The following is a 70,855-nucleotide window of genomic DNA, read 5'->3' as shown; positions in this document are numbered from 1 at the left end:
AATTCCAACAAAGCTACAAAATCTATTGGGGGAATAAGAGAGGAAGAAAAAATAAGAGGAGGAACACCAAATTTCTCCAAGATCTAGATCTAGTGGATTCCCCTCACAAAGAGAGGGATTTGATTGGTAGAAATGTAGATCTAGATCTCCTCTTCCTTTTCCCTCACATACTTGACACTTAATATTCTTCATCAATTTCTTCTTATTGCAACCTTGAAGCCAACATATAGTTCAAGCATTGCCTATGGACAACTCCTACAAATATAACTCAATGCAAACATTAGTCCATAGGGATTGTCATTAATTACCAAAACCACACATGGGGGCTCCATGCACTTTCAGGAGCGTCTTTTTTTGTATATTTAGTTTTATTTTATTTTGTTTGCTATAGCATATGGTTGGATCCTAGCATTCATGTGTGGGAGAGAGACACACTCCATTTTCATTGCATAGAACACTCTAGTTTCACTTTTATGTTATGTGAGTGTTCTCTTTTGCTAGTACTGCGTTTAACACTTGGTTTTATTTTTTTATTTTTTTAGAGCTTGTTAGTTTTCTTTATTAAGGTATTATTAGCTCTCTGTTCCTTATTGATTATTTTATATGAGAGTTGTTTCAAATAAGTTGTTTGGTGTTGGAGACGAGTAAAATGTTCCATGCTTATAGTGATGCAAAAGGAAGCTTGTCTAGACAGTGGCATATACTTTGGCATGTTATGTTGGATGTTATTCTTATCATATTATTAGTAGTTATTATTGTAGCATGACTTGTCTCAAATAGCTAAGAGTGCATAATGTGCCATTGAAAAGAATCATGTGTTGTTTCCATCATAAAAGCATAATATTGTGGTATTCTCTTTTGATGCTTTATTGGGTTGACTTGGCACATGCTTATACCATGTTATGACTATAACCATTCAACTAAAGCCTCTATGATCATTTAGTTTTGACTTGTAATATCACTTTATGCTTTTATTGATAATGTTTTGTCGCTATGCGTGATTATGTCTATTATTGCTCTCTTAGTTGGTCGCTCCCAGTCTTTTGCTAGCCTCCGCCTGTACTGAGTATGAGCTCTACTCGTGCATCCAACCACCAATAACCAAAGTTTTCCAATTGTGTCCACCATATCTACCTACTAGAATTATTTCTATTCCAAGTATATTCATCATGCTTTTATTTATCTTCCAAATTAAAATTTTGGCATGAAAAAATTAGTCAGTAAAGCTCTCACGAACTTGATGGCACATTTACTTTCTTGCACTTAATAAACTTGATCATTGTGACTATCTTATGAAGTTTATATGTTTGCAAATTGCGAGTTGGGAGTTAGCACAACCATGCTTTCATGGGGAACGCTTTCAACATTGCACTTATCATATTTAGTTGATGTCATGATCTTTTATTTATGGATGCCTAGCGGTGCAAAATAAAATGGAAACTTGTAAGTCCATGGAGTTTGTATATGAGTTAGTGAAACGCCTGGGCTGCTAATCTAAGCCATGCATCATTCATGGTGGAAATTTACAGCGAACCATAGTGAGAATTCTATGAAGCATTTTCAATAAAAAGCTACACACATAGTAAATAAAAAGATTGCTGAGATGTTCATTATCTGTTTTCTGGTCATTTTGGTATGGGAATGCTCCCATGTCACCCCATTGGCGGTTCTCGATGATACATGTATACTTACAATGATAAGAACTTATTTCGGACCTAAGTTAAGAAGCATGAGGTTTAGGTACTCGTATTCAAGGGGCATGAGATTTTCAACTTTTGATTTGTCAAGCATATAGCTCATATTTGCCATCACATTAATTTTAACCATTCAAGATGCTTATGATAGGGGTAATGAGAGCTCACAGCTAATGAGTACCATACTTTTTGGAAGGTTTATAAAACTTGTTAATCTTGCTTACTCTTCAAAGAGCCTTTCTTTTACTTTTATGTTGAGTCTCCATCTTCTGCTTTATGCACCAATTGAGAGAGCATAGTTGTCATTCTTAGTACAATATGCATAGTCCCAAAATTATTATTGATTGATTCATTATTATGCTATTGCTTGTTCTTAAATTACTTGTATCTAGTCACCCTTTGAACTTTAAAGGTGTGCTAGCATTTATGTTTTGCTACTTCATAAAGGACATGCCGAGTACCACTTTGCTATGTTTTATCTATGCTCATAAACAAACAGTTGTTTTCAATGCATAATTATTCATGATCCTTTGTTTGAGTTAATTTTCATCTTATAACATAGTTGCTAAGTTCTATTGTTAGAATAATATCTATCATCCCTATGTTTGGAGTACTTTGATCCCATCTCACAATGCTTTTACAATAACTTGATCAAGATTGTGTTGGCTTCATGTCACCTCGAAAATTATTTTTTATCACTTACCTACTCGAGGACGAGCAAGAAGTGCATGGAGCCCTCATGTGTGTTTTTGGTAATTAATGACAATGTCTATGAACTAATGTTTGCATTGAGTTGTACTTGTAGAACTTGTCCATATCCATTCCTTGAACCATGTGTTGGATTAAAGGTTGAAAGAAGATGAAAGTAAAGAATATCAAGTGTTGACCAATGCGTTATTCAAGGAGTGATCCGAAGATTGGTCATGAGAGAAGTTGAGCCTATGGCAAGTATGCCCGGAAGAACAAGATTGAGAGAGCTCTCGTATGTATATTTAATACATCAACATGATGGATAAAAGAATAAATTAAGTGCAAGTTCAAGAAGAGCCATCTAGAGGAGAACATATCTTGATGCTTCTCGTCCATATGGCAATCATTTGTATATGAAGATATGTCAAAGAATAGGCTCCCCCGTACTAGAGTATGGGGGAGCAATCTGCAAGATTTCATCAAGCAAGCACAATCAATAAAGATTTTCCATCTTTTTGCGGTGAATATCATCATCATCTAGCTCAAGTGGAATGCACATTGTTAGGTTTTTTATAGGCTTTATCTTTTACCGGCATCTTGTTTTTGGGAGACCGGGTTTTAGGATCGGTAGTCATATTATCAAGTGGGCTCTTGAATGAGCAACTTGATCATATCATTCAGAGAGAACTCAAACCTTTGAATCCTTAACATAGTATTTCTTGGTTTGTTATTTGGATATTATCCTTGTGGAGATTTAGAGCTTGTGGTTATTTCCATGACAAGCTCTAGTTCTTCGAAAATGGATTTTATATGAAAAACTTGTTGCATTTTAGATATTGGAGTTTTAACTGTTTTGCTGGAGGAGGTTCTCACCTCTAATTTCTTGAATAAATATGACCTACTTTTTCTTATTTTTTTGGGTAGCTCTCTTATGATTATCTTTCCAAACAAATCGGGTTCATCTCGTTTGGAGTTCGGATTCAAAAGTTGTGACCGTTTTGTTCTGAGTTGTTTGAACAGTTTTGTTCTGGCCGCTAGTACCAGTGTAGCCACAACTAGTAATGTTGTATCCACGGAGGCGGTACTACCTCTGCCTTTCCATCCGGTAAGCAGGCATTGGAACCGCTGTTACGGTACTACTATTGCTCCTATAGTAGTGGTAGTATTGTCGTGGTTCTGCCCCGGGTTGGCAGAAAGACATAAGCCCACCCGATAGCAGACTGGTACCTGTCCTGGTAGTATCGCAGCGGTCACTCTCAAAGACCCAATGATAGTACGGGCTATGATACCTCTCGGATACCGCCCATGTGTGTCGCTGGTGTAGAACCGTTACTGATAGTTGACCGGTACTTAGGCTGGTAGTACCGGCCTGGCTCTTTACGACATTGACCAAAGACCAATGGTAACACCTAGGGCGATACTATAGCTCGCTCGAGCTGCACATAATGATCAGTTTTTGGGAAGCCTATTTAAGGGTCCTTCTTACCCAAAGGCTCTCCAATATTTAGAGCTCGTGTTTGCCTCCTTTGTTGACCTTCCTTGAGTTTTCTATCTCCCAATTCCCTCCACTACTCTTGTTCCCATTTGAGGCAAAAGAGAGAGGTGATCTAGATGTACAATCCTAATTCAAAATCCTCTCTTTGTGAGGGAAACCCCATATCTAGATCTTAGAGAAATTTGGTGTTTCCCTTCCATTTCCTTCGTCTCCTATTCCTCCATAGATTTTTTAGATTTGGTGGAATTTGAGAGTGAAGGACTGTGGTGACCCAGCATACCACTGCATGGTGTAGTATGCAAGTCTGATATAACACCAATGAAACACCGTTCCACTAGTATTATATCGCTCAGAGTGGTACAACAGAAACATATGCGGGTCCAAGGCATGTCTATAGAATTACAACACTGACTCCTTACAAAAGATCTACACAACCTCCTACTTTACAATGAGGTAAAACTGCAAATAAACTCCAGAAGAACGACTCGTGGTCTAATCTTATCAGGGACTCTATTTATAGAGTATTTGACTAGCTATAGAGGCTATGACTAGATTCTAGCTAAATAAGATCTAGGTTTAGGAAGCTAGTTCCCTTCTACTGCTAGTTTAAGTTTTCTCCTTGTTGGATGTGGTATCTGACTCCTCTGACAGGGTCCCGTCTCTTGAAGTAGTTGTTGACTCCTCGGTCTTTGAGTTGCACGGTAGATCCTTCTTCGATGCCTCCATATCTAAGCAGGGGAATTAAGAGTGGGATGAGTACGAGCGTACTCAACAAGTTCATTATAGGAAAGAGGTGTTTAATACACTAGCTACGGCATTAGACCAGAAATTCTAATACCAATGCAGTTTTTCATAACCATTTCTTCAAAAGGTTGCTTTTATTCAGAAGAACTATATCCGTCAGCCTTCACCGGTTTACTAGAACTTCATGGAGTTCCTTTCCGGCAGCGTTCGCAGTTCCAAATCCCGGAATAGGGAGTGACAGGTCACGATTCATTACACTCTGCAGAGGTGTGTTGCTTTACCCATAAGAGATCTTAACCTTGGTGCCAACCGAGTCATGTTCTCGTCCACACTTCCTTTGGTGTGAGGCCCGGTATAAGGTCTTAGCCAATCATACTCCTCCGCTACCTCGCACACCCACCGTTTGTTGCAAATCCGACCTTGGGTCCTCGCCGGGCTATATCACTTGGATATCTTCCGACCTCGACAACTACCAGGTCGCAACCATGTTCCTACGCCGGCCAATGCAACCCATCATAGACCACATTACCGTGGGGAATTAGAATGGGATTTCCACCCCACCGCTTGTCCCTCGGGATCAAGTGTCTACGGTAAGCACATCCGTTGATGTACGAGAGGTGGAAGTACAATTGACTACTCCGTCCCACTCCATATCTTATGGTTAACACGAGTTTTACGGCACAAGAATCACTGGACGACATTTGTTGTTTAAACCTAGATGGATACAAACCCATTGCAATGGAACCTCCACCATATCAACACATACCATGGTTCCATTGCCCACCACATAGTCATATTCATAGTTATGAAAATAGTACTTTTGCTTTTTATGCAAGAGTGATAAGTAGAGTACTTTGCAAGTAATTTGGTAAAAATACTCAAATGACATGAGCAAGCGATGAACTTGCGTTTCTTGGCTGCAAGATTATGCAGACAAGGTCTTTGATACGCAATAACTACAAATTCTGAAATAGCATCATCGTCTGGTAAGGACGATGTTTAAAAGATTGGCAAGGATGCAATAATGCATAAGCATGAGATGCAGTCGCTCTAAGCATGACTTAACCCTGATGATTTAGGATTAGTGAGTTGGTATGATTGATTTTAGGATGTGTTACACTTTTAGAGTGATCCACAAACAAGGTTCTTATTAGGGTTTTGTTGTCTTTAGAATCATAAACAAGTGGTAAAATGCATAATAATAATCATACATACCAAGGAATAGTAGTTTTATAATAAGTAGAAGACAGTTGTCAATTTTAAGTCCTATATTGTATGGTTGTTGATTACTTGTTATATACTTCAAAAGAATAACTTTGGAAGAACATGTTCTGTAATGAAGAACAAGTATGATAATTATGGTTGTGGAGTTCTAGGGTTTACTATGGATTCCAACTAGTTTCTAGGTTAAGGATTTTATGGATCCCAACCAGGTTGGATTCATCAATAGCTAGAACTTATAGGGTTGAGTTAAGCCTAAGCATTTTGAGCAATTTATTATAATAGTTGCTATCAAGCTTGGTATACCTTGCTGGTGATGGCTAGCTAGGGTTTATGGGTTCTAATAGGCATGATTGATGATGATTCCTTATTTATTTCAATAGAATAACTTTTGAAGAACATATTGTTTGAATAATAAGTAGTATTTCAATTCAAGTTGAGGTTGTTGGATACTTCTTATTTTCTTCAAAAGAATAACTTTTGAAGAACATACTTCTTAAGGAATAAGAAGTATTACAATTAAGGTTGAGGTTGTTTTGGATTTGCTATTGGATCTCTAAATAGAGCATAGTTGGTTCCTAAATAGGATGATTCCTATTTATGAAGTACTTATAGGGTTTAGTGGAATAGGTATAGGAAATGAAAATATTGGGTATGGTTACTTTTAGAGCTCATCACAATGGTGTGATGCTAAATATGGATAATTAAGGTTGGTGTCTGAGAGGATAAGAACTAGGGTTGGTCTTATTTGATCATCTAAGTCTGATGAAGATGAACACATGGGATACCCATCTTATTAGTGATAGGGCTTATATATCTTATGTGGACATGACAAGTATCTAGATTCTATATGGTTCTATGATTTAAAAGAAAGTAGGATGATCACCTGGTATAACCTAGGGTTTAGGTTTAGAAGCAAATTAGGGTTACATAGAATAATGAAGTTAGGGTTCCTAATTGAGTTATGGTTCTAGGGTTTCTCATGAATTGATGAGGTTCTAGTTTTCTTTCTTATGAATCTAGGGATTTCTAATTACCATATAGTTTTTACGTTAATAACTTAAATATAAGGTTGAAGTTATTAATAACTGAAAAATAAAATTGGATTTGACATCTTCTTATTTTTAAAGAATTAATAATTAAGACGATTATTAATTAGGGTTTTAAATCCTCCTAATAAGGATTTAATAAGTTAATGATAAATGAAAATTAGTTTTCTTGTTTTCTTTATTTACTTGATGATTGTTATTTATTTTGAAAAGTTTTACTATTTATTGAATTTGTTTGAATTTAGAATAAAAGAAAATGCTTATTTGATGAGTTTAAAATAATTAAATTTTTATTAAAAATAAAAAATTCCATATTAGATTTTTCTTGGATAGATTTTATTTTTAGGATCATTTTTATATATCATTTGTATTTTTATGAGTTATAATGGATTTTATAAATATTTGCAAAGTTTCAGTAATTGTTGGATTTGAATTAAAAATCAAAACGCTAAATGTACCCACATAGACCTAGCTATAGCGACTGACTGGTGGGACCATTTCCATGTCAGCTGCCACGCAGGGAACGACCAGGTCAACGGCCACTGCCCGACTAGCCACGTCACCTCGCCGGAGAGGCTCCAGCGATCAACGGCGACGACGATTCTGAGCGCCAGAGATGGTGAGAATGGTCTCATTCGAATCGTTACACGATGCGGAGTAATATGGTACCATCGCCTCCAACTAGAGGTCATAGGAGTTGCTCCAGCGAGCTCAATTGCGGCGGCGCAATCCGGCCAAGTGGCTAACTATAGCTACAATCGACGAAATGATGCTACGGAAGGTTCTAAAGAGGCGCACACTCACCCTGAGGTTGCTGGTTTGCTTTATGGTGTCGATTGTCGATGGAGATGGACACGAACTCGCGGATTTCGGCGACGATTGTTGATGAAAAACAGCCAAATTCGCTCAGCTCCTCGCTCCCCTCGATGCTTGGCTTCGCCCTGAGGATCAGCTAGAAGATGCGCGTCGCCAAGACCACCTCACGCCCACCAGGGTGGTCAGAATGAAAGGATCCTTGATGAACGTCGGCGGCTAGTAAGTGAGTATGGCGAGAGATGGAGAGGGTTAGAGGTTCATTGAGTGAGCGGAGAGGCACTAGGGTTCTCTGTTATCGCTTGAGAAGGTCTTATAGCTCAGGGGGAGGTCTCAATCGTAATTTCCCTGCCGGCGACGGACTCGATTCAACGGTGATGTCGGTGAGGTCTCCTGGGCATGAATCTTGGCGATTTATGGATGAGGACGGATGCGAATTCGATAGGGTGAGATTCTGGAGGGTTTTGCGACGTCCGAGTTGAGCTTATCGTCGCCGGGGACGTGGCCAGGGCGCTCCTCCGCCGTGTCGTTCTCAGGGAAGAAGAAGAACGTGCTTTTCTTCTTTTTTATATGAATCGTTACGTGGGTCAGGCTGGACTGGCGTTGTTGGGCTTCTGTTGGGCTCCTTCGGGCTGTGCTGGCTTGGTTTGGTCTGGTAAGCCTCCTCTCTTTTATTTTATTTTCTGTTTTGTATTTTCTATTTAAATCTGATTTGAATTTCCATTCTGTTTTGCAGGATTTTAAATGTGTGAATCTTTTTGGAATTTATAAAGATACTAATATAACTTAATATGAGATCTTAGAAATATTTTATATGTGTGATGACACCCTTATTTATTGAATGTTATTAGAGTTTGGAATTGGCATCTATATAGTCATAATTTCCAATATCAAATTATGGTGGTCCAACTATTTTTTAATAGGCCCTTCTAAGTACATATTGATAGTTAAGTTTTTGTTACCTTGCGGGAAACAATTTACAAGGCATAGCTCATTATTTAGTATCTTATTTAAGAATATTATCTCATGACATATTTCATGTGCTCATGGTTGTGATGGATTTGGATAATTGTTTAAGGCAATTTTTAAAGTATTATTGTCACCTTCTAAACCCTTAGTTTAATATGGTTAAGGTGGATCTCATTCCTCTCATGAGACTTCTATTTATTTGGAAACACTAGTTAGTTGCACCTACATAGGCATGGCTTGTAAGATAGGTTCAATTGCTATCTTGATTCATTTCAGAGTTGGTTAAATAATCCCCTTGCTCATATTTGAGCTTAGGCATGGTTTTAGGATTATACTTGTGATCCCCATGTGATACACAAACTAGGGTTGAGATATAATTCTAGGTTGTAGATATGAGATGACACCATATTGCATTGGCTAGGTTTACTCTCCCCAATGCATGATAAAATGGTTACTTGCTTATTATTTCATGTGCTCCTTTAGTTACTAAGGATATGAGAATTGGTTTTATCTTCTACCAATAGACTTCTATTATTATCCTTAATTTATCATTAAAGTAACTAAAGTGGTTATGGTTCTTTTTATAGTTAACTTTGGTTATATGGATGAATGGTTTCTCACCATATGAAGTATAGAGTTTAACTCTAAGGTTTTCTTATGTTATTTAATTGAAGAATGAATGAAATATAGATGTGATAGGATTCTACTTATGATCACCAAATGATTCACAAGTTTAGGATGGAGATATAAGCTTAGGGTTGCTTACTATTGATCTCCCTATAATTTCATGTGATGAATGATATCTACTTATCATATAGGGTTTAACTTATGGCTTATTATTCTATTTCTCCATAGCATGGTCATGGCATTATCATGATCAACTTATTCTCAGTGGCTTCTACTCTCAATTCTTAGAGTATATGATTATTACCCAATTTGTAATGATCAAAGGTTTGGTTTCCTAAAGTATCTCTCATGAACTAGGTTTCTCTCTTCTAGGATCAAGTATTGTCTTGATCATCTAGGGTATAGTACTTTTATTATACTTTCTTCGATGGACATGGCTATGGTTACTGATGGCGTGTAACTCACACGTTCGTTGGGAACCCCAAGAGGAAGGTATGATGCGCACAGCAGCAAGTTTTCCCTCAGAAAGAAACCAAGGTTTATCGAACCAGGAGGAGCCAAGAAGCACGTTGAAGGTTGATGGCGGCGGGATGTAGTGCGGCGCAACACCAGGGATTCCGGCGCCAACGTGGAACCTGCACAACACAACCAAAGTACTTTGCCCCAACGAAACAGTGAGGTTGTCAATCTCACCGGCTTGCTGTAACAAAGGATTAACCGTATTGTGTGGAAGATGATTGTTTGCAGAAAATAGTAGAACAGTATTGCAGTAGATTGTATTTCAGTAAAGAGAATTGGACCGGGGTCCACAGTTCACTAGAGGTGTCTCTCCCATAAGACAAACAGCATGTTGGGTGAACAAATTACAGTTGGGCAATTGACAAACAAAGAGGGCATGACCATGCACATACATATCATGATGAGTATAGTGAGATTTAATTGGGCATTACGACAAAGTACATAGACCGCCATCCAACTGCATCTATGCCTAAAAAGTCCACCTTCAGGTTATCATCCGAACCCCCTCCAGTATTAAGTTGCTAACAACAGACAATTGCATTAAGTATTGCGCGTAATGTAACTAGTGACTACATCCTTGAAAATAGCACCAATGTTTTATCCCTAGTGGCAACAGCACATCCATAATCTTAGAGGTTCTTGTCACCCCTCCAGATTCACGGAGACATGAACCCACTATCGAGCATAAATACTCCCTCTTGGAGTTACAAGCATCTACTTGGCCAGAGCATCTACTAGTAACGGAGAGCATGCAAGATCATAAACAACACATAGATATAACTTTGATAATCAACATAACAAGTATTCTCTATTCATCGGATCCCAACAAACGCAACATATAGAATTACAGATAGATGATCTTGATCATGTTAGGCAGCTCACAAGATCCGACAATGATAGCACAATGGGGAGAAGACAACCATCTAGCTACTGCTATGGACCCATAGTCCAGGGGTAGACTACTCACACATCACACCGGAGGCGACCATGGCGGCGTAGAGTCCTCCGGGAGATGATTCCCCTCTCCGGCAGGGTGCCGGAGGCGATCTCCTGGATCCCCCGAGATGGGATCGGTGTTGGCGGCGTCTCTGGAAGGTTTTCCGTATCGTGGCTCTCGGTACTGGGGGTTTCGTCACGGAGGCTTTAAGTAGGCGGAAGGGCAAGTCAGGAGGGGGCACGAGGGCCCCACACCACAGGCCGGCGCGGCCAAGGGGGGGGGGCCGCGCCGCCCTAGGGTTTGGGCACCCCGTGGCCCCACTTCGTTTCGTCTTCGGACTTCTGGAAGCTTCGTGGCAAAATAGGACCCTGGGCGTTGATTTCGTCCAATTCCGAGAATATTTCGTTACTAGGATTTCTGAAACCAAAAACAGCGAAAACAAAGAATCGGCACTTCGGCATCTTGTTAATAGGTTAGTTCCAGAAAATGCACGAATATGACATAAAGTGTGCATAAAACATGTAGATAACATCAATAATGTGGCATGGAACATAAGAAATTATCGATACGTTGGAGACGTATCAGCATCCCCAAGCTTAGTTCTGCTCGTCCCGAGCAGGTAAAACGATAACACAGATAATTTTTGGAGTGACATGCCATCATAACCTTGATCATACTATTTGTAAAGCATATGTAGTGAATGCAGCGATCAAAACAATGTATATGACATGAGTAAACAAGTGAATCATAAAGCAAAGACTTTTCATGAATAGCACTTCAAGACAAGCATCAATTAAGTCTTGCATAAGAGTTAACTCATAAAGCAATAATTCATAGTAAAAGCATTGAAGCAACACAAAGGAAGATTAAGTTTCAGCGGTTGCTTTCAACTTATAACATGTATATCTCATGGATATTGTCAACATAGAGTAATATAATAAGTGCAATAAGCAAATATGTAGGAATCAATGCACAGTTCACACAAGTGTTTGCTTCTTGAGGTGGAGAGAAATAGGTGAACTGACTCAACATTGAAAGTAAAAGAATGGTCCTCCATAGAGGAAAAGCATCGATTGCTATATTTGTGCTAGAGCTTTGATTTTGAAAACATGAAACAATTTTGTCAACGGTAGTAATAAAGCATATGTATTATGTAAATTATATCTTACAAATTGCAAGCCTCATGCATAGTATACTAATAGTGCCCGCACCTTGTCCTAATTAGCTTGGACTACCGGATCATCACAATGCACATGTTTTAACCAAGTGTCACAAAGGGGTACCTCTATGCCGCTTTGTACAAAGGTCTAAGGAGAAAGCTCGCATTGGATTTCTCGCTATTGATTATTCTTCAACTTAGACATCCATACCGGGACAACATAGACAACAGATAATGGACTCCTCTTTTATGCATAAGCATGTAACAACAATTAATAATTTTCTCATTTGAGATTGAGGATATATGTCCAAAACTGAAACTTCCACCATGGATCATGGCTTTAGTTAGCGGCCCAATGTTCTTCTCTAACAATATGCATGCTTAACCATAAGGTGGTAGATCTCTCTTACTTCAGACAAGACGGACATGCATAGCAACTCACATGAAATTCAACAATGAATAGTTGATGGCGTCCCCAGTGAACATGGTTATCGCACAACAAGCAACTTAATAAGAGATAAAGTGCATAATTACATATTCAATACCACAATAGTTTTTAAGCTATTTGTCCCATGAGCTATATATTGCAAAGGTGAATGATGGAATTTTAAAGGTAGCACTCAAGCAATTTACTTTGGAATGGCGGAAAATACCATGTAGTAGGTAGGTATGGTGGACACAAATGGCATAGTGGTTGGCTCAAGTATTTTGGATGCATGAGAAGTATTCCCTCTCGATACAAGGTTTTAGGCTAGCAAGGCTTATTTGAAACAAACACAAGGATGAACCGGTGCAGCAAAACTCACATAAAAGACATATTGAAAACATTATAAGACTCTACACCGTCTTCCTTGTTGTTCAAACTCAATACTAGAAATTATCTAGACCTTAGAGAGACAAAATATGCAAACCAAATTTTAGCATGCTCTATGTATTTCTTCATTAATGGGTGCAAAGCATATGATGCAAGAGCTTAAACATGAGCACAACAATTGCCAAGTATCACATTACCCAAGACATTTATAGCAATTACTACATGTATCATTTTCCAATTCCAACCATATAACAATTTAACGAAGGAGAAACTTCGCCATGAATACTATGAGTAGAAACCAAGGACATACTTGTCCATATGCTACAGCGGAGCGTGTCTCTCTCCCATAAAGTGAATGCTAGGATCCATTTTATTCAAACAAAACAAAAACAAAAACAAACCGACGCTCCAAGCAAAGCACATAAGATGTGATGGAATAAAAATATAGTTTCAGGGGAGGAACCTGATAATGTTGTCGATGAAGAAGGGGATGCCTTGGGCATCCCCAAGCTTAGACGCTTGAGTCTTCTTGATATATGCAGGGGTGAACCACCGGGGCATCCCCAAGCTTAGAGCTTTCACTCTCCTTGATCATGTTGCATCATACTCCTCTCTTGATCCTTGAAAACTTCCTCCACACCAAACTTAGAACAACTCATTAGAGGGTTAGTGCACAATAAAAATTAACATATTCAGAGGTGACACAATCATTCTTAACACTTCTGGACATTGCATAATGCTACTGGACATTAATGGATCAAAGAAATTCATCCAACATAGCAAAAGAGGCAATGCGAAATAAAAGGCAGAATCTGTCAAAACAGAACAGTTCGTATTGACGAATTTTAAAATGGCACCAGACTTGCTCAAATGAAAATTCTCAAATTGAATGAAAGTTGCGTACATATCTGAGGATCATGCACGTAAATTGTCTTAATTTTCTGAGTTACCTACAGGGAGGTAGACCCAGATTCGTGACAGCAAAGAAATCTGGAACTGCGCAGTAATCCAAATCTAGTACTTACTTTTCTATCAACGGCTTAACTTGGCACAATAAAACACTAAACTAAGATAAGGAGAGGTTGCTACAGTAGTAAACAACTTCCAAGACACAAAATAAAAACAAAGTACTGTAGGTAAAAACATGGGTTGTCTCCCATAAGCGCTTTTCTTTAACGCCTTTCAGCTAGGCGCAGAAAGTGTATATCAAGTATTATCAAGAGACGAAGTGTCAACATCATAATTGGTTCTCATAATAGAATCAAAAGGTAACTTCATTCTCTTTCTAGGGAAGTGTTCCATACCTTTCTTGAGAGGAAATTGATATTTTATATTACCTTCCTTCATATCAATGATAGCACCAACAGTTCGAAGAAAAGGTCTTCCCAATATAATGGGACAAGATGCATTGCATTCAATATCCAAGACAACAAAATCAACGGGGACAAGGTTATTGTTAACGGTAATGCGAACATTATCAACTTTCCCCAAAGGTTTCTTTGTAGAATGGTCAGCAAGATTAACATCCAAATAACAATTTTTCAGCGGTGGCAAGTCAAGCATATCATAAATTTTCTTAGGCATAACAGAAATACTTGCACCAAGATCACATAAAGCATTACAATCAAAATCTTTAACCTTCATTTTAATGATGGGCTCCCAACCATCCTCTAGCTTTCTAGGAATAGAGGCTTCGCGCTCTAGTTTCTCTTCTCTAGCTTTTATGAGAGCATTTGTAATATGATGCGTGAAAGCCAAATTTATAGTACTAGCATTAGGACTTTTAGCAAGTTTTTGTAAGAACTTTATAACTTCAGAGATGTGGCAATCATCAAAATTCAAACCATTATAATCTAAAGCAATGGGATCATCATCGCCTATGGTGGAAAAATTTCAGCAGCTTTATCACAAGCAGTTTCAAGTTTTAGCAGCTTTAGGGCAGTTTCTCGCGCTTTGCATTAGAAGTGGAAACATTGCTAACACCAATTCTTTTATTATTATTAGTAGGAGGTGCAGCAACATGTGTAGCATTAGCATTACAAGTGGTGGTAATAGTCCAAACTTTAGCTACATTCTTCTCTTTAGCTAGTTTTTCATTTTCTTCTCTATCCCACCTAGCACGCAGTTCAGCCATTAATCTTATATTCTCATTAATTCTAACTTGGATGGCATTTGCTGTAGTAACAATTTTATTATGATGATTCTCATTAGGCATAACTTTCGATTTCAAAAGATCAACATCAGCAGCAAGACTATCGACTTTAGAAGCAAGTATATCAATTTTCCCAAGCTTTTCTTCAACAGATTTGTTAAAAGCAGTTTGTGTACTAATAAATTCTTTAAGCATGGCTTCAAGTCCAGGGGGTGTGTTCCTATTATTGTTGTAAGAATTCCCATAAGAATTACCATAGCCGTTGCCATTATTATAAGGATATGGCCTATAGTTGTTACTAGAATTGTTCCGGTAAGCATTGTTGTTGAAATTATTATTTTTAATGAAGTTTACATCAACATGTTCTTCTTGTGCAACCAATGAAGCTAACGGAACATTATTAGGATCAATATTAGTCCTATCATTCACAAGCATAGACATAATAGCATCAATCTTATCACTCAAGGAAGAGGTTTCTTCGACAGAATTTACCTTCTTACCTTGTGGAGCTCTTTCCGTGTGCCATTCAGAGTAGTTGATCATCATATTATCAAGAAGCTTTGTTGCTTCACCAAGAGTGATGGACATAAAGGTACCTCCAGTAGCTGAATCCAATAAATTCCGTGAAGAAAAATTTAGTCCTGCATAGAAGGTTTGGATGATCATCCAAGTAGTCAGTCCATGAGTTGGGCAATTTTTAACCAAAGATTTCATTCTTTCCCAAGCTTGAGCAACATGTTCAGTATCTAATTGTTTAAAATTCATTATGCTACTCCTCAAAGATATAATTTTAGCAGGGGGATAATATCTACCAATAAAAGCATCCTTGCATTTAGTCCATGAATCAATACTATTCTTAGGCAGAGATAGCAACCAATCTTTAGCTCTTCCTCTTAATGAGAAAGGGAACAATTTTAATTTTATAATGTCACCATCTACATCTTTATATTTTTGCATTTCACATAGTTCAACAAAATTATTAAGATGGGTAGCAGCATCATCAGAACTAACACCAGAAAATTGCTCTCGCATAACAAGATTTAGTAAAGCAGGTTTAATTTCAAAGAATTCTGCTGTAGTAGCAGGTGGAGCTAGGGTTGAAAACGAAACGGAAACGGACGGAAACATCCTTTATCGTTTTTGTTTCCCTCTATCTTGTCGGAATCGAAAATGGAATCGGAATTCCCGGAAACGAATATGAAAACGGAAATCATCGGATATGAATACGGAACGGATACGTAGCGGATACGTTACGAAAACGAATATTTGTCACAACACAATACGGCATGATATCTTGGTTTGTAGACCAAAAGACACACTAAAAAAAGACAATAAAATAAGATATAACACTTAACTTCGACAAGCGGCAATTCACATAAAGTAACTCCCATAGTTTAACAGCTGCATCCACACGCAATTATACATAGTGATTAGGGTTAGAGTACTTAGTGGATTTGATACGCCGGCCAAGCCTGATTTCATGTGTAAATGTAGGTCTGCTAAATGCATGGATCTTTCTAGGTTATATTTCCGGAAACTTTCCGTATTTATTTTTCCGGAATTTCCTCTGTCGTTTCCGTTTCCGTCGGAAAGGGCTCCCTCGTTTTCTTTTCCGTTTCCGTTTATGCTTTTGCCGTTTCCGTTTTGTTTCCTCAAAATGCCGCTTCCTTTTCCGTATTTGGCCCTCCATTTCTTTTTTTTTCGGAAACGAACGGAAAGTTTCCCTTTCGTTTTCAACCCTAGGTGGAGCAATAGGTGTGCATAAGAAATCATTATTATTTGTGGTTGTGAAGTCACACAACTTAGTATTTTCAGGGTTGGCCATTTTAGCAACAGTAAATAAAGCAAACTAGATAAAGTAAATGCAAGTAACTAATTTTTTTGTGTTTTTGATATAGCAGACAAGATAGCAAATAAAGTAAAACTAGCAACTAATTTTTTTTGTATTTTGATTTAGTGCAGCAAACAAAGTAGTAAATAAAACTAAGCAAGACAAAAACAAAGTAAAGAGATTGGGAAGTGGAGACTCCCCTTGCAGCGTGTCTTGATCTCCCCGGCAACGGCGCCAGAAAAAGAGCTTGATGGCGTGTAACTCACACGTTCGTTGGGAACCCCAAGAGGAAGGTATGATGCGCACAGCAGCAAGTTTTCCCTCAGAAAGAAACCAAGGTTTATCGAACCAGGAGGAGCCAAGAAGCACGTTGAAGGTTGATGGTGGCGGGATGTAGTGCGGCGCAACACCAGGGATTCCGGCGCCAACGTGGAACCTGCACAACACAACCAAAGTACTTTGCCCCAACGAAACAGTGAGGTTGTCAATCTCACCGGCTTGCTGTAACAAAGGATTAACCGTATTGTGTGGAAGATGATTGTTTGCGTAAAAACAGTAGAACAAAGATTGCAAAGAGATTGTATTTCAGTAAAGAGAATTGGACCGGGGTCCACAGTTCACTAGAGGTGTCTCTCCCATAAGACAAACAGCATGTTGGGTGAACAAATTACAGTTGGGCAATTGACAAATAAAGAGGGCATGACCATGCACATACATATCATGATGAGTATAGTGAGATTTAATTGGGCATTACGACAAAGTACATAGACCGCCATCCAACTGCATCTATGCCTAAAAAGTCCACCTTCAAAGTTATCATCCGAACCCCCTCCGGTATTAAGTTGCTAACAACAGAGACAATTGCATTAAGTATTGCGCGTAATGTAACTAGTGACTACATCCTTGAACATAGCACCAATGTTTTATCCCTAGTGGCAACAAGACATCCATAACCTTAGAGGTTCTTGTCACCCCTCCAGATTCACGGAGACATGAACCCACTATCGAGCATAAATACTCCCTCTTGGAGTTACAAGCATCTACTTGGCCAGAGCATCTACTAGTAACGGAGAGCATGCAAGATCATAAACAACACATAGATATAACTTTGATAATCAACATAACAAGTATTCTCTATTCATCGGATCCCAACAAACGCAACATATAGAATTACAGATAGATGATCTTGATCATGTTAGGCAGCTCACAAGATCCGACAATGATAGCACAATGGGGAGAAGACAACCATCTAGCTACTGCTATGGACCCATAGTCCAGGGGTAGACTACTCACACATCACACCGGAGGCGACCATGGCGGCGTAGAGTCCTCCGGGAGATGATTCCCCTCTCCGGCAGGGTGCCGAAGGCGATCTCCTGGATCCCCCGAGATGGGATCGGCGTTGGCGGCGTCTCTGGAAGGTTTTCCGTATCGTGGCTCTCGGTACTGGGGGTTTCGTCATGGAGGCTTTAAGTAGGCGAAAGGGCAAGTCAGGAGGGGGCACGAGGGCCCCACACCACAGGCCGGCGCGGCCAAGGGGGGGGCCGCGCCGCCCTAGGGTTTGGGCACCCCGTGGCCCCACTTCGTTTCGTCTTCGGACTTCTGGAAGCTTCGTGGCAAAATAGGACCACAGGCGTTGATTTCGTCCAATTCCGAGAATATTTCGTTACTAGGATTTCTGAAACCAAAACAGCAGAAAACCAGGAACTGGCACTTCGGCATCTTGTTAATAGGTTAGTTCCAGAAAATGCACGAATATGACATAAAGTGTGCATAAAACATGTAGATAACATCAATAATGTGGCATGGAACATAAGAAATTATCGATACGTTGGAGACGTATCAGCATCCCCAAGCTTAGTTCTGCTCGTCCCGAGCAGGTAAAATGATAACACAGATAATTTCTGGAGTGACATGCCATCATAACCTTGATCATACTATTTGTAAAGCATATGTAGTGAATGCAGCGATCAAAACAATGTATATGACATGAGTAAACAAGTGAATCATAAAGCAAAGACTTTTCATGAATAGCACTTCAAGACAAGCATCAATTAAGTCTTGCATAAGAGTTAACTCATAAAGCAATAATTCATAGTAAAAGCATTGAAGCAACACAAAGGAAGATTAAGTTTCAGCGGTTGCTTTCAACTTATAACATGTATATCTCATGGATATTGTCAACATAGAGTAATATAATAAGTGCAATAAGCAAATATGTAGGAATCAATGCACGGTTCACACAAGTGTTTGCTTCTTGAGGTGGAGAGAAATAGGTGAACTGACTCAACATTGAAAGTAAAAGAATGGTCCTCCATAGAGGAAAAGCATCGATTGCTATATTTGTGCTAGAGCTTTGATTTTGAAAACATGAAACAATTTTGTCAACGGTAGTAATAAAGCATATGTATTATGTAAATTATATCTTACAAATTGCAAGCCTCATGCATAGTATACTAATAGTGCCCGCACCTTGTCCTAATTAGCTTGGACTACCGGATCATCACAATGCACATGTTTTAACCAAGTGTCACAAAGGGGTACCTCTATGCCGCCTGTACAAAGGTCTAAGGAGAAAGCTCGCATTGGATTTCTCGCTATTGATTATTCTTCAACTTAGACATCCATACCGGGACAACATAGACAACAGATAATGGACTCCTCTTTTATGCATAAGCATGTAACAACAATTAATAATTTTCTCATTTGAGATTGAGGATATATGTCCAAAACTGAAACTTCCACCATGGATCATGGCTTTAGTTAGCGGCCCAATGTTCTTCTCTAACAATATGCATGCTTAACCATAAGGTGGTAGATCTCTCTTACTTCAGACAAGACGGACATGCATAGCAACTCACATGAAATTCAACAATGAATAGTTGATGGCGTCCCCAGTGAACATGGTTATCGCACAACAAGCAACTTAATAAGAGATAAAGTGCATAATTACATATTCAATACCACAATAGTTTTTAAGCTATTTGTCCCATGAGCTATATATTGCAAAGGTGAATGATGGAATTTTAAAGGTAGCACTCAAGAAATTTACTTTGGAATGGCGGAAAATACCATGTAGTAGGTAGGTATGGTGGACACAAATGGCATAGTGGTTGGCTCAAGTATTTTGGATGCATGAGAAGTATTCCCTCTCGATACAAGGTTTTAGGCTAGCAAGGCTTATTTGAAACAAACACAAGGATGAACCGGTGTAGCAAAACTCACATAAAAGACATATTGAAAACATTATAAGACTCTACACCGTCTTCCTTGTTGTTCAAACTCAATACTAGAAATTATCTAGACCTTAGAGAGACCAAATATGCAAACCAAATTTTAGCATGCTCTATGTATTTCTTCATTAATGGGTGCAAAGCATATGATGCAAGAGCTTAAACATGAGCACAACAATTGCCAAGTATCACATTACCCAAGACATTTATAGCAATTACTACATGTATCATTTTCCAATTCCAACCATATAACAATTTAACGAAGGAGAAACTTCGCCATGAATACTATGAGTAGAAACCAAGGACATACTTGTCCATATGCTACAGCGGAGCGTGTCTCTCTCCCATAAAGTGAATGCTAGGATCCATTTTATTCAAACAAAACAAAAACAAAAACAAACCGACGCTCCAAGCAAAGCACATAAGATGTGATGGAATAAAAATATAGTTTCAGGGGAGGAACCTGATAATGTTGTCGATGAAGAAGGGGATGCCTTGGGCATCCCCAAGCTTAGATGCTTGAGTCTTCTTGATATATGCAGGGGTGAACCACCGGGGCATCCCCAAGCTTAGAGCTTTCACTCTCCTTGATCATGTTGCATCATACTCCTCTCTTGATCCTTGAAAACTTCCTCCACACCAAACTTAGAACAACTCATTAGAGGGTTAGTGCACAATAAAAATTAACATATTCAGAGGTGACACAATCATTCTTAACACTTCTGGATATTGCATAATGCTACTGGACATTAATGGATCAAAGAAATTCATCCAACATAGCAAAAGAGGCAATGCGAAATAAAAGGCAGAATCTGTCAAAACAGAACAGTTCGTATTGACGAATTTTAAAATGGCACCAGACTTGCTCAAATGAAAATGCTTAAATTGAATGAAAGTTGCGTACATATCTGAGGATCATGCACGTAAATTGGCTTAATTTTCTGAGTTACCTACAGGGAGGTAGACCCAGATTCGTGACAGCAAAGAAATCTGGAACTGCGCAGTAATCCAAATCTAGTACTTACTTTTCTATCAACGGCTTAACTTGGCACAATAAAACACTAAACTAAGATAAGGAGAGGTTGCTACAGTAGTAAACAACTTCCAAGACACAAAATAAAAACAAAGTACTGTAGGTAAAAACATGGGTTGTCTCCCATAAGCGCTTTTCTTTAACGCCTTTCAGCTAGGCGCAGAAAGTGTATATCAAGTATTATCAAGAGACGAAGTGTCAACATCATAATTGGTTCTCATAATAGAATCAAAAGGTAACTTCATTCTCTTTCTAGGGAAGTGTTCCATACCTTTCTTGAGAGGAAATTGATATTTTATATTACCTTCCTTCATATCAATGATAGCACCAACAGTTCGAAGAAAAGGTCTTCCCAATATAATGGGACAAGATGCATTGCATTCAATATCCAAGACAACAAAATCAACGGGGACAAGGTTATTGTTAACGGTAATGCGAACATTATCAACTTTCCCCAAAGGTTTCTTTGTAGAATGGTCAGCAAGATTAACATCCAAATAACAATTTTTCAGCGGTGGCAAGTCAAGCATATCATAAATTTTCTTAGGCATAACAGAAATACTTGCACCAAGATCACATAAAGCATTACAATCAAAATCTTTAACCTTCATTTTAATGATGGGCTCCCAACCATCCTCTAGCTTTCTAGGAATAGAGGCTTCGCGCTCTAGTTTCTCTTCTCTAGCTTTTATGAGAGCATTTGTAATATGATGCGTGAAAGCCAAATTTATAGTACTAGCATTAGGACTTTTAGCAAGTTTTTGTAAGAACTTTATAACTTCAGAGATGTGGCAATCATCAAAATTCAAACCATTATAATCTAAAGCAATGGGATCATCATCCCCAATGTTGGAAAAAATTTCAGCAGCTTTATCACAAGCGATTTCGACGATTTAGCGATTTGAAGCGGTTTCTCGCGCTTTGCATTAGAAGTGGAAACATTGCTAACACCAATTCTTTTATTATTATTAGTAGGAGGTGCAGCAACATGTGTAGCATTAGCATTACAAGTGGTGGTAATAGTCCAAACTTTAGCTACATTCTTCTCTTTAGCTAGTTTTTCATTTTCTTCTCTATCCCACCTAGCACGCAGCTTCAGCCATTAATCTTATATTCTCATTAATTCTAACTTGGATGGCATTTGCTGTAGTAACAATTTTATTATGATGATTCTCATTAGGCATAACTTTCGATTTCAAAAGATCAACATCAGCGACAAGACTATCGACTTTAGAAGCAAGTATATCAATTTTCCCAAGCTTTTCTTCAACAGATTTGTTAAAAGCAGTTTGTGTACTAATAAATTCTTTAAGCATGGCTTCAAGTCCAGGGGGTGTGTTCCTATTATTGTTGTAAGAATTCCCATAAGAATTACCATAGCCGTTGCCATTATTATAAGGATATGGCCTATAGTTGTTACTAGAATTGTTCCGGTAAGCATCGTTGTTGAAATTATTATTTTTAATGAAGTTTACATCAACATGTTCTTCTTGTGCAACCAATGAAGCTAACGGAACATTATTAGGATCAATATTAGTCCTATCATTCACAAGCATAGACATAATAGCATCAATCTTATCACTCAAGGAAGAGGTTTCTTCGACATAATTTACCTTCTTACCTTGTGGAGCTCTTTCCGTGTGCCATTCAGAGTAGTTGATCATCATATTATCAAGAAGCTTTGTTGCTTCACCAAGAGTGATGGACATAAAGGTACCTCCAGCAGCTGAATCCAATAAATTCCGTGAAGAAAAATTTAGTCCTGCATAGAAGGTTTGGATGATCATCCAAGTAGTCAGTCCATGAGTTGGGCAATTTTTAACCAAAGATTTCATTCTTTCCCAAGCTTGAGCAACATGTTCAGTATCTAATTGTTTAAAATTCATTATGCTACTCCTCAAAGATATAATTTTAGCAGGGGGATAATATCTACCAATAAAAGCATCCTTGCATTTAGTCCATGAATCAATACTATTCTTAGGCAGAGATAGCAACCAATCTTTAGCTCTTCCTCTTAATGAGAAAGGGAACAATTTTAATTTTATAATGTCACCATCTACATCTTTATATTTTTGCATTTCACATAGTTCAACAAAATTATTAAGATGGGCAGCAGCATCATCAGAACTAACACTGAAAATTGCTCTCGCATAACAAGATTTAGTAAAGCAGGTTTAATTTCAAAGAATTCTGCTGTAGTAGCAGGTGGAGCAATAGGTGTGCATAAGAAATCATTATTATTTGTGGTTGTGAAGTCACACAACTTAGTATTTTCAGGGTTGGCCATTTTAGCAACAGTAAATAAAGCAAACTAGATAAAGTAAATGCAAGTAACTAATTTTTTTGTGTTTTTGATATAGCAGACAAGATAGCAAATAAAGTAAAACTAGCAACTAATTTTTTTTGTATTTTGATTTAGTGCAGCAAACAAAGTAGTAAATAAAACTAAGCAAGACAAAAACAAAGTAAAGAGATTGAGAAGTGGAGACTCCCCTTGCAGCGTGTCTTGATCTCCCCGGCAATGGCGCCAGAAAAAGAGCTTGATGGCGTGTAACTCACACGTTCGTTGGGAACCCCAAGAGGAAGGTATGATGCGCACAGCAGCAAGTTTTCCCTCAGAAAGAAACCAAGGTTTATCGAACCAGGAGGAGCCAAGAAGCACGTTGAAGGTTGATGGCGGCGGGATGTAGTGCGGCGTAACACCAGGGATTCCGGTGCCAACGTGGAACCTGCACAACACAACCAAAGTACTTTGCCCCAACGAAACAGTGAGGTTGTCAATCTCACCGGCTTGCTGTAACAAAGGATTAACCGTATTGTGTGGAAGATGATTGTTTGCAGAAAAAAGTAGAACAGTATTGCAGTAGATTGTATTTCAGTAAAGAGAATTGGACCGGGGTCCACAGTTCACTAGAGGTGTCTCTCCCATAAGACAAACAGCATGTTGGGTGAACAAATTACAGTTGGGCAATTGACAAATAAAGAGGACATGACCATGCACATACATATCATGATGAGTATAGTGAGATTTAATTGGGCATTACGACAAAGTACATAGACCGCCATCCAACTGCATCTATGCCTAAAAAGTCCACCTTCAGGTTATCATCCGAACCCCCTCCAGTATTAAGTTGCTAACAACAGACAATTGCATTAAGTATTGCGCGTAATGTAACTAGTGACTACATCCTTGAACATAGCACCAATGTTTTATCCCTAGTGGCAACAACACATCCATAACCTTAGAGGTTCTTGTCACCCCTCCAGATTCACGGAGACATGAACCCACTATCGAGCATAAATACTCCCTCTTGGAGTTACAAGCATCTACTTGGCCAGAGCATCTACTAGTAACGGAGAGCATGCAAGATCATAAACAACACATAGATATAACTTTGATAATCAACATAACAAGTATTCTCTATTCATCGGATCCCAACAAACGCAACATATAGAATTACAGATAGATGATCTTGATCATGTTAGGCAGCTCACAAGATCCGACAATGATAGCACAATGGGGAGAAGACAACCATCTAGCTACTGCTATGGACCCATAGTCCAGGGGTAGACTACTCACACATCACACCGGAGGCGACCATGGCGGCGTAGAGTCCTCCGGGAGATGATTCCCATCTCCGGCATGGTGACTGAGGCGATCTCCTGGATCCCCCGAGATGGGATCGGCGTTGGCGGCGTCTCTGGAAGGTTTTCCGTATCGTGGCTCTCGGTACTGGGGGTTTCGTCACGGAGGCTTTAAGTAGGCGGAAGGGCAAGTCAGGAGGGGGCACGAGGGCCCCACACCACAGGCCGGCGCGGCCAAGGGGGGGGCCGCGCCGCCCTAGGGTTTGGGCACCCCGTGGCCCCACTTCGTTTCGTCTTCGGACTTCTGGAAGCTTCGTGGCAAAATAGGACCCTGGGCATTGATTTCGTCCAATTCCGAGAATATTTCGTTACTAGGATTTCTGAAACCAAAAACAGCAGAAACAAAGAATCGGCACTTCGGCATCTTGTTAATAGGTTAGTTCCAGAAAATGCACGAATATGACATAAAGTGTGCATAAAACATGTAGATAACATCAATAATGTGGCATGGAACATAAGAAATTATCGATACGTTGGAGACGTATCAGTTACCTCAATAGTTTATATTCCAGAAAAATGCCTGAGATAATTACTTAGAGTTCTTCTCAAGGTATGATGATATAATCATCTTGATGATTGGGTAGTTATCTCCCTAAAGTTCAAGTGTTGCCTCAACTACTTGAGTGTAACTCCATAACTTGATCTCCCTCATATAGGAATAGTTATTCTAGGGTTTATGTTGTTCTCCTAGTATCTCTTCCTTACTTTATCAATTCATGGCTTTGGTTTATTCCATTTATACTAGCTCATCTCACCATTCTAAGATTAAATGGTTTTATCTCCTTATCCTTTAGTTCAAGGTTGTCCTTGATTCTTAATTAGATAAAGTTAAGATTGGGATGAATTGTCTCTCTCATTTGGGAAAGACTTAAATACTAACCTAAGGTTAGGCTCCATAGAGAATGATGTGATATCAATATCTATGTTTAGCATTAATGGTTTCTCTCTCTGGGCAATATCTTAAATAATATCCTAGGGTTCCGCTTAAAGATGATGATTTGAATACATGGATGTATATCCAGGGTTTAGCTCAAGGTTTGTGATTGCTTCTCTAATACATAATATAGAACTCTCACTTCTCTAGGTTTGATGTATTATGATTTGAAATAGAGAAGAATCCATACTTCTAGAGTTGATCTCCTTGTCATGTTTCCAAGAATGAAGTGGAATCAATACCAAGAGGTGCATGGTAGGAACATGAATTAGTTTAAGACATGGAAAAGGTAAGTCAAGAATAGTTTCTTCATTTTATTGTTACTTGATTCCCAATTAAACAGATATCCACATGTTATGGCAAAGAATACCATATTATGATCTTTTATAAGATCAAGCAATTGATCATTTATTAATATGTTATTGTGTTGGTTTTAATTCCATTTGATCTAACTCCTTAGATCAAATTATCTCTACCCAAAACAAGGTTTTAAACAAAGGTCACATTGAGGTTTATAACACTTGACTTGATGAGTTACTTCAATTCCACCAAGGTCAAGTGAAACTTTAGTTACTGTGACTGTTTTACTTTAAAGCGCGAAAATTCCCCGGATTTTCTATGCATGAATGCAATGCACACATCTATTTTCTCTATTTTTGTAACCCCAAATCCTGGGATATTACAAGGACTTTCCATTGCATTTGGTGCATCGGTTTGAATTTTCCACGGTGATACGCTGAAGTGATAGTTCGTGAGTTGTTTTCTTTAGGTGCTTGTACCCGAAACTTGTTTATCTTGGGTCCTTGGACCCTAGATGTCTTGGTGACCTTGGCGGTGTTCTTGAGGCCTCCAACTAAGTTGTGGAGATCTCTTCATGTTTGCGACCTTTTTTTGCAATTACTTGGGAGCCTCCAATTGTTGTGGAGTTTTCTCCAAGCTTGTACAAGTTAGGTGACTACCCTCAAGGGTATCATAGTGAATCGAGGTTTTCCCTTTTGGTGGGGAGGATAAAAAAAAGAATACGGTGAGCCATCGTGACATTTGGGGAGCATTGTGCCTCCACACTGCTCCAATGGAGATTAGCACCTGCAAGGATTTGAACTTCTGTGCACATCATCGTATCTATGTTCCCTCGGTTACTCCTATACCCAAGCTCTTTCATTATTCACTTTACTTTGTGATAGCCTTCATGTTTGAAGTTATATCTGTTACTATCAAATAGTTTCTTGTCTTGCTTAACATAAGTTGTTGGTGCACTTAAGTGAACCCTAGTTGATATAGATTTTGTGCTTGAAAAATTAAACACTAGTTTTATGCCGCACTTTTAAACCTATCTCATTTTTTAAAATCACATATTCACCCCTCTCTAGATGACATACGTGTTCTTTCACTTAGTGCATCATGCTTTCATGATGATATATGATCCACATCAGGTTTTGCATACTCGTTGGTCCTAATTTGATATCATGGAGTGCCCAAAAACAAGTCACCGTTCCTCGCTCTAGTACGGTAGATCAATAAAAAATGGCTTGGCAAATGTCACAACTGAGTTGATTTGGGTTGAAGCCTTGGTGCGTGAACTTGGTGTTTCTCTTAGAGAATGACCATGTCTTTGGTGTGACAACCTTGATGGTACTTATCTCTCTGAAAATCCTACATTTCATGCCCACACAAATATATTGAGAGTGACTATTGTTAGGGCAATATGATTGTTGTATTGCCAGGGGGCCAAAGGCCACAATATATAGTACATGTACAGGTGCAAATATGCAGGAAACCCCCTAACATATGGGGAAACTATAATATACAGATATATACATCTAACAACTATCACTTTGTTTGTAAAAAAGTCACCAACAAGTTATTGGATATCAGATTCATCTCCAACAAAGATGAAGTGGTTGATGACTTAACAAAAATATTACTTGTAAAAAATTCTAGATGTGTTTAAGCGTACTCTCATCCTCTCTCTCGATTAGAGGGGGGGTGGTGGTGGTGTTAGACATGCAATCAGGGTAGCATAGGACGTGATATAGTATGCCAAAACTGTGTTCTACCCGTATCGTTCGGTTTACAATGGACCTGTAGCTCCCTCCGATCCATTATAAGTGTCATGCTTTTAGTTAAAATTTAGATAAATTTAAACTAAAACCATAACATTTATTATGGATCTGAGGGAGCACATGTTGTCACTTTGATAACGAGGGCTAGCGTAGAGCCGTAGACACAACGACAATATATGGCACTTACGCATTCAATTTATTATTATCACTAGAAAACTAAAACATGTCGCTATCTTAGATGGTGCAACAGAAGAGATGGATAACGAGCCAAGTCAATCATATATGGCACCAAACTCCAAATTTCAATTCGCCGTTCTCAAATCCTTGAACGATCTAATCTTGGAAGGTCCTCAAATTCTTGGTATGCACACCGCAGAGACAACTATCTTTCCCTATGTCCGTTGCAACACAAGGTACACTAAACCCTTTGCCTCCTTTCCATGAAGTTCGCTTAGTCACGAGCTCTTTGACGAAGCCGTCGAGCTTCTCTATGCTGACGTTGGGCATGACTACAAAAACTAGCGTGCTGCTCAATGCATTCAGGGACACACTTACTCCTATCTCCTTGAGACGGTTCGCAAGGTAATGAGCGTTTGCCAAGCACTTCTCGACATCCTCACGGATGCCTCGGTAACCCTTCTTGTTCAGCGTGTACCACATGAACATCGGTGTGTGCCCGTTCCGGCTCCCCATGATAGTCGCATCTCTAGATGATATGCACTCGATGTCGGTAGAGAGAACTTTTATGCGCTCGAGCCTTGTTATTACCACACCACATGGCACCGGGCATCCCAATAACTTGTGACCAAACACGCAAAGAATAAAGCAAAAAAAAAATCGAAGATAGAAGAGCCCAGTTTCCAAATGAAGAAATGGAAACTCGAAAAGGATCCTTCTGATTCTCAAAAAACACTAAGCGCTATGAGAGCCAATCATTAAATAAAAGAAGGACTTGCTTGGGTTCAGGTCAAGCAGGAAGCCAATGCACCTTACTTAGACGAATAAGAAAGCCAATCGCACTTCCCTGCGCTTTACAACTTTTGGTTCCATATCTTCCAAAACCAAGTTGTGTACCATCCGGTTCGCGACCCCCTCCTTTCCATGGCCATTCACGGGAAGATCAACCACTCGTGCCCGAGATCACTATCCAATCAAAAACCAGACTTCCAAGATCCATCTCACTCAGACCCTTTAGAATGTATCCTCCTTCCTTGTTGAAATACACACTTCCAATAGGCTTCTTGAATGTCACCTTTGGTGCCTAGAAAAATACATAGTAAAAAATCAAGCTAGTCAAGCCATTGTTGTCCATAGATTTTAAGTGGCAAGCAGATTATGACACAAGAAAAGTATCATTACTACTTGAACGCCAGAAAAAGATGCAATGCACATGTGCTGAAATAGCCGATGTGACAGTACAAGTTAACACGGCTCACTTGTTTGATAAATGGCATCATAAGGCCGGCCAGAGCACCATCACAATGGATGTAAAATCGATCTTGAAATCCACATTTTTCAAGTGTTTTTATAATCCTGTCAAGGTCATCAATTGCTCCCTTGACGGTTGTCCCTGCAAGAAAGAGATGCAAAAACAAAAGATCCAAGATCCATCAACATGAGCCCGTTTTAAGTAAATCAATTTTGAACCATTCCATGTGTATGTGTGACTAGCGCGTGAAAGCATGGCTGTAACCTATATTCACGTTGATAATCGCTGGACTCTTGGGGTTCTGCATCAGCCTGGATTCGAAATCTGCGCAGTTCATCTCTCCAGTTACCATAGTGTCGATCTTGATGCACTCAACTCTGTACATCCTAGCCGCCTTGAAGATGGAGTAATGTGACTCACGGGACGTGTATATAATCCCATCAGGAAAAAGCTCTCTCCTGCATGTGAAAACCACAAAGGAAAAGTTAAACATTTCGTCTGAAATTCATATACACATTCGCACCGGCAAGAGATACATGCATATAGATAGCGAGGTACACTAACCCGATTAGTAGGCCGTGTAGATTTCCCTCGGTGCCGCAGTTGGTGATGTAGCCCCAGTAGTTGTCCGGCTGGAGGTCCCAGAGGTGAGCGCACCAGTCAAGCACGGTGACCTCAAACTGCCTGGAGTGCACGCCGTAGTTGCTCTCGATGAAAGGATCGCCCAGGTTGTTGATGGAGAACCTTTGGAACTACGCGAGCAAGCTGAAATCGAATTCTAGATTATACGGGTATCCTGCAATATGAAAAATATCTTCTTTTTTTCGATGGTACGTCAATGGCGTACCAAATCTTTATAGAAGAAAGCAAGGTAACATGTACAAGAAGCCAACCCATCATCTGCGAACAGCGAGGGTGGGAAACTCCACACACGCACACACTCACTCCCTAGACCTACTCTCTCACAATATGTGACTCCTCTCCTCTCTTGGCTAGTTTCCACAGCTCGAACTCCTCTTTAATGCGGCTCAACATCTGGTTTGTGGAGAAATGAAGAGTAGTGTTTCCAAACACTCTCGCATTCCGTTTTTTCCAAATGTGCCACGCAATAAGGATCACCAACGTGTCGAAACTTTTCCTATCCTTCTTCCTCACAAGCTCCCTTGCTGACGACCACCACGATTCCAACGAACTATCCCTATTGGGTTCGACAATGTTCAGCCCTGCCGCGGTGATGCAGCCGAACCAAACCTGACGAGCGTAAGGGCAGCGCATCAGCACGTGATCCAGAGTGTCCTCCTCCTGCAGGCACCAGTAGCAGGCCGCCGATCGATCTTGCAGACCATGCTTGTGCCTTCTGTCTGAAGTCCAAAGGCGATATCTCAGAGCTAACCAGGCGAAAATCTTGCACTTTGGTGGCGCGAATGAGTACCAGATGGGTCTGAACATGCTAAAATCCTCCAGCCCCAAGCAGAGCATCCTGTATGTATCCTTAGCAGAATACTCTCCATTGGCCGATCCAAGCCAAGAGAACCTATCTGGCCTGCTAACGTCCCTGTCAACCAGCTCAATATTCTCCCAGAGGCTGATGCATTGCGCCCAACCTTCTAAGGACAGCTCCGGGCCAAGGTCTCTGATCCAACTGTTGTCCAAGAGCGCCTCCGCCACCGTCCTAGAGTTCTTCCTTCTGGTGGCCACCGACTCGAACACCAGCGGCGCAATATCTTCCACGCAGCTGCCGTGGATCCATCTATCGTGCCAGAACAGGAGCTTGTGCCCGTCCCCTACCTCCAGCTTGGCAAAACTACGGAAGACCGCTCGTGCCTTGGGATCCAAGGTCAGGCTTAGCCCCTGCCAGGGCCGACTGTCATCAGTCCGGCGCAACCACTCCCACCTGACTCGCAGCGCTAAACCCTGAAGCCGAAGATCTTTGACTCCAAGCCCTCCAAACCTTTTGGGTTTACAGATATTGTCCCAGGCAACAAGGCATTGACCACCGTTCGCCCGGTTCTTTCCGACCCAGAAAAACCCCTTGAGATGTTTCTCCACCTCCTCCAGCAGCCAGCAAGGTGGATCATCGACAATGATGTGATGAATTGGCCTAGCAAGCATGACCGAGTTGATCAAGGTCAAGCGACCTGCCCGAGCGATGAGACCATGTTGCCAGGCCGGAAGCGTGTGAATCACAGCATCCAACATAGGTTGCCATTCAGATTTAGTGAGCGGCCTCGGGGCGAGTTGCAGCCCAAGATACTTGATCGGGAAGTCTTGACTTCTGCAGCCAATAATGGTTTTGGTTCTGCTGAGATCCTCGTCGGTCCACATGCAAAATAAAACGAAAACTTATACTACATGACAAATGTGCGTGACACGGTAATATAATATTATCCTGAGTTTAAACAAAGATATCAAGGGGGCGGCTCGGGCGACCCAAACCCTAGCTCAGCCGCCGCCCCTCCTCCCCCTCCACCTCCTCTCACCGCCGCCGGAGGACGCCGCCGGGCGAAGGCCGCGCGGCTGACGGTGGCGGCGGGCCTTCCTCCTCTCGCGCGCGTCGTGTTGGGCAGGGGCCTCTCCCCATCGGGCGATTGGAGCTCCAGCCGGAGCGGCGTGGCGACCCTGGTTGGCGCGGCATTTCCAGCGGAGTTGGGCGCGGGGGCCCCGGGATCCTCGGCAGTGCAGCGGCCGCGGTGGCCGCGTGGCTGGCGCGGCGGCAGGTCCTGGGAGCTCAAGTCTGCGGGCATCGGCGTTCGTCCTCGATCCCCGCGTCGGTGTTGGTCGGCGCCCCCTCTATGTGGCGTTCTGGTGGCGCCCACGGTGCTCTTTGGCAGTGCTCCGTCGGCTGCAGGCTGTGCAGCCTGGCCTCTCATCTCCACGAGGTGCGGTGGGTGACGGTCGTGCTCGCGGAGCTTTCTGGTCTGGTTTGGTGGTGGTGGTGGCTGTTGCACGGCGTCGGCGCACGAGGTGTGCGGGATGCTGATGGTGGTGGAGCGAGTTGGTTGTCGGAGTCGATGAGCTGTTTGGATTCCCCGACTCGGCGGTCAGGCGAACACGACTTCGTTTCGGTGTGCTCTGGGTGAAAACCCTGCACCGGCCTCGGCCGATGCCGGTGATGGCGGCGCTCTCGGTCGTCGCTCCCCTCTTGGTGGCATCACTGTGGAGGCCCTTCACTGCAAGTGCTGTTGTTCGTTTTGTCTGTCTTGTCGGTTTCTTCCTCGGCCTATCTTCGGCTAGGTGGTGCGCAGCCCCAGGGGTCAGCGTGGTTGTCAGAGCGGTTAAGGAAACTAAGCTAAACAAATCGCCCTGATTGCCGGCGCACTTTGACGTGTCACCGTCGGTCGACGACATATTGATCTATTTGTTGTGAACCCATTTGACTTAGTTTGGATTCACCATTTTTTATTTTCGTGCGGTTATATTTATGTACTCCATGTGCAGGGCGAGATATTTTTTTAAGGGAAAAAAGGCATAAGGCCATATATTATCTGAAACCAGCCCTACGAGAACATCCTTGCAAGAAAAAGGAACACAGTCCTCCAAAAGTTCAGCACCATCTTCGTTCTGCATCTCTCGATGGCGTGTCGTGAGCATAGGTCGATGCCGCCTCTGGGTCTCCGGTGTAGAAAAGCTCGTCTCGGAGAAAGCTTGAAAAAAACACATCTGCTTAAGCAGCGGTTGGGAAGTCATTGACGTAGACCAGAAGATATCGGCGACCACAATCTCAAGAGATTGCCGCCCCCGGAGAAGCCAATACCTAGACGGACCCGGAGATAATCCTAGATCCGGCCAAATGGAGAAGGGGGGAAACCAAACTCGCAATTTACCTAACGAAGCCGTACATGGTGAGCTTCATCATGTGGAGGTGGAACTTGGTGAGACCAATATGATGTGACATCATCCCCTCCACAAAATGTCGCTGCCGTAGAGAGACACTCATCACGCTAGACCTAGTGTCTGACAATCGGCTCAAAACTCCAACATGTAGCTCCTCAGGGGAAGAACACCAATCCGGTGCGGTCTGAGGGACCCTTATTCTCATTTCCGCTGGTGCCCTTCACTGAAGACGGAGAACTCGAAGACTCTATGGGTCCGGACACATCGATCCAAGGTTCCCCATCCCCGTGTTGCCTCAACGACCGGTCGAGGGCAGGGGAACCAACAGCGGTGGCACAGGCAACTGAGGATACTGTGGATCGGCTTCTGATCGCCCATATGCGAGAGATCTAGAAAAAACGGTTTGTGGAATAGCTTTTGTGCAAGGAAAAAATCTTATGCATGGAGAGATAATGTAATAGCGTGTGGCGGGTGTATTAGTAGAATCTCATCCTTATAGGCAGTACATGCATGTATGATGTTAATTATGACATGAGGAAATTAAATACTCCTACTAAGTTTGAATATTTAAAATGGTCTATCTCCTAAATAGTTAATTCGATTGGTTGTCTGTTATCACCGTTGAGTTCGCATTAATGAGGGTTTGAAAAGTAGATTCCATGTTTTGATGCTTAGACGGTTTTTTTGGTTGCACCAGTTGATATTTGTATACAGCGGTTGCTAAATTAACAATAAACTTCCAAGCTGATAATACTGCATAGTTTTATTGTAATGTAGAGCTATAGAGTATGTACTTCTAGTGTTTCCAATAACTAAGAGGTTTTGGCCAGGTGGTGCTGCAAGGGGACCCACTTTCTCCTGTCCTCTTCGACTTCATGGTTGATGCACTGGCGGCGATTTTGGCCTGGAGTTTTAGCATCTTTTTTCGAAATATGGAACATAGTCCTGGCATGTACATCAAAGTAATGCATGCAACCTTTATGTATCTTTTTCCAGCAGATGTTTTTTTTGTATCTAGCCCTTTACTTCTTGCATATCTACTTTATTTGTCTTTGTGCTAGATCTAGTTTGCTTGTTTGTTGCTTAAATGTTAGTTACTCTAATCTGGTTAACATTTGTTAATATCCTATTTGTCTCCTTTAGTTATGTTGTAGTAACTATGTTTCAACCCAACCATTTCAACCATACAATATTCAAAGTGTCTTCTTCATTTTATTCATATGGAACTGAAGGTTTCATTTTATCAAAAGATATGATGGGGAGATAATGGAAGATGATTAACATCTTTAATCTCATGTACAATTACTAATCACTAATCGGTTTCTTCTTGTTCCTTTGGCAGAAGTTTTTGATCCTTTCGAGACCATCTTGAAGAGAAGACGGAACAATGGCAAATGTAATGCGCACCCAATTTTCCATTCCGAGAACACTCCCTACATTTCAGATACACAAATATATAAGTTGGACCATATGGAGATAAAAATAGAATCATAATCACGTTTCCTTTATTTTTGAAAGAGTGGAACAATAACGATCGTATGTACTAAAGGATCATGGTTCATATTTTCCTGCATGTATTACCAATTTATACACTGTGTTGTATATAGCCCCTATATTTAAGTGATAGGATAACTTATATACATATATTTATTGTCGCGGTACACTTCGATATGATTGAAAGGTGATATGTTTTCCGATCGCAAACTACAATAATGTATATGTTCCTTGCTCTCGCAATTTATGTGTGTCATGTTACTAAGAGGATGAGTATGCTCACGAAAATATTCACTACATTGGTATATTTCATTTTTTTCATGATAAAAAATGATGTATTTTGCGATTCAGGAGGACCAAACAAAATAATCATTTCTCATGTAAGTTTTTCTTAAATGAGAATATACATTTCTACCTGGGCATAGAATAACCGATTCTTCCTTTGCGAGCTTGCAGCAAAAATCAATGTCATCGTGGATCTCCTCCAAAAGATGTAAGTTCAGTTTCACCTGTTTACATTGATTTTAATATAAGCTTACCCAGAACCATTTAAGATTTCTAGAAAATAACAACAATTTGTGTAATATATTTTGTCATCATCATGTCATAGTAACAACAAATACAAACGAAGTTTTAACATGACTAGTACTTACAATAAGATTTGTCTATCGTCTTTACTCTTCAAAATGTATATATATTCTCAAAGAAAATAAAATAATCCTTTTTATTGGCATTCCCTAAGAATATACTTTATTGTAATATACTTATGACTTAGATAAAACTTTGCAATGCATTGCAGTTTCAAATTAATCCTTCTTACTTTACGTCTTCTTAGAATGTACTTTATATAAATAGACTTACCATAACAAACATGGATCCTTGTGGCTTGTGAGGACAACTGATGTATTTGTTTTCCTTTATATTTTTGTAACATATTTCTGACGATTCCTTTAGTAGACCAATAATCCTCTTAAAGAAATCTTCTTTCGTGTTTTCAAGAATTTGTGGAAGAGCTCCCTAATCAATTTGACAGTACAAAAAAATCACTAAATCAGTTGTCTTAAATAAATGTAAAAGAGATCAATAATACTAAAAATACAGAAGCTGCTAGTGGTAAAGGAGTGCTAAGAAAAATGCATGTATATGTATTTGATAAATTCTTTCACATCTAAATAGTGCAAACTTGACAGAGAATAATGTAGTGTGTTCACAATGCTATGCATATCTTCTAAGCTTAGTTTAACTTGTATATGTTTTATTTATCGAATCAAATATAACAAATGCAAATAATTAAAAGAATGTATTTTTATTTAGTCATGTTTGACATTGACCTTCAAAGTGAACAAAAATATAGTAACCTGTTACCGAGCATGTGGTAGCTACAACGTAGTCACAAAAGAATAGGACAAGAATGGGTAAAACAAAAACAAAAAAACTAACCTGAATGAAAGTTGCCGGGTCTGTTGAGACATTTAGGTAGTTCGTAATCGAGGTAGCGATCTAAAAAAAACATTAATAACATGATTAGCAAAATGCTAACGCCCACAACAATATACAAAAAGAGTCTTAGATAGCTACCTTAGTTTCTTGCAAAATTCTTTTGGGATCATATACGGCTACCCAACCAAGTCTCCATCCAGGCACTATCCATGACTTAGATAGAGATCCTATGGCCAATACTGGGGCAATGTGCCCAAACACACCCATTGGGATAAACGGAGCGCTGCCGAGAACCAACTTGCCATAGACCTCATCAGCAATGACCAATATCCCAAGCTTTCTTGCTACCTCTGCCACCTAAATGACATCAAGTACACGATTACTACTGCTGGCCAAAAATGATTAGCAAACGTAATGCACATCTAAATAGACTGATCTACAAGGTAAAGGATCCCAACCTTGGCCAAATGCTCGTAGGAATAAACAGTCCCACAGGGATTGTTCGGATTTATAATGACCATAGCAACCGTGTTCTTGTCAGCGATAGACTCCAGCGCGTCGATATCGATCTCCCAGACCTTCTCGGGAAGGAGATCAAAATGCCGAACTTCTAACCTGTTGAACGCCGCCCGCGCCTCGTAGTTTGGATAGCCTGGTCTAGGAAGCAGGATGTTGGCGCCGGGTTGGGCCAGGACTGGGATTATGACCTCGATGGCTTGAGTTCCGCCAGCCGTCAGGAAGATGTCATCGGCTGATAGCTCGTAAGGCACATCCTTTGACAAATGCTCTGCCACGGCACTGTTATTTTCACAAGGTAGAAAGTTAACTGTTTGAAAAGGCGCTAAAGTCAAGCTGCATAGGGAAGAACATTGGACACATGCAGCGGCACATGCACATAGATAAACTAGGTAGGGTACAATGCATGAGAAAGCGAATTTCGTTACCTTCGTGCGGCGGGTAGGCCGACGCCGGCGGGGTAGCAGTTGAGCTCTCCGGTGCGCAGCGCGGCGGCGACAGCGTCCTCGGCCTCGACGGCGGTGCGGAAGGCCGGGAACACGGACGGGTCGCCGTGCGCCAGAGGCAGCACCGGACGCGGCCCGTTCTCCTCCACGCTCGCGCTGATCTTGAACCTTATCGCCCGGATGCTCTTCTTGGCGCCCGTGGTCGCCAGCACGCCGTCTTTGGCCCTCGCGAACTTCCAGTCCACCTCCTCCAGCACATGGCCATTGCTGTGGCCGTTACTCTTGCCATTGCTCTGGTGCGTCGCCACCTCCACATGGCCGTTACTCTTGCCGTTGCCGTGGCCGTTGCTCTGGTGCGTCGCCATGAGGAAACGAGTAGTGGTGGTGGTAGAAGATGAGTAGTGTTTTGTATATCGTTGCTGTCTGGTGCTTGACTCTCTGGAACGCGCGCTGGAGTTCATATATAGCCGTTGCCTTGACCGACTCGGATAGCATGAACCGGGGTGGCACCAGAGCAGCAAGAAGCACGCACGCTCACGTGGCATAGTTTGGGGCATCGTGTTTTGGTTTTATGCAGCGGCTACCAGCCCCTAAAAAAATAGGCAACGGGCGCACCGGGGGCAGGGCCGCGGCGGACCAGGACGCATGAACCATGCTTGTCGACTGCACCCATGTCAGCTCTACTTAGTTGTGCTCAAAGTCCACCATGAGAACTGTTGGATATGCAAAATCACAGTCGAGATTATTTGTTTCCTGGACTGTAACGTACAGTTTCTGTACCCAACTCAATAATGTAATGAAACTATCACAGGAAAGCACAAGCAAGCCAAGCATATGATAGTCCAACGACATGAAAAACAATTGTCTCGACCTCCACGTCCACGTTCAATACAAACGCTGAAACTTCAGCACAAAGCCTAAACCCCACTTGCTAATACGCGGGGAACTCGGGATCGACGTCATGTGCCCAAGACTGGAGGCCACCGACTATGTCCTTCGTGGAATGAAAGCCCTTCTCACGAAGAAGCTGCACGGCACTCTGCGAGTCATTGCCTCTCCTGCAGACCACGTACACAGCAGGTTGTCCGTCCGAGGAATCCATCATCTTCTTCAGTGAGGTCTCGAGCATAGGCAGTTTCTCCGCCAGAGCAGAGAGTGGTATATTCAGAGACCGAGGAAGTGAAACTATTTGGAAGTGATGAGCGGGCCGTACATCCAGCAGCACATGAGGTTCGCCCTTGTCGATCAGACTTTTGTACTCTGTGCAAGTGATGCGGGCACTCTCTGGTAGCAGGTTCAGGCTCGGCGCCGACTGCATTAATCAGAAAAATAGGTGAAATGTCATAACTTCTTAATCTGACAAAGTGATTTAGTAGTGGAAAAACTAGGCTAGTAAGATTTTGTTACTAGCATTCATGTGAGGACCTACACTATTCAAATTCACTTTTATCACTCTCTGAACTCAAACATAATTCAGCTAGCTTAATCTAAACTGGGCCCGAGGTTCCGCCGCAAAAAGAAAAGGAAGTAAACTGGACATAGAATGCCTTATGGCATCTCACAAACTCATATTCGAACTCAGTGTCGAGGTACTAGAGGACGCTCATAAAATGCTTTCAGTGCACATCTGTGTTGGACTATCACTCCACATCTGTGTATGGGACTACAAATTAGCGAAAATTGCCCAGTAGGGAAGCCCTGTTGGTTTATAGTGAGCATCTTCTGTAACACTTGCTAAACACTGGGTGCTAAGCTAGCTAATAAGTTCCAGCCTTTAACTCCAGTTAGAAAGACAATACTAAAACATGCAATTTATAACTCCCTTTGTTTACAAAAAATACCGATCACAGTAAAGAAAAATTATGAAGTCAATGTTCTGAGGCCCGCTTAACTATTACTCCCTCTGTTCCTAAATATAAGATGTTTTGGCAGCTCAAATTGAACTGTCAAAGCATCTTATATTTAGGAACAGAGGAAGTAAAATCAAGCCAGAATCTCAATACAGGAAGGAAAACTTACCTTGTCAGACATCGGGGATTGTGTGAAGCTCTCATAATCAAACTTCTGAAAATCTTCTTGCGTGAAAACAGAATTTTCAGCACATATGCTGCAAACAGGCGAGCTTCCTCGAATCTTAACCTACAGGAATTAGAAGATTTGATAATGAAATACATAGAATTTGTTTAGTATAAATCAAGCAGAATAAGAACAGTTTATAAGCAGGTTTGAACTTATCCTCTGTATGCTTATCCTCAAGAAACTGATACAGATTCAAAAGATCAAACATGGCTAGTGCAGGATGAGCTGACTGGTCATAATCTATTATGCATATACCAACCCAAGTACCCAACTAATTCTGTTACAGCTTACAATCTCCACATAAACACCAAATTTCTTAAAAAATCATTTTCAGATAATCGTAGCTATGGCTAGACTGGTTCTACTATAGAAAAAGATAATGAAGAGAACATTTAAGTTGTGGCAAACAGCATATAGCGCTTGTACCCTTGTCTGTGCTGCAGCAGCTGTAAATATAAGACTATCATGTTCAGTGTACTCGCACACGAGGAATAAACTGCAAAGTACAGATTCTTCCTTATCAAAATGCACATGAACTACAATGTGTATACTCACAGATGACTCAGATGGAAAGTAGAATTTATCAACTATTTTTTACAATCCTAATTTATGGAAAGGGTAGTACAACTAGTAAATACCGCATCTCAAACCAATCTAGGCGCATCGCCAACCCCTTGTTTCGAGGGTTTCTTCCGGGTAAGCATCATACTGCCTAGATCGCATCTTGCGATCTAGGCAGTATACGTTTATTCGTTCTTCATGCGTTGCTCGTGCTGAAGCCTTGTTGATGGCGAGCAACGTAGTTATCATAGATGTGTTAGGGTTAGCATTGTTTTACCACGATACTGCCAAAAGTAGTTATCATAGATGTACAGTATGGAAATGAAAAGGGTCAGGGTTGCATAAGGAGTAATAGTCCAAAAGTAGAGAAACCTACGATTCTAATACGAGTAGATAATGCATCAAAGAGTAGCATTCTTCCAGATAGAGGTTCACCAACACCAGTTGCAACCTTTATAGCCTCTAGAGCTTGCATGCAGCCAATTACTCCCGGAACTAGTCAACAAAAAGTAGTGAGCCTACAGTAGAAACTAGTTATGAACAAAAAAGATATGAAGCCCATATTGCATATAATAAGCACAGCATACATACATCCTACTTCGTGCCATTTTTTAGAGCTACAGTGGTAAATGTGTGCTCTATACAAAAGGAAGCATTATTTTCTGAAACAATCTAAGCACATGATAGCAAAGGTGGGAATAATAAATTTTGAAATTACATTATATGTTCGATGAGTAATAACTTAATTAATCATGATTTCATTTGTTTCCATAACAGATAGTTATGTATGCACACATACCCAGACAATGTTTACAGTGAATACTATACTTCATGCTATTTCGTACATCGGTGTGCTGTTGTTATGCCATGAACATCATTTACTAGGCTACTTACCAACCCCAAGAACACCGCTGTCCGAGCATCTCTGGCAAGCTGCCACGGGTGGTGGATTTGGAAAAAGACACCGGTAGCATGGACTTCCATTATGATGATAAACAGTCAGCTATTCAAGACATCAATAAATGAGTACAAATAATACTAAGGCGGGCAATCAAAATACAAGATCTTTTGCAAGAAAGGACATTACCTGTCCTTCTAAACCTAATGCTGCACCAGATATAAGAGGCTGCACGAACCAAATAACATGTCATCATTTGATTAACGAAAGCCAGTGCAAGTGAAATACACATAAATATTTTTTGTGCAATCTAATGCATAAAAACCTAGGAGGAGGCTTGCTAACCACTAACATGACACAACAGACAATCAGGATTACAAGATTGTGAAGTATTAGAGCATGACTGATAATAAAAGAAAACAAAAGTGTGTTACCTTGTTTAGCAATACACAACAATCACTGATCATGTACCGAGTAGGAAGGTTGTCTGTTGCATCAACAACTATGTCATATCTGTGCTAGTTTAGTGTTGAAAACAAGAGTATTGATTTTTTTATAGATATGGTGTTCCTTTGCTGATCAAATCAGATTACTGAAGGATACTTTGTCACAACCTCCAAGGCATTGCTTGGTTTCAAAGTATGATGATGCTCTACCACCTGAATAGATGAATTAATCCTGAATTCAAACAGCACAACCGAAATTAGTTAGACAGAAGCTTCAAATGTGAAAAAAAAAGAGTTTTTATTTGCCATAAACATCATTTAAAATGGGGCACGGCTACATAAAATTTGTTTTAGAGGACGGTATCTTACGCACGGCAAGCATCAGCTGCTGACTTCACTTTTGATCTTCCAATATATGCTTCTTGGTGGATTATCTAAGAGAACATTTGAGAGAAAATATATAGTATCATTAATGGTATGCCACATGACTATTAGATATTCGATATAGCATCAGTTTCCGATGGGCAGTTCTGTTCAGCGGGTCCATTTTTATCAAGCAAAGTTCTCCAAGTGACTTGGAATTTTATACCTCCCTCGGTCCAAAAATGGATGTATCTGGTGGGCAATTATTTTGAACTGGAGGGAGTAGATAATATCCCTACAAGTGAATTAGAATTTCGCCAACTTCCTAACTTACATCCTTCAGTTTTGTTTTGAGATAGCATGGCCACCAACATAAGTCAGAAGGTTGAAAATATAAGGATTACATGACAGAAGGTAAGAGGAGCATCCTAAATCATCTGTACCTGTCGATGGAGGTTGTTAAGCTCAACATCATCACCATCAACAATGCCCAAGACCCCTAGGAAGATAGCAGGTAAAGCAGTATGTCAGTGACAAACAAGAACTGCGTCGCCTAAGAGAAACATCCAAGTTCATAATAGCCAAAACGGCTTGAGAAGCAACAGGCACGAGCGTTAGTTACCAACACCACAAGCTGCTAGATACAGCGCTACGGGCGAGCCCAATCCTCCGGCGCCGACCACCAAAATCGACGAGCCGGAGAGCTTCCGCTGGCCTACAGCATCGTTGGCAAAGCGTCAGAGGCGATAACGAGCTGGTCCTAGCATATGGCACTGCAGGTGTACCGTAGGTTGAGCTGAGCTGACTAACCTTGGACTCCGAAGTCGGGAAGGAGGAGGTGGCGGCTGTACCGATAGATCATGTCCGCCGGGAGGGCGTCATCCTGCGCGAATCCACGGCGGGCCTGGCACGCGCCGCCGCACGCGTCCTCTCCTGCGGGCGAGGCAGGGGCGGCGGAGCCGGTCTGGAGCTCCGACTCCAGCAGTCGTATGCGGATGTCTAGCTCATCCCTCTCCGCCCTCAGCCTCTCCAGCTCCCGCTCCGCCGTCTTCCTGCTCCTCCCCACCCCGCCGCCGCCGCCGTCCATCTCGCCGCAGCTCGATACCTCTCTGCCGGCCCCGTCGCGCTAACTTTTCTCAATGGGCCAACCAATCAGTTGACTATCTTGGGCCTGAGCAACCCTACGTCGGTTGGGCCCACGAAGAAGCGAACTGAGGCCCGGCCCTTTAAAAGAGGTAACCAACCCAACTTGAGGAAAAAGACAGCCCGATAGCTCGTCGTCTTCTCTCTCTCTCTCTCTCGCTGCCCATCGGCGACTGCAGCGGCGGCGGCGGAGATGGCGCACCGGCTGCTCCGGGACGCGCAGGCGGACGGGTGGGAGCGGTCCGACTTCCCCATCATCTGCGAGTCATGCCTCGGCGACAACCCCTACGTCCGCATGGTACGAATCGTGCCCACCCTCCCCCCAAACCCTAACCCTATCTTGCTGATTCGCGTGCCTGGTTGTGGTTCTGCCGGTGTTGGCGCGATTGGCCCGCCCCGTGGCCATATGCTTGGTCTGAGACGAAGCTAGGTGTCTGATTGTGCGCTGGGGAGTAGATCGGAGACGAAACTAGTGTCTGTTTAGCTCTGCGATATGGGTTGTTGTAGCTGTTGTGTTTTAAGATATTTTTTTACTATAAGGAACATGTCAAGTTTCGTACGGTGTGATAATTTGTCCCCACTGTTATATCAGTAATTCAGTAGGATGGGTGATTTGGATGTAAGCAAGTTAACTAGTAGCTAGCTAAACAGGAAGAAACTATCAAATACAAGGCATAGTGTATGTGTCCAAGCCAAGAGATGTGGACTTGGTACATCTAATGCGCCTTGTTCTGCATCTAATCTGCTTTCAGTTCTTCATGAATATAACTAGTTTTCTTGTTTGTCTTGGCAGTTGAAAGCAGATTATGACAAGGAATGTAAAATCTGTGCGCGCCCTTTTACTGTTTTCCGTTGGAGACCTGGTCGGGATGCAAGGTATAAGAAGACAGAGATCTGCCAGACGTGCTGCAAGTTGAAAAACGTCTGCCAGGTCTGCCTGCTAGACCTTGAGTATGGTCTACCGGTTCAGGTTCGGGATACTGCGCTCGCGATCAATTCGAATGACGCAATTCCAAGGAGTGATGTCAACCGCGAGTACTTTGCAGAAGAGCATGATCGCAAGGTATTTTTTTATTTTTCATAGCTTAATTTTGCTGCCATCTTGACTAAATAAATGTGATTCTTCTTATAACTCAGCACTAATTTTCCATATCCCCTCTTATCATTTCTACTGCGTTAAATATGTCTATCCAAGTCACTTGTTTTATGAATTGATGGCACTAGAAGAATCAATGGGCTTTGTGATCTACCTTAATTTGATCTTTAACAATGTGAAATAGATGCACTTAAAAGTATATGGATAAATAGTAATAAGCACTATATATTGTAATAATTGCACTCTAATCCGCCATAAGGACCTGCGCATTCTATGCTTATCTCTCCCGTGATCACTTGGCTGCTATGCACGAGTCTTGAATCTATGATTAGTTGTTCCTAATGGAAGTTCGTGCTTTATATGAATGTAGGCTGCAGCTGGCATAGACTATGATTCTTCATATGGAAAGGCCCGTCCAAATGATACCATTCTGAAGCTTCAGAGGACATCGCCGTATTACAAGAGGAACCGAGCTCATGTTTGCAGTTTCTTTGTGCGCGGTGAGTGTACTAGAGGCGCTGAGTGCCCATATCGCCATGAGATGCCTGAGACTGGGGAGTTATCCCAGCAGAATATCAAAGATCGTTACTATGGGTATGTCATTTGATTCTGCATGCAAAACTTTTACTTACATGCTTTTAGCTCTCAAACAGATATAAGTGTACTACATTTGGAGGTAGTTCATTCATGATCATTATGCGTGAGTTAAAACTTTGGCAGACATAGGAACCTCAGACCTAGTTTAGACATTCACTCATGCATCCACAAACCTTGTTTTTGGAATGTTTCGAACTTTCGATGCATAATTATACATGGAGTTAAAGATTTTATTATATTTTATTTAACTTTATATACTCATATCACTATATCACTAATTCTCGTGTCCATAAAATTGTAGCATATTTCTTTTGGAGTGTTGCAACAAGCCAAGAACAATTGGTATCTTACAATTATATGTGTTTTTAGTAGTCTTGGACCTTAACTGACATATCCTCTACTGTATTGACCATTAATTTCTAGTTTGATTCGACAAGGAGATGGCACAGCTAAACTTAAATATACTATCTCCATCCCAAAGCTTAAGGCTTATTTTTTTTTGAAAACTCAAACCAAGTGAAATTTGGCCAAACTTTTAGAAGAATCTATCAACAAATATAATATTTTGTAGATACCATACGAAAATATATTTCATTATGTATCTAATGATATTGATTTTGTATTTTGCATATTAATGGTTTTTGGTAAAACTTAATCAAACTTGACATAGTTTGACTTTCTAAAAATAATATAAGCCTTAAGCTTTGGGATGGAGGTAGTATTACTGTAATAGTTTCTGATGGTGGAAACAGCATCTGCAGGATTAATGAACCTAACATGAATTAATATTAGTGGGTGCATGTATGAAATTTTCATGTATTTGGGCCATGGAGCTATCCAAACTTAGATGATGTAGCTCTTTATAACATGGTATCAAATCACTGAGGCATCATACATCAACCTCTTGAGTTGGATTGAGTAGATGAATTGTTCCTTGTAGATTGTTGGGTGAACATCTTGATCTGCCCACTTTACATGTTCTTTGGTTTGGTTTCTGATCTTCCCTTGTTATTCTTTGCAGCGTTAATGATCCAGTTGCCATGAAACTTTTGGGTAAGGCAGGTGAGATGCCATCCCTGGCACCACCCGATGATGAGACTATAAGGACCCTCTACATTGGTGGACTTGATAACAGAGTCAGTGAGCAGGATTTGAGGGATCAGTTCTATGCACATGGTGAGATTGAATCCATCAGGATGGTAATCCAACGTGCTTGTGCATTTGTGACATACACAACAAGAGAAGGCGCTGAGAAAGCTGCAGAGGAGCTTGCAAACAAGCTAGTTATCAAGGGTGTGCGCCTGAAGCTCATGTGGGGCAAGCCTCAAGCACAAAGGCCAGATGGTGATGATGCTGGGAGGCAAGGTCATGTTTCCCATGGAGGGTTGCTCCCTAGGGCAGTTATATCTCAGCAACATAGTGGTGACCAGCCTCAGCCTCCTGGGATGGAGGGCCAGCATCAAGTGGCGCCAACATCGCACTACTTCAATATCCCAGCACCGCCAGGAGCGGAGCAGCGGATGTACCCTTCAATGGACCCCCAGAGGATGGGTGCTGTAGTCAGGTCACAAGAGGGCGATGGCAAACCAGGGCCACAGCATGCTGGGCAAGGTCAGCCATCTAGCAGCTCGGGACAGGGCTATCCTATGCGGCCGCAGGCACCTTACTACCCTGGTGGTCAGCAGTACCCTCCGTACTACCCACCATATGGCGGCGGTTACATGCCTCCACCTCGCATGCCGTACCCGCCCCAGTATCCTCCGTACCAGCCAATGCTGCCGCAGTCAGCACAACCACAAGCGAGCTCATCCCAGCAGCCAGCAACACCAGGGCAACAGCAGGCTCAGGCCCCTCCTACTCAGCAGCCAGCCGCCCAGAACTGAAGTCCTCTATTAGAAATGTTGAACTGAAGGCGATTGTAACCCCTGCTGGTTACCAGCCTTTTGTATTCCAAATTTGTGATTAGCAGTGAACGTTTGCAGTAGTATTGTTTATCTGAATCTAAAGCTGACAGCTATACTGGATTTATCCGGCCTACAAGATTTTGTTTTGTCAATTTGGAAATTCCTCTTTACCCCCCAAGTCATGTTTCAGTATATTCTTGTATTTCGGAATGAGATGCCAGTTCATTCAGGTGTATAATTAGCATATACTACGTATGCTATTGCTGGTTACTTAATTTGTGTTATCAGCTTGTGACTCAATTTTGGAAAATAAATGATACAGGCACTGCACCTCTCGAAGACATGGTGTCATGGATCACGTCTTACGCAGGCACAAGGACCCGGTAAACACGCACACCGTTGACTAGTAGCATGTTTGGCTGTCATCACCGATCGTGGTATGATTCTAATGAACTGTAGCGTCGGTTTAAAATTAATTGACACTCTTTTTTGTGTCGCAAATGCGACAAGCCACAGTTTCTGACTTTCTGTAGTGACCTATATGAAATGTCAGATAAGAGCAACTCTAACAGAGCCCGTAAATCCCGCCGGAACCGAACTTTTTCGGTGGATTTACGGGTTCGGGCTGAAACTGGCGCAGATCAGCGCCCGAAAAAGTGGGCCAGCCCGAATACGGAGTTCAGGGGCCCGAACATTACACCGCACGACCCCTATTAAAAGGGATCGCGGAGGGGAGTTCGGTTCGCAAACCCTACTCCCCTCCGCGGTCTCCTCTCCCTCCGCCGCCGCCAGACCCCCGCTCCGACAAGCAATCGACGGCGGAATAGCCACCAATCACCCACCCACCGCCGCGCGATGGCCTCCCGTGGAGGAGCCGCAGGTTTGGGCGGCGGCGATTCGCCGCCGCGTCCGCCCTTCTTCCGCAGCGAGGCGGAGCGGCGGAAGTGGAACCGCAGCGAGGGTGCGCGCAAGCGTAGCGCTCGCCGGTGGACCAACTGGGGGCTCACGCCCCCAGGGAAGCTCGCCCGCTACGCCAACCAGGCGGAGAGCTCCTCCTCCGGGCAGTCCAGCCGCGCTCCGCGGCTGCCCGTGGCGCCGAGCGACGAGGAGGACGGCCTCGTCCCCGCGCGCTCTCCAACCTTGTCGGCCGGGGACTACGTCCACGGTAGCGACGAGGAGGACGCGGTGATGGCGCAGACGATCGCCATCTGCGAGGCGGAGGCGAGGGCCCGCTTCCGCCGTGAAGAAGCCGACGCCGTCCGCCAGGTACGGGAGTACGAGGCGGCCCGCCGGGAGGCCCGCGTCCGCAAGGTCAAGCTCGAAATAGTCGAGCTTGACAGGGACGAGGCGTGAAGTCTGCACGCCGCCGACGATCTCCGCCAGCACCGGCACCGCCGCGCGAGCCATAGCTAGTAGGCCGCATTTTGCTCATTTTAGCTAGGTTAGGTTGCCGGTGTACTAGTATAATGTCAATTCCTCGCAGTATGTATGTATCGATGCGCAATTGACGCATCTATTTCATGTATGAACTATGATCATCGCCTTCAACTTACCCGCGCCAATTCGAATTCCAGTTTTCAGTTTTGTTTTACGGGTTCTATTCTGCGGCACTGCGAAATTGGACAGAAGTTGCGTTTTCGGTGAACTGAATTCGCGCTTTTCAGTTTGCCTTTTTTCGGGCTCTGCTAGAGATGCTCTAAGGGGCAAAATTGTGACAGGCCGCAACTGCGGCTGCTATCAATAGACAATATGTGCCCCTTATAACGATTTTTGGTGGTTGTGTTAAATATTTTTCCAACCATTATTTATTAGTCGCGATAAGTGAAGCTACTCCCTCCCTCCGTTCGCAATTACCATTTTGCGCTAAAAAAAAATCATTTGTGAAGACAAACTTTTTTGTCTTCCACGGAATCTTCCACGTTGTCCCATGACACAGTCGAAAAAGAGGAAAGTCGTTGCCTACCATTATCCTTGTGCCCAACTGCAAGATGCCACACATAACTGCATCAGTCCATGTGACTATCACCCGTGAGAGTGCCAAACGCTAGTCGCCCACAGGAATTTCACCGGATCCAGAGAGACTGGCGAGTCGACCAAGCCACTAGCCCCTCAACACCACCACTTGTAGCGACGCCGAGATGGAGAAAAATCAGAGGCAAATTATTCTAATACGGTGCGATCTCCTCCATAGAAACAACGGTCAAAGAAAGCACTTGGCCAACCCTAACTGTAGGCCGGAGTCGACATTTCGGGGTTCCTACCGCCTCTCGTCGGTGCAGTAGTCGACAGAGGCGGCAGGGATCGGCGGCTAGCCGGTGTACTTGGGGGCACATGGGATCGCCGCTGGATTCTCTTTTTTGAGAGTGGTTCATGAGACAATCGGATCTAGCGAGCCCGTGCGCTTCGACATCGCCTCCAATGAGTTGAGAGGTCATTGGACTCCCACAATTTTGTGTTGGAATAAAAAAAAACATTTATGATTCTAAGAAAAACTTTTTTGGCTGCAACGGAATAGGTTGTGGTATTCTTCTTCGTGGGCATGCTAAAGGCGTGCCAAAGCTCTATAGAAGGAGACAAAAGTAATTTACAAGAACCCGCACCTGGATGCGAACATCTAGGGTGGCAACTCCACACACACCCACTAGCCTACTCTCGCGGCATGATTAGCCTCCGTTCGACCCACGCCAACTTCCATAGCTCGAACTCGTATTTGATTTGCCTCACAATCTGTTGCACATTGCGCTGCTGAGCAGTGTTGTTAAAGGCTTTGGCGTTCATTTGCTTCCACATAGTCCAAGCCGTGAGAATGGCCAGGGTATCGAACCATTTCATGTCCTTCTTGTGCACTAGCTCCCTAGCGACATCCCACCATGTGCGTAGTGTGTTGTCCATGCTTGGTTTAACAATATTCAGGCATGCCGCCACCAAGCACTCAAACCAAACCTGGCGCGAGTAAGGACACTGCATAAGGACGTGATCCACAGTGTCCTCGTCCTGCAATAGGTGAAGCAAGCCTCCGTGTTCTCCTATAGGCCATGTCTTTGTCGTCTGTCCGAGGTCCAAAGCCTGTATCTGAGAGCCAACCAGCAGAAGATCTTGCATTTGAGTGGGGCTAGCGATCTCCAAAGGGGAATGTACATGTTGAACTTCTCCTCTCCGTGACAAAGCAAAGGAATAGTCGTGCCAATCCACTTGAAGGAGTCTTGCTGCATATTGTCTCTGTGTACCGAATCAACTGCCCCCCAAAAACTTATAGGTTGTGGTATTCAATTGGGAATTCCATAGTTTTCATTCCATGCCTAACTATAATTCCTTCCGGTACCATGTTATTTCTGTCTATTTGCCAAATAAAATGATATCATCAATGTCAAATGAAGTGAAATGATGGTTGCCGAATGAGCTGTAAAATTTAATAGAGTGTGGAGTGTTCAGAGTATATAACTTGGATAAATTATGGTGTTTTTTTTTGTATAACACGTGAGTCTTGCTAGTACCATACATGCACATGTTAAGTCAAGTCCCTATTACCCTATAATACACATGCACGAGTGATACCCCTCCGGTTTTGTATACAAGACCACTACTTCCTCTGTCTTGGTTTAACAGACATGCACATAGTTTGAATTTTTTGCTTTGACTATTATTTTGGTCAATAAAATTCAGGATATATGTCAAAAATGTTATATCATTTGAAACCTTTTCAAATATGAATTTAATGGTGTAGATTTTGTAGATATATAATATATATTTTGTTAACTAAATTAATGGTCAAACTTTGTCTTAACCTATGTGTGCGCATGTTAAACCGAGACGGAGAGAGTATCTCATTTTTCATCAGATACTAAAGAAACAAAGTTAACTAATAAATAGCACAACTAATTTTGTGATTTTTTATTAAGTGCTAATAAACATGTTGCATGTGATGCATCGTTCTCTCTAATTACATGCAACAGTACAATTAATGAGAACTTTTGTATGAGATAAAAATATAATCATTTCTTCTCGATAAATGGTAATGACCTTATATAGTTGCAAATTGTATTTCAATAGTGATCCACTATTCAAAACCAGAGGGAATATTGAACACTGAGACTCCACTTGTATTCAAAACTCGAGGAAATATCTATGTTCCAAGTGGCGCTCAAGGTAGTGGAAACAACCAAATTTAAGCTCAGAACAAAAACAATACTATTGCCTCAGTTCTAAAATAAGTGTTACAATTTCATCTAGACAGAAGTATATTTAGATGTATTTTAACATGTAGATATATGGATAGGGTGTTTCTGCGCCCGGGTGCATATGCACCCTTTATTTAAAATGCATTTTGAACATTTTTAAAAACACCAAAAAAATAAAATAAAAATCTCGTGTATATCTTGACAAAGTTGTTTCAGGAAGAACCGACATGTTTTGTGTCATATGTAGAAAAATACAATGCACAAAAAAAATCGGTTTTATGTGAAACTTTATGTGCGCACGTAGAACATGCCCTCTACATGCGAAAAAATTTCTAAATTCGTTGACCGGACGCATAGGATCTGTTTTGAGTTTCCCGTAGATATATCATACTTTTTATCTTTGAAAATTCGCAAATAATTATTCGAGGACGGTTGGAGAACTTAGAACGACGCATTATAAATACCCTTGGTCATTGGCGAAGCTTAGTGTAAGCGGGGGGGCCGTTGCCCCGCCCCCCACCCCCAGCTTTTTGCAAAGTTCTGAAGAATAATTTGTAGGGAGTGTTTAGATGCAGAAAAATTAGCATTTCGCCCCTCCAAACATTGATATTTTATCTTTCGCCCCCGCCACTGCCCTTGGTTAATCCCACGGTGGGCGTTCGGGTAAAAAAAACGTTAATCAACCTAATTACCACGGAGCAAAATCCTCTCTCTCTCTTTGCTGGCGGGGAATCGAATCAATCCGCCGGGGAAAAAAAGGAAAGGAGAAGAAAAAGAAGCTCGCCGTCGCACGCATCACATGAGATGAGAGGGTAAAATAACGGCCGCCCTGTCGCGCGCTGGTATGGTTGGGCAGCTTCCACCACTCCGGCTGAGGCAGACAGACAGGCAGGCAGCTAAAAGTTTAACAATTCCTCTTCGTCACCATGACGGCGGCGGCGACGACGACGGCGACGCACAGCCAGCGGTGCCCAGTGGCGTCCGAGTGCGACCCACTGCCGCCACTTCCACTCCTTTCCCACTCGCGCCATCGATCCATCCCGCTTGCTTCCCCGACTTGTGTGCTCCCACCACGCACCGCCAGCCCAGCCAGCCGCGACCTTTCTCCCTCTCACCCTCTCCCTCATTCCCTCTCCTTTCGCTTTCGCCTTTGTGCCCGCGCGCACTTATCTATTCCGGGGTTCCGACGGCGACCACGCGAGGTGGGGGAGATCGATCGATCGAAAGAAACCAGAGCCGGTCGTGTGAGTAGCTGTTGCAGTGGTAGGTGCGGGTAGAGCAAGACGGCGCCAGAACCGGTGCTTGGCCTCGCCGCCTGGACGACGGACAAGGCAAGGCCGGGATTGACCGATCGATGCCTCCTTCTTCTTCTTCCCGGCACCGGCAGGAGAGCGGCTGCGGCTGCTGGGCCGTGCTCACGCGGGGCCTGCGCGGCTCCTGCTTCCGCCCGGCGGCGGCGGCGGCGGCCACCCCTGCCGGAGCCGCCGTCAAAGCCGGCCTCGTCCACGATGCAGGTACGTACCTGATTAAAATCCCTGCTTTTGTTCCGAGGTTAGTTTCTTTTTTCTTTTTCTGGTTGGTGGAAATCTGTTTGTTTGCTTCTGCGAACGGTCAGCTGCTTTGGGATTTAGCGCGCAACAGTTTGTTTGGCCACTACTGCGATGATGTGACTGGTATGATGTTGTTCGTCGAGCAAAAAGGAATTAAACACTCTTTCTTCGATCGTGCTTATTGGGAATAGGTGGCTTTTGTACTTTCACAGTTCAACACCATACATGACAAATCTGGAAGCTAAATGATTTGGAAAATGGGAGTAAAGCTTCGTCCGTGGGATTGAAAATCTTGACGAAATTGTACTAATAGACTTTTCATATGTTGCTAATCGCTAAAAGGATCATGTCCTTGCTAGTAGTAGTGCTAGTGCAAAAGATTGCCGGTATAGTGCTCAACCTCTCGACTCAAACCATCCATGCTTAGCTTATAATGAACTGATTTCTAAACATTGTTGGGCGGAATGGTGCCCTGAATTTAGATGCATTTCTTTGGTACTTGATCAACGAGGGGGGCGTCAATAAAACCTATTAATTTGATTTTAACATCGCTTATCTTGCCGAGTTACAGTATGTGTTGATGTCCTAAATATTTAAAAAATTGTATTTTGTTTTATCCCAAGATCAAAAATCCCCATGTGAGTAGTGTATTGCAATTCATTTCTTTTAGGCGGTGTGTTGTGCAATTCATTGTTATAAGATTCCAACTAGGAGGTTGCAATTCCCAATCCATGTGAAATGCCTGAAGAAGCACATGTGGTAAATACTACAGAAGCATGAGCAAGTCCTTGTTCCTTGCATTCAGGGAGTAAAATACATCTACTTGTGTTGCTTTCTTCGCTGAAACTGATCATTGACATTATGCATATGATTAGCCTTGATAGTATAGAAACCATATTTGACTATTTCTCGCACTTCGATTCAGCTAGATGGGTTATCCTTATTAAAAGCTGGTGATGAGTATGCATAATATATATATATATATAATTCTCTTGGTCCTGGGTAGTTGGGTCAGTGTCTATCAACTTGCAGTTTGGATATGTGCGGAATTCCTAGAGCTAATAAATATTAGCCTTGGCATATATATATTTTTATCTTAGCTCACAAATTCGATCTTAGTTCATCATAGTGCTTTCATGTTGCATCTCAGAGTATATAGCCATGCTATGTAGTCTATTAGTAGTAGCTTTGCAGTTTTGAATGAAATGCTCAAGCAACAATTTTTCCTTTCATGGCAGCGGAGATGACATACCTAAATAGTAGCAATCGAGATCTTGGTGATCAGTTTCAGAGAAACTTTGGTGACGAAAATGGTGTTAACGCATCAACTGAAAAGAAAACACCACACAAGCTACTTGAATTTACTTTCCAAGAGTTGAAATCTGCCACTGTTAACTTTAGGCCAGACAGTATTCTTGGCGAAGGTGGGTTTGGGTATGTCTTCAAGGGGTGGATTGAGCCGGACAGCACAGCTCCTGCAAAACCTGGCACTGGTCTAACTGTAGCTGTCAAAAGTTTGAAGGAAAATGCTCTTCAAGGACATAGAGAATGGGTGGTAAGTATTTTGCATGCCTCGTAAGTCATCAATATATATATATATATATATATTAGGAGGAATTATAACTTCCAAATAAATCAATTTGCAGGCGGAAGTTGACTTTCTGGGACAGCTGCATCACAAACATCTTGTTAAGCTGATTGGATATTGTATCGAGGATGAGCAGAGGCTGCTTGTATATGAATTCATGGCACGTGGAAGTCTAGAAAATCATCTTTTCAGAAGTGAGTGACCAGCTACAAGTGTTAGTATTGTAATCTTAGTGTTATTGCATATACATTTAGTCCTGATACTTGGAATGCTTTTTTGAAATGAGAGTGACATTATGATTTTAATTCATGCAACTGATATATGTGTGCTTTCATGAACCAGTGTACTTATGTAATCTTTCATTTCAAAAGGAAACGAACAATGCCATCTGGACATCTAGATATTATCATATCTTGAGGAACCTTTTGTTGAAATTCAACATGTCTAATATCTGAAAGAACAATTAATATTCCTTTGCAAAGATGCAAAAACAATATAAATTTTAGCAATTGCATGTTTACCTTTTTGTTCCAAGGTGGTCATGGTTTACTATCTCTAGCTTGTTTTTTGCAGTTCAAACTTCCGAACAATAATAAACCGTACTTTTGAACCTTAAGACTTAATCCTACACTGGTTTTTGGTGGTGTGCATTTAATTGCTAACTGTTATTTAAAACTGGTACTTGTCATACAAATCCTAACAGCAACAATGGTCTCTGTGGGATTTCTTCGATATTAACTAGTATTGGTTTTTGTCCCTGCCTTGTTATTTCTACATTTTGTTACTATGTGATGTTTAACTGTTGGTAATATCTTGTGTTGTTCTCTCCCTTTTTATACTCCTTTTCATCTTAATTTGTTAAATCTTGAAGGGACTCTTCCCCTACCTTGGCCCTATAGGATGAAGGTTGTTCTTGGTGCTGCTAAAGGTTTAGCCTTTCTGCATGTTGGTCCAAAACCAGTTATTTACAGGGATTTTAAGACATCGAATATTCTTATTGATGTGGTAATATATCTTGTCAATTTTTTTGCTCCTGTGCTTCTATGTAGCTTGTTGCTTTAACTGCAAAAGTTCTGCTTCTACAGGATTACAATGCGAAACTGTCAGATTTTGGGTTAGCAAAAGCTGGTCCCCAAGGCGATAAAAGCCATGTATCTACTCGAGTTCTTGGCACTTATGGCTACGCTGCACCTGAGTATGTAATGACAGGTATTCAGCAAAAGCTTTTGGTATCAGTAGCTACATTGTCAACAATTCTTCAGGATGCAGTTACTAGTTGGCACTTTACAATGTTTCTTCTAGCTTCTTGGCTGTGATAAAGTCAAACAAAATTAAAACGCAGTTTATGATTATTATTTTTGGCAATGGACATATCAAGGTTCATCTCTAATGTCAAGTGCACTTGTTCGTTCAGGCCACTTAACGACTAAGAGCGACGTCTACAGCTTCGGAGTTGTTTTGCTCGAGGTATTGACCGGCAGAAGATCAATCGACAAGAAACGGCCTCTTGGGGAGCAGAACCTAGTGGCATGGGCAAGGCCGTATCTAAGCGACAGGCGAAGGCTCTATCAGCTCGTAGATCCTCGCTTGGGGCTGAACTATTCCATTAGAGGGGTGCAGAAGGTAGCTCAGATCTGCCACCACTGCCTTAACCGTGACAGCAAGTCACGCCCAATGATGGATGAAGTTATCAAACACTTGACGCCTCTGCAGGACCTAAATGACATGGCTGCCACGTCGTATAGGCCTCGATCGTCTCCTCGCGGTGAGTAGCATAACATAACTCGCTGCCACTGAAGAATGAGCAACTATTTGTCCTTTTTTTCATCAGAATGAAAGCACCCCAATGTTCCTTGTTAGAAACTAAAAAGGGGAATCCAGCAATAGTTAGTTTCTATCTAATGTCGATAGAAACTAAAAAGGGGAATCCAGCAATAGTTAGTTAATGAAGCTAACTGCAAGTGTTTGTGTTTCTCATGACAGGAAAGGCTCGTCGGTGATGTCCAGATCGTGATGCCTTTCTTCCCATTCCTGGATGCTGGTTTTGTTAAACTGTACATAAGAAATTGGGCTCCATGTTCATCGGCAACAATTGGAGCCGGGGCGCCCACCAGATGTCTCGCTTAAGTCAATCACACTATCTGGCTGATTGCGGAGGCGAAACAACAGACAAATCTGACCGCGATATTGTAATTTGTAGTAATAATATCAAAACGAGTTATTTTCTGATTGAGATAGATGAGACCGATCGCCACGAGAATCCTTGGTCAACTGCTTTCTTTGTGGTTGATGCCTAGGTTGGGGCGGGCAAGTAGTGGTGCTTACTGTAGATACACATAATCTCGGCCTGATTTTCCAACATGTTAATATCCTTCCTCTGTACCCGTAGGCTTCTTGCTTGGATGATGTCTGTGCTGATGCCTGCTTGGAGCGCAGAAATTTTACATGAGACGGTTTGGTTTCACAGGAATTGGTGAATAATGATATACGTTCCAGACTCCAAACAAGGGACACACCTCCTGGCATGACCACACAATTTAATTAGGCCTCTAGTAGAACAAGAAAGGTTCACTGTTACAATGTTACAAGCAATTTGCAAGACAAGCCATAGCAGTGTGCCTTTCTAGAGAAAAAATATTGCAAGTGGCAGTAGAAAAATATGAAGTGCATTCTGCTGAACGTACTAGTGTTCCATTTTTCTTTTCTTCCGAAACAGCAGGCATCGATGACTTCTTCAGATTACCTTCCTACTATGTCTGTACTTCACTTAGCTGCAAAAATGTCGTATCAGATTTTATTTATTCTGAGTTCTTACTATCTGCTTGTTATCAATGTTCTAAACTAGTGTAATTATCAGCTTCATGTCCACGTGATAAGCAGAGATTAGTTACTATAGGATATAGCATGGCTGGCCTCTGATCATACATACAGGTGCGATGGATCCAACGGGATTACAGATTTGCTGATTAGAACTGTCTTGGGCACCCATATAGACAAATGAGTTGAACTGGAATTGGCTTAGTCATTTTACCATTGGCCAAGCTCGGTAAACTCTATACGCGATTAGTTTAATTGGCACATCAACCACTTGCAGTATATTACACCCAAAAAAGACTGGCAAGTTTACTTTTTTATTTATATGTGATGTTTGTTGTAAACATGATGTAGCCCCGGTCACCGACGTCGCTACACCAAGACCAACAAGTCCCCCAAGTGGACCGATGACACGAGCCCGAGTCAAAGCTCTACATGATGAGGTGAACTCGCTCCTCACCACCCTTGATCTTGGTACCCCTTTGGATGGATTGCTACCTCATGCCGACGTGTTATGTGTCATTAGGTACAAGGAGCATCAAGAGCACGAAGAGGAGGACACACCATGGTCAAGAGGAGGAGAGGAGCAGCTGGACGCGAAGATGGACATGGAGCTGGACCGGAAGTCGCCCGAAGAGCACAACGAAGAGAAGTTGGCCGGCCGGTCCAGAACCCGGTCTGACCGGCCTCCTGACCGGGCCACCCGGTCTAGCACCCGGTCTGACCGGCCTCCTGACCGGGCCACCCGGTCCCAAACCGGATTTCCCGCTTGCGCCATCCGGGCGCCATCCAGGGGCCCCGGAACCTCGTCCGGTTACCGCCCGGTCCCAGGCCCGGTCTGGACCGGCCTGCCCGGTCCCAGACCCGGTCTGACCGGCCTCCTGACCGGCCTGCACGACTAAGTTACCCAAATCGGCCCGAACTTATTTCACTTGTACCTTTTCGGCCCGTGACGCCTTGTAAGACTATATAAGCACCCCAGACGCCCCTTTACCTCTTTAGACTTGTTTTGAACTCAAACCTACCTTTGAGCTTAGTCTCCCTTGGGTATCATCCCTCTGTAATCAAGGCACCTTGGTTGTTGACTTTGATCTTGTTGAGTGAGATTCTAGTACAAGTTACTCTCTCTCCCTCACCAAGCTCTTCCTCTCCAACCCCAATCTCTCTCCGGGAATTCTGCCACGGCCTCTTCCTCGGAGATTCTATTGGCGTGGTCCATCGAGCCACGGAGGTAAGCATCGGGTGTATCGGGTTGGTGTGCGTGCGTGAGTCTCGGAGTTCCTCGTGTTCGTCGCGTTCTTCGTGTTCCTCGCGTTCTTCCATCTTCCCCCTTTGGTTTCGAAGTCAATCCGCGAGATCGGGCCACACACGGGGTCTTAGACCTCATCATATGGTATCAGCAGCTCTTGGTTACCGCGGATTTGACCTCCCACCCACCCGATTTCGTTCCTAGAAAATTTTCCAAAAAATCCCCAAAAATAGCCCCAAATTGCCTCTTGACCGATCTGTGATTTGGTTGCGTTTTGAGTGGTTTTGGTCCGTGGATCTGGTGTTGTTGTGCTTGATCTACTATTTTCCCAACTTTGAGCCTCCGATTCCATCGTTTCCCTTCGTTTTGGTCGATTTGGATTTGGTTTGGGGAAGAACAGGAGAGAGAAATCGCGCCGTCCGGTTGAGCATCCGGTCAACCGGGCTGCAGACCGGCCGGGCCAGCCCAGAACCCGGTCGACCGGCCGTGTGACCGGCCAGGCCGGCCCCAGGTCCGGTCCAACCGGGCCCCAGACCGGGCGCCTCTTCGCGCCCTCCTTCGACCTCGACTTCCGGCGATCTCCACCACCACCACCACCATCGCAGGTATAACTTGCAGCTTTCACCTTGTAACCCCTCTTCCTTTTGCGATCTATCCCATCGAGCATTGCTTGTCTAGTGTTGCGAGACATTGCACGTGGCCCCGCATTGTGAGGTGTGTGTGTCGCGTTGAGTAAGGCACCCAAGCAAACACTCGTGTGGCAAGATAGCAAAAGCGAGGCTAACGCTAACATAGTGCGTGAAAAAGCCCCAAAAACACAAAAAGAGTGCGAGTAGCACCATACATCCATACATACAAAAGTGTACACGTGCCACCAAAGATACAAACGAGTGCAAGTGCCACCATATACAAAAGAGAAAAAGCTTTTAAGCAAAGAGAGATAGGAGAAGAGAGGTCGCGTGTGAATCTTGTTGTCTCTTCCTTTGCAACCAAAGTTTTGGCTCTCCTTGTGTTAGTGTGACATCGAGCACTTATACATACACTTTTCCGCTCACTTTTGGTTGCACTAACCCCGCTTATCTCGTGTGTGTGTTCCACAACTTTTTCCGTGTTTATAGTGATCTTCACATTGACATTTGGATTTTGGACCTCACCCACTTTTAACAACATACTCGATCTTGGATTTGTCTTTTGGCTTTCCACAACACTCGCCTAACACCATATTTGCTAGCTTTTGCGTGTGGTTTTGCGTGTGTTCCCGATACACTTGATCTTGCTTCCGGCTTGGTGGATTGCCTCAATACTATCTTACCTTGGTAAGAGTGCGAGGTAGTCTCCTTCCACTAACATACACAACATAGTTCTTGTCTTTCCATCATGGATAGGAACGGAGATACCAATAGGGATGAAGAGATCCTCCGCAACACCGAGAGGTTGGCTACTCAACACAACCTATGGACGCAACGACAAGAGTTCAAGGAGCAACTCACCCTCTTCGAGACGCGCATTGATGAGCAATACGATGAGGTGGCTCACAACTTCTCCGCCATGAACCAAGACTTGGCTCTTCTTCGTGAAGCTACGGACAACTTGAATGGCCAAATGGCGGCCAATGATGCCAACATGGAGCGGCGCATGGATAGCCTCGAGCGCGCCATCACCAACTTGGGTCGCCGTCGCCGACACCGCTCTACTTCATCTTCATCAAGCTCGCCACAAGACTATTACTCTCATGGTGGCCTTTCGTCCTCAAGCTCTTCTTCAAGGCATGAAGACCATCTTCGACCTCATCGCCCACAAGCTCGTCATGAAGACTCTCGCTCCAACTCTAGGCGTGGAGAAATACATCGCCATGCTCGCCCACATGAGTGTCCTCCACAAGACCAAGTCCTACAACAAGATCATCACCAAGCGGATCGCCATGCCCACCATGGGCGTGATGGCCATCCCCAAGACCAAGGTCCTCAAGATCAACCTCGGCGAGATCTCCATCGCCACCCTCGCCATGACCAACGTGGACGAGGAGAGCCTCACCATGATCAAGATGAGAGACCCAACATTGAGCATCGTCCTCAACCGCGACAAGATCTTCAACCACATCCTCACCGTGAACCAAGTGAAGCAAGCGTTCATCTTCAACGCCAACCCAATGCTATGGTTGGCCGTAGAAGACCTCCTCTTCCTCCTCAAGCCGCAAGAGATGAAGTAGCCCCTCCTCGTAGAAGAACCTTGGAGGATAAAGAGAACATGTTTGGAAGACTCAAGTTCACCATGCCAAAGTTCAAGGGAGAAGAAGATGCCGAGGCCTACCTCTCATGGGCACTCAAGGTTGACAAGATATTCCGCATCCACAACTACTCCGGTGCCAAGAAAGTAGCTATGGCGTCTCTTGAGTTCGAGGACTACGCCAACACTTGGTGGGAGCAAGTCCTCACTCTTCGAGAAGAGAAGGGTGAACCTCCAATTGACACTTGGGAAGAGATGAAGAAGGAGATGCACGCTCGCTTTGTCCCAACGCACTACATGACCGACCTCTTCAACAAGCTCCAAAAGTTGAAGCAAGGCACCAAGACCGTTGAGGAGTTCTACAAGGAGATGGAGCTCACTATGATGCGAGCCAACATCCAAGAGTCCGAGGAACAAACCATTGCTCGCTTCTTCAATGGCCTTACTTACCCCATCAAGAGGATTGTCGAGTTCCAACCCTACTCCAACATGGTTGAGTTGGTCCACCAAGCATCGAAGGCCGAGCGCCAAGTGATTGAGGACATCAAGTACTCCAAGGCCAAGACCTACTTCTCCTCCAAGCTCGCTACATCGACTCCTCCTACTACATCAACTCCTCATGCTACAAGTGCCAAGGCCGACGCATCCTCTACACCATCCAAGAAACCGACTATCCAAAGTCGCATGAAGCAAACGGTCTCCTCCACCGCCTCCTCTAAGGCATCCACGGGACCCTCTAGTGTCACTTGCTTCAAGTGTGGCACCCAAGGTCACAAATCGTTTGAGTGCAAGAACACCAAGGTTATGATCACTATGGAGAATGGTGACATCGAGACACTAGATGAAGAAGAATACGAGGCCCTTGTGCAAGCCGCCGTGGAAAGTGAAGAAGCTTATGAGCAAGAATGTGGAGAAGATCCTCTCTTATGTGAGCATGACCCAAGTCCCTCACTTGTGGTCACAAGGGTGCTAACCACACAACCTCATGCTATGGAAGAACAACGGTGCAACATCTTCCAAACCCGTGCCGGAATTGGTGGCAAGTCAATCAAGTTCATCATAGATGGTGGAAGTTGCCATAACCTTGCAAGCACCGAGTTGTGTGAGAAGCTCAACCTCACTCTCCGCAAGCATCCTCACCCTTACCATATCCAATGGTTGAGTGACAAGGGCAACGTCAAGATACAACATACCGTCACCGTCACTTTCAAGATTGGACCTTATGAGGACACTATCGAGTGTGACGTGGTACCCATGACGGTGTGCCACATGTTGCTTGGCCGCCCTTGGCAATATGACAAGAAGGCTATACATGATGGACTCTCCAACACATACACCTTCAAGGTCAACGACAAGAAGTTCGAGTTGCGCCCGATGACTCCTAGCCAAATCATCGCGGATAATGCGAAGGCTTTAGCGAGGGCACAACTCCGCACCCACCATAGTGAGATGAGAGGAGAGCGAGCGACCAACCACAAAGATAGTGAGCGCCACAAGCCATATATGAGTGAGTCCAAGAGTGTCCTTCTAGCCACCAAGAGTGAGTGGAGAGAGCTCCAAGAGAACCCATCCACCATATTGCACTATGTGCTCATATGCAAGGGACCCTCGTCGGCGGCTAACGACTTAACCAACATTCCTCCGTCTTTGTTGTCTCTTTTGCAGGAATTTCAAGACGTCTTCCCCGACGAGCTCCCTCATGGACTACCACCACTCCGAGGCATAGAACACCGCATCGACCTCATACCCGGCGCTCCGCTCCCAAACCGTGCCGCCTACCGCACCAACCCCGAAGAGACCAAGGAGATCCAACGCCAAATTCAAGATCTCCTCGCCAAAGGGTACGTCCGCGAAAGCCTTAGCCCTTGTGCGGTTCCCGTGATTCTTGTGCCTAAACCGGATGAGACGCAACGGATGTGTATGGATTGTCGCCCCATCAATGCCATTACCGTCCGTTACCGCCATCCCATTCCGCGTTTAGATGACATGCTTGATGAACTTAGTGGTGCCACGATTTTCTCTAAAATCGATTTGCGTAGTGGTTACCATCAAATCCGCATGGCTATTGGTGATGAATGGAAAACGGCATTCAAGACCAAACTCGGTCTCTATGAATGGCTCGTTATGCCTTTCGGTCTTTCCAATGCTCCATCAACTTTCATGCGCCTCATGAATCACATCTTGCGTCCTCTCATTGGCAAGAGCGTGGTTGTCTATTTCGATGATATTCTTATTTATAGCCAAAATCTCGAGGACCATGTGCAACATGTGAGAGAAGTCTTATGCATCTTGCGTCATGAGAAGCTTTATGCAAATCTTCCCAAATGCACTTTTGCCCAAAACAAATTGGTGTTTCTTGGTTTCGTGGTTTCCGCTAATGGGATTGAAGTTGATTCTTCCAAGGTAGAGGCCATCCACAATTGGCCTACCCCTACAAATGTTGGTCAAGTCCGAAGCTTCCATGGACTTGCCGGGTTTTACCGCCGCTTTGTGAAAGATTTTAGCACCATTGCTTGCCCTTTGAATGAGCTTACCAAAAAGAATGTTCCGTTTGTTTGGGGCAAGGCCCAACAAAATGCTTTTGATGAGTTGAAGAAACGCCTTACCGAAGCTCCTCTTCTTGTTCTTCCAAATTTTGCCAAAACTTTTGAGATTGAGTGTGATGCAAGTGGGCTTGGTATTGGTGGTGTTCTTATGCAAGAGGGCAAACCCGTGGCATACTATAGTGAGAAGTTGGATGGCGCACGCCTCAACTATCCTATATATGACAAGGAGCTCTACGCTTTGGTTCGTGTTCTTGAAGTTTGGCAACACTATCTTTGGCCAAAAGAGTTTATCATTCATTCCGACCATGAGTCCTTGAAATATTTGAAAAGCCAACACAACTTGAACAAACGACATGCGAAATGGGTCGAGTTCATTGAGTCCTTCCCATATGTGATCAAATACAAGAAGGGCAAGGACAATGTTGTGGCGGATGCTCTTTCCCGCAAAAACACCCTTTTGCTAACTCGTTTGGATTTTCATGTTTTGGGACTTGAAGAGATCAAAGAACTCTATCCTTCCGATTCTTTCTTTGCTCCAATTTTTGAGAAGTGCTCCGTTGAGCGAGGAGTGGATGATTTCTATTTGCATGATGGCTATTTGTTTAAAGCTAACAAGATTTGCATTCCCGAGTCTTCGCTTCGAAAATTGCTTTTGCAAGAGTCTCATGGAGGAGGTCTTATGGGCCACTTTGGCCGTGATAAGACACTTGCGATGCTCTCCACTCATTACTATTGGCCAAAGATGAAGCGAGATGTGGAACGCCTTTGCCGCCGGTGCACCACTTTCTTACAAGCTAAGTCTACCTCCAACCCTTATGGTCTTTACACTCCATTGCCTATTCCTTATGCACCATGGACCGATATTAGCATGGATTTCGTTCTAGGCTTACCTCGCACTAAGCATGGTCATGATTCCATCTTTGTTGTAGTGGATAGATTCTCTAAGATGGCTCATTTCATACCTTGCCACAAGAGCGACGATGCTTCACACATTGCTTCATTGTTTTTCAGGGAAATTGTCCGCCTACATGGAGTACCACAAAGCATTGTGTCGGATCGAGACGTCAAGTTCATGAGTTATCTTTGGAAGTCGCTCATGGCGAAGTTTGGAGTCAAGCTCTTGTTCTCATCATCATCGCACCCGCAAACGGATGGCCAAACAGAAGTGGTCAATCGAAGCCTCTCCACCCTCCTACGCATCCTCGTGAAGAAGAACTTGAAGTCATGGGAGGAGTGCCTTCCTCACGCCGAGTTCGCCTACAACCGCGCCAAGCACACGACTACGTCAAGGAGCCCCTTCATGGTCGTCTATGGCTTCGAACCTTACACGGCACTCGACATACTTCCGCTTCCCCTCCACGAGCGCATCAACATGGACTTCGACAAGCGCACCGCCGCCGTCAAGAAACTACATGAAGAAACAAGGGCAACCATACAAGAACATGTTCTTCGTCAAGCCAACCGCCTCAACGCCAAGAAGAAGGAAAGAATATTCGAAGAAGGAGACCTCGTTTGGATCCACCTCCGGAAGGAACGGTTCCCTCATGAGCGCAACTCCAAGCTCAAGCCAAGAGGAGATGGCCCCTTCAAGGTCCTCAAACGCATCAACAACAACGCGTACGTCATCGACATACCGACATCCAAGTACTTGGTGAGCAACACGTTCAACGTCTCGGACTTGTCACCCTATCATGGAGATGAGGAGGTGCAAGAGTCGAGGACGACTCTTTCCCAAGGGGGGGGAGATGATGTAGCCCCGGTCACCGACGTCGCTACACCAAGACCAACAAGTCCCCCAAGTGGACCGATGACACGAGCCCGAGTCAAACCTCTACATGATGAGGTGAACTCGCTCCTCACCACCCTTGATCTTGGTACCCCTTTGGATGGATTGCTACCTCATGCCGACGTGTTATGTGTCATTAGGTACAAGGAGCATCAAGAGCACGAAGAGGAGGACACACCATGGTCAAGAGGAGGAGAGGAGCAGCTGGACGCGAAGATGGACATGGAGCTGGACCGGAAGTCGCCCGAAGAGCACAACGAAGAGAAGTTGGCCGGTCGGTCCAGAACCCGGTCTGACCGGCCTCCTGACCGGGCCACCCGGTCTAGCACCCGGTCTGACCGGCCTCCTGACCGGGCCACCCGGTCCCAAACCGGATTTCCCGCTTGTGCCATCCGGGCGCCATCCAGGGGCCCCGGAACCTCGTCCGGTTGCCGCCCGGTCCCAGGCCCGGTCTGGACCGGCCTGCCCGGTCCCAGACCCGGTCTGAGCGGCCTCCTGACCGGCCTGCACGACTAAGTTACCCAAATCGGCCCGAACTTGTTTCACTTGTACCTTTTCGGCCCGTGACGTCTTGTAAGACTATATAAGCACCCCAGACGCCCCTTTACCTCTTTAGACTTGTTTTGAACTCAAACCTACCTTTGAGCTTAGTCTCCCTTGGGTATCATCCCTCTGTAATCAAGGCACCTTGGTTGTTGACTTTGATCTTGTTGAGTGAGATTCTAGTACAAGTTACTCTCTCTCCCTCACCAAGCTCTTCCTCTCCAACCCCAATCTCTCTCCGGGAATTCTGCCACGGCCTCTTCCTCGGAGATTCTATTGGCGTGGTCCATCGAGCCACGGAGGTAAGCATCGGGTGTATCGGGTTGGTGTGCGTGCGTGAGTCTCGGAGTTCCTCGTGTTCGTCGCGTTCTTCGTGTTCCTCGCGTTCTTCCATCTTCCCCCTTTGGTTTCGAAGTCAATCCGCGAGATCGGGCCACACACGGGGTCTTAGACCTCATCAAAACATATATATGATGTTTGTTGCCTAGACACTCGTGGGTGTTTCCCGTTGCGATTATCACTTAAGTCGATTCAACAATGTGGGAGGCGGCTGATTTGGGCCCATATCATCCGTGCAGCAAAACACAAATCCCATTTTCACCGACCGGTTTGAATTTGCTTTCTATCGCTTAGATTCACCCAAGAGCACATCAAAACTTCAAACTTTTCCAAAAGTATGTAAAACTCCCATAATTCAATAAGTTTGTACTAATAAATCTGAATTTTTTTGAGATCACATGAAACCATCGACTTGTGGGGCCTAGTCGATAGAATCGTCGTCAACTAAGTTAAACCGAGATTGACCCAACGCGCGTATCAGAATATTCAGATTAAATGAAGATTGGTAATTTCTGTGACAAACCGAATATAGTTGGTGCTCCACGCAAAGGCAACACCAACGATTGGTGATTTGTGCAATTTCATCATTTTGCGAAATGCCAGGGCCTTCATAGTGAGGAATAAGCAGAGTTGATTATGGCCAAACATTATCTAAAAAGGTAGCTTGGCTTCATTCAAGGCTGGGTGCAACACGATTTGGGATTTGAGAGACAAATTGCAAATCAAAGGAATCTTACTTATCTCATGCTTGTATTTGTTGCTATACATTTAACAACTGAACCAGATAAATTTGTTTGGAAGCTTACTGATTCGGGTTTATTCTCTGTTAAGTCTTTTTATATGGATTTGATGAATGGACATGCTATTTACCTACGCAAATATCTATGGAAATTGAAGATACCTTTGAAAATTAAAAAAATTATGTGGTTCCTGAGTAATAAGGTGCTTTTAACTAAAGATAATCTAGCTAAACGGAAGTGGAATGGTTGTCAAAAGTGTTGTTTTTGTGATTCCACTGAAACTGTTAATCATCTGTTTATTGCTTGTCCATTTGCAAAGATCATTTGGCGTATGGTGTATTTATCTTATAACATTCCTCCACCAGAATATGTTTGGTAGATGGCTTAATGGAGTTGGAAAAAATGATAAAGTTAAAATCAGAATTGGAGTTTCTGCTCTTTGTTGGGTGCTTTGGCGAAGTAGAAATGATGTTATTTTTAACAAACAAAATGGGATCAATTTTTTGCAGGTTATCCGGCGAGCTGCCCATTCAATTCAACAATGGGTTTTCCTCCTTCCATTGGACCAGCGGGGGGCTATGGTTACTGGATGCAACCGGATGCTAGTGGTTGCTCAGGACTTCTTTTTCCAGGCTACTGGGTGGCGACATCTTAATAGATTAGCAAATGCATAGAGGGCATGTGTGCCGTATTTTCTATTGGCTGATTCATGTAGCCACCTTAGCTGATCCGTGATTGTAATAAATTTGCTTAGATTTTTTGGTACTTTGGATACTTTCGTTAATAAAACAAGCCGTGTGCATCAATTGATGCAGAGGCTGGGGCGATGCTCCTTTATCTAAAAAAAAATTGTTGCTATACATGGTTACATGCATGTGAAAATAAAGGAGAGGTGCAACACGGTAAGACTAGAAATGCGGCAGACCCGTAGTTCTCACTGAATCAAGGAATCACGCTAAATCTTGACGAAAGGATGGTACTCGGGGCCCAAGTATTGGTGGAACGGAATTTTCCGCTTCTTCATGCAAGGCTGGGTGCCACAGTCACGCCGTCCGTCCAGACGCCGAATGCGCCAAACCCTGGCAGGTCACGGGCGCGCGCGGACAAATCCTGATGTCAGTCTCGTTCCCGTTCTCGGGCTCATCACGCGCTGCTAGCTAGCCATGGCGCACCGGCGCGAGCATGGCCGGGAAAGGCAAGGCCAGCCTCAGTGCGCGCGCATGCCGGCCCGTGAGTCCTTGCCGTGGCGTCTTGCGCGCGCGTCCTCGCCAGGTGGACTCCCGTCGAACACATGGCGCGCCGCACGGGGCGTGCGTCGCCTGACATCTCCTCTTTATAAAATGCGCCGATCGGTCACGGGCTAGCTCACGGCATTGCACTGCGCAGTGCACACCACCGCGGCGCCATGGCCAGCCTCGCCCCCGTTGGTTCGCTCCTGCTCGCTGCCATCGTCGCCGTCCTGGTACTCGTACCGGGATCGTACGGGTCGCGCAGCAACTGCCCGCTGCCGGACCCCGGCCACGGCGGTGGTGGTTCTGGTGGCGGGGGACAACACCCGCCCCACCACGGCAAGCCGCCCAAGCACCACGGCGGCCCACCGTCGGGCCCCAAATGCCCGCCGTGCCACCGCCCGCCGATGCCGCGTCCACCACCCTACGCGCCGCCGACTCCACCCTACATCCCGCCGACTCCGCCGTACGGGCCACCAACGCCACTGCCACCACCGTACGTCCCGCCATATGTGCCGCCGTCGCCACCGTACGTCCCGCCTTCTCCGCCATACATCCCGCCGTCACCGCCGTACGTGCCGCCGTACGTGCCACCGACTCCGCCATACGTGCCTCCGACACCGCCGTACGTGCCGCCCCCGACACCGCCGTCTCCGGGGCATGGGAAGACGTGCCCGGTCGACGCGCTGAAGCTGAACGCGTGCGTGGACGTGCTGGGAGGGCTGGTGCACCTGGTGATCGGGCGGGAGGCGCGCTCCAAGTGCTGCCCGCTGGTGCAGGGGATAGCGGACCTGGATGCGGCGCTGTGCCTCTGCACCACCATCCGGGCGCGCCTCCTCAACATCAACATCTACCTCCCCGTCGCGCTCCGGCTGCTCATCACCTGCGGCAAGCACCCGCCCAGCGGCTTCAACTGCCCCACCGTCCTCGACGCCTAGCCGAGCTGCATGCTTAGCCTAGCCAGCTTAATTACTTACTCTCTAGTGATGTGTGTGCCTGGCCACGATTTGTGTTTATCGGTCGATTTTATTTCTTCCGTGTGTGAGGTTATGAGTGATGTAGTCCATGATCTCCGATCAAGTGTAGTTCAATTAACGTGTGCTACTGTCCATGTTTGTTAAGATTACAATAATCTGAAGCTAATTCAGCCATTGAGTTCAAGACAAAATTTATTGTTTCGCGGTTCATTGCCGCGGCAGTTCTTATCTTAACGTCTAGCTCTGCTAGATTATCTGTGTCCACCAACTTTTTTCGTCAGATTCGGACTGTAATACGAGCTGCCAAAGACCATTTTCTCTTGACTTTATGCTAGAAAGAAGCTAACGGTATGCGCAACAGTTCATTTTTTTTTAGTGTACACCGGGGAGAGCAAGGCTCCCACCTGAATATATTTCTCATTGCGTCACAGGCACAGGGGTGAAAAACGACCCAGGGTTTTGGCAGCAGATGTACAGGGGGAGGGGAGACACATCCAACGCATGGGGATGGACTCAAGCAGCTACAATCGAACGGGTGGTAAGAGCATCTCCACTCGTCTCCCCACAGAGCCCCCACAGCCACTTTTTTTCATCCGGACGGTGAAAAACGGCCCAGTCAGGCCCCCAGTTCCTCGTTTTGGTCCGGATTTGAGCCTATTTTCGTCCGGACTCCCCATGCCATCCTCGGTTTCCCGGGACCGGATGAAGCTAAACCAACCGCCCATGCCCACGTGTCTCCTCTTTCGTCCGGATTCCCCGAGTCATCCTCTTTTTCCCCGAGAAACGCCGCTTGGGGAGCACACGACTGGAAATATACTGCCCCCCAGGCCAAATTTTCGTCCAATCCGGACGAAAATTTTACCGGATTTGGGCGTGGGGAGCGCCAACGAGTGGGGATGCTCTAAGTAGGTGAGCCACAGATCGACGTCGGCGCGGTGATCAAGAGGTAGTCGAGCGCGCCAAAGAATTGCGTCATCACGGCAGCGCTTGCGAACCAAGGAGAGCGAGGGGGGAGCCCTTCAAACACGACGTCGTTCCGGTGTTTCCATAGGTGCCAGAAGCACAACAGGGGAAGAGTCGAAACCGAGCGAGCAGGAGTAGAGGCTGGCAAGGGGCAGACCGAAGCCGTGGCAAGCGCGGCATCATCGGCGACGGAGGGAGAGCCGAGAGCAGCCCAGAATTGGCGAGCGAAGCTGCAGTGAAACATGATGTGAGCAGGCGTTTCGAGGTGGGCGTCGCAGATGGGGCAACGGCTGCCGTCCGCCTCAAGGATCCCTTTCCGAAGCAGATTTGAGCGGCATTGGATGCGCCCTTTCACCAGCAGCCAGGCGAAGAACTTGACACGGGGCGGGGCGGAGTTTTGCCAGAGAAAGTCGGTGTTCCCGTCGTGCACGCCGCCGTCGGAGCAGAGCTTGTACAGCGCGCTAGTCGTCAGGCACCCCCCCCCCCCCTCGCGAGCGCACAGGGGCAGAGTGCGGCCGTCCGCGGCCGCAGACAGGCGAGTAGAGTCTAAGAGCAGCAGCAGCTCCTCCCGTTGTCGCGCCACCGTGGACGAAAGGCGAGCCACCAGGAAGGAGTCCATGCCAGCACGAAGAACCAGCTGGACCGTGGCCGAGGGAGCAGTTGAGTGGGAGAACAGCTCAGGCATCGCCGCGGAGAGGACGCCGTGCGGAAGCCAGTGGTCGTGCCAAAAGGCGGTCCGTGCCCCATCGCCAAGCTGCACCCGCGAAATGGCGCGGTAAGCAGGAGCAGCCGCATGAGGGAAGCCCAATGAGAGCCGCTGAAAGGACACGGATGTCGCCTAGAGGGGGGGTGAATAGGCGATTTAAAACTTTTACGAGATGGGCTTAACAAATGCGGAATAAAACTAGCGTTTACTTTGTCAAGCCCAAAGCCTATATACTATGGTTCACCTATGTGCACCAACAACTTATTCTAAGCAAGAGTTCACCTATGTGCACCAACAACTTATGCTAAGCAATACAAGCAAGTATGTGATAGCAAGATATATATAACTTCAAGCACGATGGCTATCACAAGGTAAAGTGCATAAGTAAAGAGCTCGGGTATAGAGATAACCGAGGCACGCGGGAGACGATGATTTATCCCGGAGTTCACACTCTTGCGAGTGCTAATCTCCGGTGGAGAGGTGCGGTTGCTTAGTGTAGGATAACGTTGCATAGAAAACAAAAATTTTCCTACCGCGAACACGCAATCCAAGCCAAGATGCAATCTAGAAGACGGTAGCAACGAGGGGGTATCGAGTCTCACCCTTGAAGAGATTCCAAAGCCTACAAGATGAGGCTCTTGTTGCTGCGGTAGACGATCACTTGCCGCTTGCAAAAGCGCGTAGAAGATCTTGATCACGATCGGTTCCGGCGCCACGAACGGGCAGCACCTCCGTACTCGGTCACACGTTCGGTTGTTGATGAAGACGACGTCCACCTCCCCGTTCCAGCGGGCAGCGGAAGTAGTAGCTCCTCTTGAATCCGACAGCACGACGGCGTGGTGTCGGTGGCGGTGTAGAAGTCCGGCGGAGCTTCGCTAAGCTACGCGGGAAATATGAAGTGGAGGAGCAAAGCTAGGGTTTGGGAGGGGGTGGCCGGCCACTCAAGGGGGGCGGCCAAGCTATGGTCTTGGGGTGGCCGGCCCCCTCCCTTGGCCCCTCATTATATAGGTGGATCCCAAGTGTTGGTGTCCAAGTCTTCGAATAAGACCCGAAACCAAAACCTTCCATAGGAGGGGGGAAACCTAGCCCAACTAGGACTCCCACCCAAAGGTGGGATTCCCACCTCCCATGTGGGGGGTGGCCGGCCCCCTATGGTGGAGTCCACTTGGGACTCCACCCCCACTAGGGCTGGCCGGCCATGGAGGTGGAGTCCCTTGTGGACTCCACCTTCCTTGGTGGTTTCTTCCGGACTTTTCTAGAACCTTCTAGAACCTTCCAGAGAACCTTCCGCGACATTTTATTTCACATAAAATGACATCCTATATATGAATCTTATTCTCCGGACCATTCCGGAACTCCTCGTGATGTCCGGGATCTCATCCGGGACTCCGAACAAATATTCGAACTCCATTCCATAATTCAAGTGCTACCATTTCAACATCCAACTTTAAGTGTGTCACCCTACGGTTCGAGAACTATGTGGACATGGTTGAGTACTCACTCCGACCAATAACCAATAGCGGGATCTGGAGATCCATAATGGCTCCCACATA

General features: G+C 43.9%; 5 protein-coding genes across 5 annotated transcripts; 3 read left to right on the top strand and 2 right to left on the bottom strand.

The window, feature by feature from the left end:
- Nucleotides 1–34,165: 34,165 nt before the first annotated feature.
- LOC127318045 (nicotianamine aminotransferase A) lies at nt 34,166–37,194 on the bottom strand. The gene is made up of 7 exons (XM_051348663.2): nt 36,764–37,194; nt 36,278–36,617; nt 35,958–36,176; nt 35,820–35,879; nt 35,241–35,396; nt 34,795–34,888; nt 34,166–34,318 (listed from the first exon to the last, which is right to left on the bottom strand). Exons 1-7 carry the CDS (start codon nt 37,144–37,146, stop codon nt 34,191–34,193), a joined length of 1,380 nt encoding a protein of 459 aa, XP_051204623.1. The 5' UTR covers nt 37,147–37,194; the 3' UTR covers nt 34,166–34,190.
- Nucleotides 37,195–37,616: 422 nt separating this feature from the next.
- LOC127318048 (adenylyltransferase and sulfurtransferase MOCS3-1) lies at nt 37,617–42,256 on the bottom strand. Its single transcript, XM_051348665.2, has 11 exons — nt 41,939–42,256; nt 41,751–41,843; nt 41,572–41,627; nt 41,135–41,199; nt 40,923–40,997; nt 40,754–40,832; nt 40,509–40,547; nt 40,316–40,424; nt 39,798–39,916; nt 38,801–38,920; nt 37,617–38,093 (listed from the first exon to the last, which is right to left on the bottom strand). The coding sequence occupies exons 1-11, from the start codon at nt 42,213–42,215 to the stop codon at nt 37,713–37,715; spliced, it is 1,413 nt and encodes a 470-aa protein (XP_051204625.1). The 5' UTR covers nt 42,216–42,256; the 3' UTR covers nt 37,617–37,712.
- A 127-nt stretch (nt 42,257–42,383) lies between these two features.
- On the top strand, nt 42,384–46,020 carry LOC127318047 (zinc finger CCCH domain-containing protein 40). The gene is made up of 4 exons (XM_051348664.2): nt 42,384–42,569; nt 43,065–43,334; nt 43,738–43,961; nt 44,986–46,020. Exons 1-4 carry the CDS (start codon nt 42,465–42,467, stop codon nt 45,845–45,847), a joined length of 1,461 nt encoding a protein of 486 aa, XP_051204624.1. The 5' UTR covers nt 42,384–42,464; the 3' UTR covers nt 45,848–46,020.
- A 4,917-nt stretch (nt 46,021–50,937) lies between these two features.
- LOC127318049 (serine/threonine-protein kinase PBL36) lies at nt 50,938–55,648 on the top strand. The gene is made up of 7 exons (XM_051348666.2): nt 50,938–51,560; nt 52,835–53,151; nt 53,243–53,378; nt 54,056–54,189; nt 54,270–54,393; nt 54,599–54,949; nt 55,168–55,648. The coding sequence occupies exons 1-7, from the start codon at nt 51,401–51,403 to the stop codon at nt 55,182–55,184; spliced, it is 1,239 nt and encodes a 412-aa protein (XP_051204626.1). The 5' UTR covers nt 50,938–51,400; the 3' UTR covers nt 55,185–55,648.
- An 11,125-nt stretch (nt 55,649–66,773) lies between these two features.
- LOC127318050 (uncharacterized) lies at nt 66,774–67,807 on the top strand. Its single transcript, XM_051348667.2, has one exon. It carries the CDS (start codon nt 66,833–66,835, stop codon nt 67,592–67,594), a length of 762 nt encoding a protein of 253 aa, XP_051204627.1. The 5' UTR covers nt 66,774–66,832; the 3' UTR covers nt 67,595–67,807.
- Nucleotides 67,808–70,855: the final 3,048 nt, after the last annotated feature.

Source organism: Lolium perenne, chromosome 7, assembly GCF_019359855.2.
Source record: "Lolium perenne isolate Kyuss_39 chromosome 7, Kyuss_2.0, whole genome shotgun sequence".
In the NCBI taxonomy this organism is placed as follows: Eukaryota; Viridiplantae; Streptophyta; class Magnoliopsida; order Poales; family Poaceae; genus Lolium; species Lolium perenne.
The sequence above is the reverse complement of the archived record's forward strand: the minus strand, read 5'-3'. Positions and strand labels throughout refer to the sequence as shown.

What these genes read in the sequence shown, in the direction of transcription:
- LOC127318045 (XM_051348663.2), bottom strand. Translation starts at nt 37,146, where the DNA reads ATGGCGACGCACCAGAGCAACGGCCACGGCAACGGCAAGAGTAACGGC. An exon ending in GAATTTTGCAAGAAACTAAG is followed by an intron (nt 35,880 to 35,957) that starts GTAGCTATCTAA and finishes TGTTTTTTTTAG; the next exon opens with ATCGCTACCTCGATTACGAA. An exon ending in ATCGGTTATTCTATGCCCAG is followed by an intron (nt 34,319 to 34,794) that starts GTAGAAATGTAT and finishes TCTGAAATGTAG; the next exon opens with GGAGTGTTCTCGGAATGGAA.
- LOC127318048 (XM_051348665.2), bottom strand. Translation starts at nt 42,215, where the DNA reads ATGGACGGCGGCGGCGGCGGGGTGGGGAGGAGCAGGAAGACGGCGGAG. An exon ending in GCAGCTGATGCTTGCCGTGC is followed by an intron (nt 40,998 to 41,134) that starts GTAAGATACCGT and finishes GTTTGAATTCAG; the next exon opens with GATTAATTCATCTATTCAGG. An exon ending in TATCTACTCGTATTAGAATC is followed by an intron (nt 38,921 to 39,797) that starts GTAGGTTTCTCT and finishes TAATTCCTGTAG; the next exon opens with GTTAAGATTCGAGGAAGCTC.
- LOC127318047 (XM_051348664.2), top strand. Translation starts at nt 42,465, where the DNA reads ATGGCGCACCGGCTGCTCCGGGACGCGCAGGCGGACGGGTGGGAGCGG. An exon ending in ACAACCCCTACGTCCGCATG is followed by an intron (nt 42,570 to 43,064) that starts GTACGAATCGTG and finishes TTGTCTTGGCAG; the next exon opens with TTGAAAGCAGATTATGACAA. An exon ending in ATCAAAGATCGTTACTATGG is followed by an intron (nt 43,962 to 44,985) that starts GTATGTCATTTG and finishes TATTCTTTGCAG; the next exon opens with CGTTAATGATCCAGTTGCCA.
- LOC127318049 (XM_051348666.2), top strand. Translation starts at nt 51,401, where the DNA reads ATGCCTCCTTCTTCTTCTTCCCGGCACCGGCAGGAGAGCGGCTGCGGC. An exon ending in CGGCCTCGTCCACGATGCAG is followed by an intron (nt 51,561 to 52,834) that starts GTACGTACCTGA and finishes CTTTCATGGCAG; the next exon opens with CGGAGATGACATACCTAAAT. An exon ending in AGAAAATCATCTTTTCAGAA is followed by an intron (nt 53,379 to 54,055) that starts GTGAGTGACCAG and finishes TAAATCTTGAAG; the next exon opens with GGACTCTTCCCCTACCTTGG.
- LOC127318050 (XM_051348667.2), top strand. Translation starts at nt 66,833, where the DNA reads ATGGCCAGCCTCGCCCCCGTTGGTTCGCTCCTGCTCGCTGCCATCGTC.